The following is a 72,089-nucleotide window of genomic DNA, read 5'->3' as shown; positions in this document are numbered from 1 at the left end:
CAACCACTGCTAATTATTTTTGACAAATGCTCTGAATGGGAGAGCTCTGACTTCCAGGGAGCTGCCAGACAAGTCAAAGACAATTCTCTGGGAATGTGGCTTTTAGGAGGTCTCCAAAGCCATTCTGCCCCATCCTCTTGTTATCAGGCTGCTGGTTTCCACAATTAAAAGTTACCAAAACACACACACACACACACACACACACACACACACACACACACACACACCAAAATAAAACAAAACACAACCAGTTACAAAGCTCTTTTTCAAGACTACTGCAGGGCTGTAAAGAAGGGATGGGCCTAGAGTGAGTTAAAATGCCATGAAGTTCACTGTTATTGCCAAGATTCAAATGTTTTTCTTGAATAAATGCTCTTAGGATTGTTGCAAGGTTTTGTTTCATTTCCAAACTGTGACGAAGTTTATTTTGACAATCCCCCTCTGCCCCCCAGTGTTCTTGTTGCTTTTATGGAAAAGTAGATTTTCAGAGGTCCTTATTGCACCATTCCAAAAGCTGACTGCCATCATACCACTTTTTATGACCACTGTCATAAATCAAGTAACATCACTTTGTTGAGACAGTCACAGAGGCTTGCCCAGTTTTAAGTGAAATGTAATAAATTCTGTCACTTGATAGGGTAATGTCAAGGCTCTGGAAGAGCGTGTGGGACTAGAAATGAGCCTTTTTTGGAAAATGTAATCTGCTATCCTTACTATTTTGGGAAATCAAGTCACCAATGGCAGTTCTGCATGTATTCAGGTCACCAGTTCAACACACTTGAATCAGTCTATACTTGTACTGTCACACTTATGGAGATGATTTTTCCTTTGTTTAGCCACCCAGGCACCCCTCGGAGATGCTTTTTCTAAGTGTAAGCCTGCAATTACTCTTCTGGAATGGTAGTGGCCAATAATTTTTATGTCAAACTACTTTTCATAAATTATTTTCCTCTTATTTCCCTTTATATTGCAATAAGGGTATTACATTATTATTCTGCATTAAACTGATGGTTAAACTAAAAACTTTTCTTAAATTTTTTTTTAACGTTTATTTATTTTTGAGACAGAGAGAGACAGAGCATGAACAGGGGAGGGGCAGACAGAGAGGGAGACACAGAACTGAAACAGGCTCCAGGCTCTGAGCTGTCAGCATATAGCCTGACGCGGGGCTCGAACTCACGGACCGAGAGATCATGACCTGAGCCGAAGTCGGACGCTTAACCGACCGAGCCACCCAGGCGCCCCTAAACTAAAAACTTTTTAATTGAGGCATTCTTATGGTAAAGCATGCATATCTTCAGTGTTTAGCTCAGTGAATTTTTTTTTAAGCAACAGTGCTCATTTAATATTTCTTGCAGTTTCTACCAGTCAAGAATTCATGAGCAGCTTGTTTGGTGTCTCTGTGCTCCTCATGAGGTTGTAGTCAGCAGTCACTTGGGACTTCAGTCATTTGCAAGATTCAGTGGGGCTAGGGGATTCACTTTTTTTTTTTTTTAGCTTTTTTTTTTTTTTTTTAATTTTTTTTTTTTTTAATTTTTTTTTAATTTTTGGGACAGAGAGAGGCAGAGCATGAACGGGAGAGGGGCAGAGAGAGAGGGAGACACAGAATCGGAAACAGGCTCCAGGCTCCGAGCCATCAGCCCAGAGCCTGACGCGGGGCTCGAACTCACGGACCGCGAGATCGTGACCTGGCTGAAGTCGGACGCTTAACCGACTGCGCCACCCAGGCGCCCCTTTTTTAGCTTTATTGGGGTGTGATTGGCATACAAAAAACTGGACATAATGCATACAATTTGGTGATAGGATCACTTCTAACAGTCACTCCTAGCTGTGCTTTTTTTCGTGTCTTCAACAGCACTGAGAACCCTGTTTACAATTAGCCAAGCAGTAGCCCCTACTTCTGAGCTAACTCCAAGCCTCATTTGCTTGCTTCTCTGGACGTTTTTAAATAGACAGGGATGTGTTAATGGCAGAGTACATTATCTATCTGTCATTGTTGGGCGGGCAACATGGAAATGGGAATTTTGAAAAAAATTATATTTTTATTTTACTCTTAAACAACCAAATTACTCATCAATGGTATGAATGTACCTGTTGGGCATCGCACCGTTTCTCAAACCATAGACTCAAATCAAACATTTCCAACCACATTTCCTGTTCCATGTTGACTTTTGCACAGTACTTGCTTTTCTAAAATTTATGTATGTATTTATTTATTTAGAGGGAGAGAAAGAGAGAGACAGTGTGTGTGTGTGTGTGTGTGTGTGTGTGTGTGTGTGTGTGTGTGAGCAGGTTGATGAGTAGAGGAAGAGAGGGAGAGAATCTTAAGCATGCTCTCTGCTCAGTGTGGAGGTGATTCAGGGCTGGACTCAGGGCTTGACTTGGAGCTTGACTCAGGGCTTGATCTCACAACCCTGAGATCATGACTGGAGCCAAAATCAAGAGTCAGATGCTCAACCAACTGAGTGATCCATGCACCCCACTTGCTTTTTATTTTTAAATAAAAGAAGACACTAATGAACACTTTGTTTTCAATTTTGTACCATTACTAACAATACCCCACGAATGCCTCATACACATATCCTTGTTCCTGCGTGGCACTGTTTCTCAATAGTGTATTAGAACAGGAACTGCTGGCTCATAGGGCATTTACATTTCCAGTCTTACTAGGTGATACTGAATTGTTCTCCACAGTCATTATATTAACTTAAGCTCCTACAAGTGTCTAAGAATTTCCCTTGTCTCCACATCTTTGCCTGATTTCATATTATTAAACTTCTCAATTTTTGCCAATCTGATGTGTATGAAACATACCTCATTTTTTAATGTTTTATTTTATTTTAAATAAATATTTTTATTAAAAATGTTTATTTTTTATTTATTTTTGAGAGAGAGAGAGAGAGAGAGAGAGAGCAGGGGAAGGGCAGAGAAAGAGGGAGACACAGGCTCTGAAGCAGGCTCTTGCTGTCAGTGCAGAGCCCAATATGGGGCTCGAACCCATGATCTGTGAGATAATAACCTGAGCCGAAATCAGAAGCCCAACCAACTAAGCCACCCAGGCACCCCACATTTAATTTTTTAAAAGGACTTCCCTTTTTTAAAACTTTTGTTTAGGGGCGCCTGGGTGGCGCAGTCGGCTGAGCGTCCGACTTCAGCCAGGTCACGATCTCGCGGTCCGTGAGTTCGAGCCCCGCGTCGGGCTCTGGGCTGATGGCTCGGAGCCTGGAGCCTGCTTCCGATTCTGTGTCTCCCTCTCTCTGCCCCTCCCCCGTTCATGCTCTGTCTCTCTCTGTCCCAAAAATAAATAAAAAACGTTGAAAAAAAAATTAAAAAAAAAAAATAAAACTTTTGTTTATATATTTTGAGAGAGAGAGAGAGAGAGAGAGAGAGAACGAATGGGGGAGGGGCAGAGAGAGAGAGAGAGAGAGGGAGAGAGAATCCTAAGCAGGTCTCACACTGTCAGCACAGAGCCAGATGTGGAGCTCGAACCCATGAACGGTGAGATTATGACCTGAGCTGAAACCCAGAGTCAGACGCTTAACCGACAGAGCCACTCAGGTGCCCCTGATACCTCATTTTTTAAAATCATGGCAAATACATGTAAAATGAAATCTCCCTGAATGCCATTTTTAACTGAAAAATTTATGGAGATAATTATAGACTCACATAAAGTTGTAAAAAATAACAGAGAGATCCCTTGCTCGATGAATTTTTATGTATGAATATAGCCATGGTACCACCACCCATATTAATATACAGAACATTTTCAACACCCCAGAAGGCTCCTTTATAACCCCTCCCAGTCAATACCCCAGCAAAGGTAAGTTACATTGATTTAAAATTGTATTTCATGACAATAATAAATACAGAGTACTTATTATAAAAAAGGGGAGCTGGATCTGGTAAGGTTGAGAGGCACTGTGTCTATTGAGACCTCCTACAGCTGCTAGGTTAGAGGTATCAGAAGATGTTTTCCACCCCTTGCTTATTCCCACAGCCTGTCCCTGGCACTGCCTAGACAGGCGTCGCGTTCAAATGGAACAATTACATATTTTTTAATAATAACTGATGATGGTCTTAGAACTGTCCCCACCCTGCTGGTTCGTATACACATAGCCTGTTGTGTTTTACTGGGAGAGGCACGAGAGAAGGAGCATGGTGGCCAGACGATGCCATCTTGGAGCACCAAGCACCAGGCAGACACCTCGCGATCGCAGCCAGAGTGATGAGCCCAGGACCAGGCCATGTTCTTTTTATTACGTCTTATGGGGGTTGGTCACTCTTAGTTGCAGGGAGAAGAGGGAAACTAAGAGTTTCTGAATACATAAGGCACATATTATGCACGGGGAGCCCTACTGGCCACTTCGTGTAGATTTTCATATGTAGATTCTCACAACCACCCCAGAGGGTAGATGTTGCTGCTCCCTTTCTCTGAATGAGAAAGTGGAGCATTACTTCGAAATCACCCAGACACGGATGTGCATCCTAGCTCTGTTAGTCAACCAACCAGGCATGCAACCTCAGGCGGTCCCTCGTCCCTTCTATGAGAGACGGCTCTTTCACACCCACAAATTGCTTCCCATCTGAAACCCAATAACCTACGTGAGGGGCTTTTAGTCATTGAAATAAACATACTTAATATTATCAATCACTCAAAAAGTCTCTGAAATACATGTTGCTGGAGGCCTAGCAAGGGAGTTTTGGCTTTTGGACTCAACAGGTAGGCAGAATCCTCGGCTCCAGAAACGAAAGCCTCCACAGATTGAGGCAGTGTGGGACCAAACTCAGTCCTGTCCTCTGTTTTGCCCTCCTCTTCACCAGCACAACCTGAACTACAAAGATAGACCTTCTCTGTTACACAGAACTGCCTACCTGGCAACCCTCCCTTGGTGGCCCATTGCAACTGGGGGGTGGGAAAGGCTGGGAGGAGGCTACTGCAAATCGGCTTATTAACATTCCAGGTTTAGCACAGCACAGCTGCACGGGCCTGGGTGCTCCCTGCCTGTGTGGGTTCACTTGTCCAGCTCTGTGTAGGTATCCCTGATGGGGAGAGGGCGTGGCCACAGTATATGTTCAAAGGCAAACCAGAGCAAACCAGTAAAATAAGCTTCTGGGCCTCCTTTCTTCTGTTAATGACTCTCCCTTCCTCCTCCTCTCTACCCACACTCCCTGGGTGTCCCTGGTGTCCTCAGGCCTCTTCTGAGACAGAACACTTGAGTCAAAGGACAATGTCTAGGGGTGTCTGGGTGGCTCAATTGGTTACATGTCCGACTCTTGATTCTGGCTCAGGTCATGATCTCGCGGTTTGTGAGATCAAGCCCTGTGTTGGGCTCAGTGCTGACAGTGCAGAGCCTGCTTGGGAGTCTCTTTCTCCCTCTCTCTCCATCCCTTCCCCTGCTTGTGCACATGCCCTCTCTCTCAAAATAAATAAATAAACACACACACACAAAGAATGTGTTCACCTTACCCCAGGGGTAAGTCTGGAATGAGTCTGGTAACTCATTCCCTCAGGTCCTGCTCAGCCCTCCACTGGTCTGTGTCACTCTTTCCTCTGTGCCCTCAGAGCCTGAATTACAGTGCTAACCTCACAGAGCATTCTTCATCTCTCCCACGATTTGAAAAAACTAGCCCTTAACCAGGGCCTCAAACGTTTTCATATTGCCCCATTCGAATCACTGATAAAGTCACCCTCTCCAGGCACATTTAGCCTACCTGCTATGAGGCATGCCTGAGTTTCAGCTTATATGCTCCTCTTCTCACTGGCACCTTTATGCAGTGCACAACTTGTATAACTGTACAGAGAAGCCCCTGCCATCAGCTGCTGTTTTATTCACCTCTGCGTTGCCCATTGCCTACCATTCTGCCTGATATCAATGAATGTTTGTTGATTGAATGCACATGTACACGCATAAAAGGATGGATGAATCACATCTTCTCTGTAACTCTAGTGACTCATGGGCTAATAGGCAGCTGCCTATACCACCTAGATATAGCATAAGCCAAGACCACTGCGATCGCACACACACACAAGGATATGGGGTATCATTAAGGAAAGATTTGCGTTATTTATAGGTAAACCCACATTTTATGCAAAGGGACTTAGAATCTACTAACCATTCCAGTTACAACCAGACATCAGCAATAGGCTAAGCCCTTTGAAGGAGACTAATGAATGTAAGATATGCCCCTGCCTTCACTGGTGGTTAATGTAGCTGAGGAAGAAAAGAACCACACAGGAAATGTAGCTGTCAATACAGGACATTAATCAACGAATCGCACAAACTAATGGAAGATTGCACCTGTGACAGCCGGAACTTGCAGGACGGTTACATACGTGAGTAGTTACGGGCACAGACCCAGCCGGAGTTTAGGGCAGGCTTTCCTGAGGAAGTAACACGTGAACACCCTCAAGGGTTCACCAGGTGAAACTGGCAGGGAAAGGGGTGTGACTCACGCCAATGTTCTCTCCTGGAGGGCATCATGGCAGGTATGGAGTAATAAGAAGGGCTGGGGTGTCTGGGAGGAGTGTGGCATGTGAGGAGGCTGGAGAAGGAGGAGGCAGACCATGAAGATCCCTGTGGGCATTTAGGGAGGTGGCTGCTCTCTGTCCTAAGAGCGACAGGAAGCTAATGGAGAGTTGGAAGCAGGAGGGTGCCAGGCTCAGATTTGTGTTTTGAAACGCTCACTTTTGCTGTGTGTGCTGTTAAGAGTAAGGCAACAGGCACAAATGGAATCGTTTATGCTAAGCCAGTTAGGACTGAACCCCCATTTCAGCTGTCCCGGGAATCACCTGGTCATCATAGTTAGGAAATGTGCCTGATAGGCCCCTGCCATCGCCTAAAGGAAAGGAACTTCACAGATACCAACCAGCTCTTTCCTTCCTGCTCCCTTCTGCCCACAAAAGACTTTGACTTTGCTCACTTTCTCTCTGCTGGTTGGAGGCTGCTCAATTAGAATCGATTTTTGCTCAAATAAACGCTTAAAAAGTTTTAATATGCCTCAGTTTATCTTTTAACAGTTCTGGGGGCAGGAGGAGACCCCGAGAGCCCCCCAGATGTAGCAAAGAGCAACCAGATGTAGGTACCTGCTCAGCCCCTCAAGCTCTCTGCTGTGTCGCTGCCTCTGGAGGTGGCCGGGAAGTCCCTCGGCGTCCTGGCCCTGCAGGTCTGGCGTCGTGAGCTTTCAGACTTCATTTGAGCAGTTCTCTCTCCAGACTGGGTCCAGAAACGCACCAGAGTCAAACTGGGTCACACTTAGAAACCGGGCTGGGTCTGGGAACGGACTGGGTCTGACCTGGAAACTGGACTGGATCCAAATTAGAAACCGGCCTGGGTCTGGGATCAGGCTGGATTGGACCTAGAAGCCAGAATGGGTTTGGGGTCAGACTGGGTCCAACTTAAACACAATTTTCTTTTAAGGCTGAACAAGGAGGCAAACCTTACGAAGGATAATCTGGAACTAGTGGCCACTCTGGAGAACTTTCAACCTAAATGAGCTTATTCACTTATGAGGTGGCCTAGAGAAAAAGGGGTCTCAGCCAAGCATTCACCATAACAGGAAGAGGGGAAATTATTTTTCCTCCTCTACAGTTTCTGGCGATCAGGATGAGACCCGCAGGGGCCCCACACTCACTGCAGAGCCTGCAGATGGGATCCTGGGAAAACCCGCAGAGCCTGCAGAGGGTGAGAATTCTTACTGGAAGTCAGCTCTCCCAGATCTCTAGCTGCAGTGCCTGCTTGACACGGGAAGGTAAATTTTCACAGGATCCTTCCCTTTCCAAATTCAGATTGGCGGGCAAAAAACATCTATAAGGATTCAGTCTTTGAATTGTGACACGTGAATTTGCTTTGGGGCACCTACTGATGGTTGATCTTTTTCTTTTCAGGGACAGCTATTGCCTTCTTGTCGGTCTCCTTTTGTGTCCTGAGAACTTGGCTTGGCAGGTGAGGAGGCCCGAAGATAGGGCAGACAGAAATGTGGGTTGTAGTCCCTGTGAAGCTGGGTGCTATCAACAGTTGGCAGCTCTCAGGGAGATTGCCTAAGGCTTTCTTCTGCTTATCTTTGGGAGTGGCTCTGGATCCTGGGAGTGTAGTATCTTTGGTACTCTTTTTGGGTGCCCCACAGCATCTGCTTTGCAGGGAAAAATCCAAGTTCCTTAGTTTGGAGTGTAAGGCTCAGCATCATCTGATTCTACTCCATTTCTCCAATTGCTCCCCTGCCTTTCTTCCCCCGTATTATACACACCTGCTCCCCATAATAAGTCTGTGAATATACCTGACCTCGCCATGGCTACAGGCCTCTACACATGCTCTTCACATTCTGGAATGTTCTTCCTGTTTTCCCACCTGACCAGCTTCTACTCATGCCTCAAGAAGCCACCTGAAACATCACATTCTCATGCGAAAAATAAACTTGAAAGTCGACTAAGTTTCATATCGCTGGAATTTTATCAACTCGACTGCCATTGTGATGATACTTGTCATCTCTGATGGGCAGTAAAATATGTCCCAGAATATGAACTGACACAGTAAACTGCTACAGGACATTCTCTTCCCCACAAGTTTCTATGAACTGGCATCTCTCTACCCTGACAGTGCAATTACAATTGAGAGCGAGGCTATAAGATACAAAACTATTTCATGGATCAATTAAAAATAAAGTTAGGCTGTGAGGGAAAAAAAAGATGCTTTCTAGCCAGATAGTTGCAACTTATTATTACCTGGCCACAGTGCCGCCTAGTTAAGGACTACATTTCCCAGCCGTCCTTGCAGCTAAATGCAACCACATGACTAGGCCCATGCTCTAGAATGTAAACAAAAGGGCAGGTGCACCAGCTGTGTTTCTTGCTTGAAAGGAAATTGCTCGCTCTCCCCTTTTTCTCTTCCTCTTTCCCAGGCTGAAGAGTGGATGTGGTTGTGACCCAGCTTTGACCATGCAACCAAGGACAACATCCTATGGATGATGATGTAACAAGATGGGAAGAAGCCAGGTCTCCAGCTGACCTGATAGAACTGAGCGGCCCCTGCAGTCTGGACTACTCACCTCTGACAATGGTCTCTTGTGTGAAAAATAAAGTGAATCTTCTTTAAGCTGCTGTGTGTGCCTGTGTAGATGTCTCTTTGCTTTAGCATAGCAGCTTAGCCTGTTCCTAGGCGGACTAGGCAACGGGCTTCTCCAGAGCAGAGAGGAAAGCTCATCTTTTCATCTCCACACCCAGCATTGCACTTTCTTAAAAAAATATTCAGGATACCTCTCTGATTAAGTGGGTGCTTGAATCAGTAAGAACTAAGGCCATAAAAAGTGAGTTGGATCAAATCGGAAAGGCCGGGGATGTCCCAGCTAGGAGCTGGGATTTTACACCTGCCGCGTTTTGGATCTGTGGAAAGTTGGAAGGCAGGGAAAAATAACTTTGCATATCCAGGCTTCTCTGATTGTTGTTAGCTGGCTGCACCTGCTGGCAAATTGCAACACTGTTGCTGAACTTGGCCTGTAGCTCCTCAGACAAGTGAAAAGGAGGAAGCAGCAGTTAAATACTGCAAGTTACAAACAGGAGATGCTCACCACATGGGATAAATGACAACAGTTTGGAATTCCTCTGGACCCAGCACGGGGATGGGTGCTATAGAGCGGATCCGGCAAACTTTAGACGTGGTTCCGGTGTGGGAGTTGTAGGTTTTGTGGGGTTTTTTGCAGCCATGTTTCTGTCCTTTGATCTTGATAAACTGTAAAATGCCTCTCCCACCCTTTCCCTCTTCCTGTGATTCTTTCTTGTCCATTTGCACCACTTACAGTTTTCTCCTTTCTACCAAAGGAGTTAGTCACCATGGCAATGTTAAGTTACTGGAGTCAACTTGTGACTTTGAGTTAAAAAAAAAAAAAAAAAAAAGGCCACGTTTGGCAGGGAGGGGCGGTAAACCACAACCATACAAACCAATCCAAACCAAACCAAATCCAAAACCCCAAACTATCATGAAAAATCAGCAGTCTTCCCAAATGAGATGGTGTAGCAGGACTCTGGCTGGGCCCACTGGGGAGATTTTTCTCAGTTCTCAAAAATTTTTCTGATGTTTATTTATTTTTGAGAGAGAGTGCACACGTGCGCGGGGGAGGGGCAGAGAAGGGGGGGGGGACACAGAATTCGAAGCAGGCTGCAGGTTCTGAGCTGTCAGCACAGAGCCGGATGCAGGGCTCAAACCCATGAATGGTGAGATCCTGACGTGAGCTGAAGTTGGATGCTTAACCGACAGAGCCACCCAGGCGCCATCACCCCCCCCCCCCCCTCAGTCCTCAGTTTTAAGAGAAGACATTCTATTCCTAAAACCCAGTCTGCTCACACCTAAGGGCCCTGTGTGCCCCCTGCAATGATTGTTTGCCCTTTAGCTTGGGCTTCCAGGAGACAGAAAATTCTGGTCCCCTTCTTGTGTCTGTATAGGACTGTGATTTTCTCTGTGCCTATACTATACCTGAGCTATTAATCTTTCTTTATGCTTTTGTAAACAACCTCCAGTCTCTAATACAGCTTATGACTAAACATTAGAATGAATGACCCAGGGAAAAACCATAGAAAGGGGTGCTCCAAATGAGTTCTGGCCCTTAGTGAAGGGTCTGTACACAGGGTCTGTCACCCTTTCCTTAGATCTCTTGCCTGGGTCTGGAAATGACAAAAGGACTATTTTTTGAGTTGGCTGTCAAAGTATCTGGTGACCTCTCCTGGTAGCTAGCCACACCCCCACCCTACAGGGCACCAGCACCCCTACTGCAGACGTCACACCAGCAGGAAGCCCGACTGTGTGAATGTCTAAAATAAAGGCACCCGACACCCTGGAATCCACTGCATGGCTTGTGCAGAACTTTTTTGGGGTGGGGGGACGTCTGCAGTGAATTAAGTTATGAATAGCAGGCGGGTGCAGCAGGAAGGGGCCGAAGTTTTCTGCCAAAATGTTGACAAGTGGGGGCGCCTGGGTGGCTCAGCCGGTTAAGCGTCCGACTTCGGCTCAGGTCACGATCTCATGGTCCGTGAGTTCGAGCCCCGCGTGGGGCTCTGTGCTGACAGCTCAGAGCCTGGAGCCTGCTTCAGATTCTGTGTCTCCTTGCCTCTCTCTGCTCCTCCCCCGTTCATGCTCTGTCTCTCTCTGTCTCAAAAATAAATAAACATTAAAAACAAAACAAAATGTTGACGTGTTCTGATCGCCTCACACCTCTGTGCACTGAAAGGTAATTTTCTGATTCCCAGTTTCCAACCACTAGCCAGGGAAGCAGACGGAGCTGCTGTCACTTGTTCGTGAGGCCAGGCTTTCCGACGTGGGCTTAAGGCTAGAATGGAGTCTCCCAAGGAAACATCCGGCTTCTTTTGCAGACTCCCGGGCTGTTCCTCGGCGGGCAGGCGGGCAGGGCTCACAGACTCATGCAGAAGGGAAGCTGCTCTAGCAGATCGGCTGGGCCTCCAGTGTGCCGTTGGCTCTGTGAATTCCACTCGTGGCCTGTCCCTCACCTCCCTCTCAGCTGCAGCCAGAGGCCCAGCACTGCATGTTGGCAATGCCCTGATGCAGGGGACTGCAGCAGAACCCTACCTAAATATTTAGAACTGACCAATCATGAGAATGATCAATTACTGCCTGAGGCAAGGTGTGTTATCTCTGCCCTGAGGCCAAGTGAGCAGTGAGGTTGGGAGGGACAGCTGGGGAGTACGAGCCCCCATTAGTTTGCCAAGGGCGCAGAGCAATGCTGCCGAGCTGGGGGGCTGTGGCTGTGCCTGGATGGGGCTCGGTAGCTCCCGCCTCACCCTGATGGAGACTCAGAGGGTTGGGCTGGTGGTGGGGAGAATCAGACCCAAGTGTGAGGCTGCTGGTGTAGTGTATGCGCATGTACGTGTGCGTGTTAGAAAGATGTGTTTACTCCTAGCCCCGGGAAACTTTCCTGTGCCTTGTTGTTGGGGGAGGGGACTGAGAGGAGGGAAGTTTATTTAAGCAGTGAGACTCAAACACCAAAAAATGAGGAGGGAGGATTATTTCCCAGCATCTATGTTACCTCGAGGAATGTCCATCACAGAAATTGATCCCTGGGGAGGGGTGCATGTGAGCATGTGGGGTGCACTGAGGAGGGCTTGACCACCCAAGGGAGGGAAAGAGAGTTCCTATAAATAGGGCTGAAGTAAACTGCCCAGGAAAGCTGAGTACTACCCAAGACAGGGCTTAGGACACACTGGATGGCCATGGAGAAATGAGGGGGAAAGAAAGAAGATGAAGCATCAAGGTCAAGACAGCTGACCCTCTATTCCCAGATCTCACCACATGTCCTAAGACTTGGGCCTGTTCTCCTCTAAGCAGAATGAAAGAGATTGAATATGGACTGTATGTTGGATAATATTATTGTATCAATGTCCAATGTCTTGGCCATGACAATGGTTTTATGATAATGTAGAATGTCTTTGTTCTAAGGAGCACATGCTGAAGTATTTAGGGATGAAGTTTTCTGATACCTGCAATTTTCAAGGGGTTCAGTAAAAAAGAAAGGACAAGAAATAGAAAGTATTAAAGCAAATATGGCAAAACATTAACAATTGGTGGATCTAGGTCAAGGATATATAGGGGTTCATTGTATTAACTTTCAGTTCTTCTGTAGATTTGAAATTTTAAAAAATGATGCTAGGGGAAATGAATCACTGGTGCATGACAACATGAATGAATCAACATACTGATTAAAGACAAAACTAGACTCAAAAGAATACATACTATGTGATTCTATTTATTTGAAATTCTAGAACATGTTAAACTACAGTGGAAAGGTATCACAACAGTAGTTGCTTGAGTGTGTGTGTGTGTGTGTGTGTGTGTGTGTGTGTGTGTGTGGTGGGTGGGATGACTGGGAAGGATCATGAAGGAATTTTCTATATTTCTGTAGGGGTTTGGGTTATGCAGGAATGAGGCATTATACAAAACTGGGACATTGCACACCTAAGATTTGTGCATTTAACGATATATAAAATTCATATGAAAAAGGAAAAAGTGGTTAAAAAAGAGTTGGGGGAAAATGAGTAAGGGTAGAGTGAGGTTTGTCTTGGAATTCTGACCTTTTGGGGATAATCCTTAGCATCTTTCCCAGGTCCCCAGTGTGGCTGGACATATTCTGAATGCTTCACTTTGAGGGTTCAGGAAGAATATACCGTTGCTCAGGTTTTGGAAGTTACCAGCACTCGGGCTCTCAGTCAGCCATGGATCCAATGATGTGGCTAGACTGGTGGCTTAGCTCTAAGTACAGCGTGGCAGCCAGTCTCCAAGATGGCACCCAACGATCCTCACCTTCTGGTTTTGTAGTTCTCTTTCCCACTGAGTAGGGCCAACAGTATAATCAATAGGACATGGTGGATACAATGTGTGACTTCTGAGACTGTGACATAAAAGACACTGCAGCATCTGCCTTGCTCTCTCTTGGATCACTTTCTCTGGGCACAACCAACCCTATGGTGGCCGGCAAGGAACTGAGACTTCCTGCCAACCACTAGGACCAGTTTACCTGCTGTATGAGTGAGCTTTTCGGGAAGCGGATCTCCAGTCCCAGTCAATTGTTTGCATGATTGCAGCCTTGGTGGTCATCTTCACTGCAACCTCATGAGAGATCCCAAGCCAGAATTATGTTAATTCACTCCTGAATTCCTTACCCACAGAAACTCTGAGGTAATAAATGTTTACCATTGTGTGAAGCCACTAAGTTTCAAGGTTACGCACCAACAGATAACCTACACAGAAAGTGACGCTGGGATCATCAGAGGACACAAAGGTGCCTCTAGGCAGGGGTGGCCTGCCTTCCTGTGGCGAACCACGGGAGCTTCCCCTTGTGCCCACAAACCTCACCCTCCCTCCTGTTTTCATTCACAGCAGCCCAGAGAGAGAAGCATTTTCTCTTGCCATTCTGACCCCACAGTTGTACTAACAGTCACTAAACTTCTTCAAGGCTCTGCTCTCTAACACCGTCTCCACCCCCACCCCCACCCCCACAAGAGGAATTCATCACCACACACTCGCCTCAGGACCTCATAGTACCTCATAGCACCACCAAGATTACCTTTTGGACCTGAAAGGTCCCCAGTTCTCACCATTGAAAATTATTGCCAGGGCGCCTGAGTGTCTCAGTCGGTTGGGCGTCCAACTTCGGTTCAGGCCATGATCTCGTGATTTGCAGGTTCGAGCCCTGAGTCGGGCTCTGTTCTGACAGCTTGGAGCCTGGAGCTTCAGATTCTGTATGTCCTTCTCTCTCTCTGCTCCTCCCCCACTTGTGCTCTCCCTCCCTCTCTCTCTTTCAAAAGTAAATAAACATTAAAAAAAAAAGAAGAAAAATTATTGCCAACGTCCCACCTGCGTTTTCCTCACCAACCTCGAGCCTCTCATCTGAGGAGAATCTCTGCAACCACAATCAATTTTTGTAGCAGATGCAGCACCCTCTTTTAAAAGAAATTTATTAAAATATTTTCTTCATAAAATGTATATAAGGTCATTTTAGAAAAATTATAAAATACATATAGCAATCACTGTTAAGAGGGGTGTGTGTGTGTGTGCGTGTGTGTGTGTGTGTGTTCTCAAAGCACATTCACAATAAATAATTTAAATTTTTTTTTTTTTCAACGTTTTTATTTATTTTTTTTTTTGGGACAGAGAGAGACAGAGCATGAACGGGGGAGGGGCAGAGAGAGAGGGAGACACAGAATTGGAAACAGGCTCCAGGCTCCGAGCCATCAGCCCAGAGCCTGACGCGGGGCTCGAACTCACGGACCGCGAGATCGTGACCTGGCTGAAGTCGGACGCTTAACCGACTGCGCCACCCAGGCGCCCCCACAATAAATAATTTAAAAGAAATGAAGTGCTGGGGCGCCTGGGTGGCTCATTCAGTTAAGCATCTGACTCTTGATCTCGGCTACGGTCATGACCTCATGTGAGTTTGAGACCTGCATCAGGCTCTGCGCCAATGGCGTGATGGTGCAGAGCTTCCTTGGGATTTTGTGTCTCCTCTCTGCCCCTCCCCTTCTTGTGCACGTGCACTCTCTCTCAAAATAAATAAATAAACTTGAAAAAAATAAAAGAAATGAAGTGCTAAAGTAATTTATTTCGTCACAGCCAAATTAAATTAACACATGTCAACCTGGAGGCTTTGTGTATTAAAGGCAAACTCTGGCAAACAACAACTTAAACCTTCTGGAAATAATACGGACACAGATCAAAGGGGGAGAAAGTGATCTTTGTGGTCTGCGTTCTGTCCGACCTGTCTGTCTGATTGGACTTTTGCCGACTGCCATTACATGCGATGTTGGTGGATACCACTGGACACCTCCTTGCCCTCTCACAGTGAGAACTATCGCCCCTTTCCTCTCACAAGTGCCAGACTCTGCTTAGACCCAGGTTCCTCCGAGGCCACGGCCCCCTGTGCGTAGTGTACAAGGGCGGCCATAACAAAATACTACAAACTGGGTGACTTAAAACAACAGACATGTGTTCTCTCGCAGTTCTGGAGACGGGGAGTCCCAAATCAAGGCGTTGGCAGGATTGGTTCCTTCTTAGGGCCTCGGCGGGAGAGTCTGCTCCATGCCTGTCTCTGAGCTGCTGGTGGTTGCCAGCAATCCTGAATGTTCCTTGGCTTGTAGATGCGTTCCTCCAATTCCTGTGTGCATCTTCTCATGGTGTTCTCCATCTGTGTCTCTGTGTCTTCTCATGGCCTTCTTAGAAGGACACCCGTCATTGGATTGGGGTCCACCCTAATCTAGTGTGGCCTCATTTTCCTGAATTATATCTGCAAAGACCTTGTTTTGAAATAAAGTCTCATTCTAAGGTTCTGGGTGGATATGAATTTGCGGGGGGACATCATTCAATCCCATGCATGAAACATCACACATTTTAGCCATCAGCAATGACAGTTATCCCAGTGGATTATAAATCCCTCCATCATGAGAAATAAAGGCAGAGGAAGAGATCAAGAAAAGAAAGGCTTTAAATTTTCTAAAATGTTTATCTATTTTTGAGAGAGAGAGAGAGAGAGAGAGAACGCACGAGCAGGGGAGGGGCAGAGAGAGGGAGACACAGAATCTAAAGCAGGCTCCAGGCCTGCTGACAGCTCACACCAGGCTGTCAGCACAGAGGCTGATGTGGGGCTCGAACTCACAAACCGTGAGATCATGACCTGAGCTGAAGTCGGACTCTTAACTGAGCCACCCAGGTGCCCCAAGAAAAGAAAGGCTTTAAATTCGATCTCTGTTGAAACATTAAGCAAGTTTTATGGAGGTCCCAGGAGAGCGTGGATGAAGCCATTGCTTGCTGTCTTCCTTGTTGCTTGGAGAAACCAAAGGAGTGGTTTTCTGCAGGAGAAGACATTCTAAGACATGAGTAATGAAAGCGAATCTTCAGGAAACATAAGGGCTAGATCACAGCTAATTTAGGCAAGAAGACAGTGCCTTGAATATCACAAAACCTATAAAATTGTCTTTAAGAAGAGTCCTTCAGGACACAGGGAAAGGCTCATGCTGTAAAGCTGACGAAGAAAGCCAGCATTCAAAACCGCATTGGCAGCGTGAGCTCAACTATGCCATAAAGAGGAAGCATTTCCGGAAAATAAGGCTGGTGCCAGACGTGAGGTGGAAAGATGGACGCAGAGGGCAATTGCCTTTTATTCCACACAATTCTGCATTTGTCTGAATTCTTTTCCCCAGTGATCATGTACTTCTTTAAAAAATAAACTTTAAATATGAAAATAGGTTTAGATCTACATAAAAACTGCAAGGATAATACAGAACATTCCCATATATCCAGTATCTTGTTTCCCCTATTGTTAACATCTTGCGTTCGTCACCAATAATGAACCGATACTGACACATGATTATTAACTAATGTCCGTTATTTAACGGGATTTCAAAAGTTGTTTTGTAACGTCCCTTTCCTGTTCCAGGATTATATTTAGCGATCACGTCTTCTTAGTCTCCTCTAGACTGTAACATTTTGTCAGACTTGTTTTTGATGACCTTGACAGTTTTGAGGAGTTCTGGTCAGAGATTTTATAGTGTCCCTCAGTTTGGGTTTGTCTGATGTTTTTCTCATTAGGCGGGGGTTTTAAATTTGGGGGAACAAGAAACACACAGAAGTGAAGTGCCATTCTTATCACATCACATCAAGAGATATATTACTTTTTTAATAAAACACACAATAAAATATATTTTCAATAAGGATTATTCCAGGAAAAAAAAACAGTGCTTAACTCTGAGTGTGGATTATGAGGGTTTTCTTAATATTTTTCTTTATAGACTTCCAGGAAATGTACAAAATACATTTTATAATTAGAAAAAGAATTAACAAAAAATCTGCCTGTAGATAACCAGGAAGATCCGCAGTGGCTGTGGGGACAGGGGATGGAGGGAGGGGTCCAGGGCCCGTCTGGCGCGGGAACAGAGAGTGTCAGCGTGATGGGGAACACACCAGGGCCTGGCTGCATGCTGGGAGCAGTCAAGATTACTAATGGCAGAACAGAAAGTAACAGCAACAAAAGCAAAGCGAGGGCCAGGGCTAGGAAGACAGCACTAATGAGAACATTGAGATGCATTCCAGGCGAAAGGGTAACCCAAAAATGTAAGCAAGCCTGGAGCTGAGATTAGTTATAGCCAAATAAGTCATGCAGGATTCAGAGGGTGCAGGCAGCTGGGTGGAAACCCGGGCACCTCTGTGTCTCTGAATCCGGCAACGTAATGCTTTGTATAAATACTGACTTTTTAGGGAAGACAGAGAGGAGCCTCTCTCTTTTTCCACTGCAGGGATTAAGAAAAGTTTATTGATTTTTAAACAGGCTGTTTCTAATCAGGTCTTTTTTTAGATCTAATAAGGCTGTTATCATTATTTTTTTTTTAATTGGGCGCAGAGAAGGGAATTCAATGTCAATCTGGGTAAAGTATTTTTAATTGCTTTGGAAGATGTTACATGAAACTAAGATTATAGCTCACACACGTAAGCCCCAGGGCACTGGTCCCGCAGGGACATTCTACAATCCATACTTTGCCCCCGCTGTTGGTCCAGCATTAAAATGGCTGGGCTTAGGGTGCCTGGCTGGCTCCACTGGTGGAGCATGCTACTCTAGATCTCAGGGTTGTGAGTTCGAGCCCCAGGTTGGATGTAGAGATGGCTTAAAAATAAAATCTTTAAAAAATAATAAAGATAGATAAATAAAATGGCTGGGCAGACGGGTTGGCATCCATATAATGGGATATATGGCCGTAACTTCCAAAGAAAGCAATCTCTCAGTCATGACTGGCAAACTGCTATTCATGTTTCCAGACCCAAATCAAGGGTTCTGTGAAGTCTTCTCAAATTCTCTCAGGCATTAACAGTGACTTTGTCCTCTGTTTCCTTCTATGGAATGTTGTAGCAATTTTCACCATTGTGTTTATCACATTGCACTAAATCATTAGTTTCTGCTTGTGGTCCCCCAGTAGACGGTGCTGCACAGAGAGCAGAGACGGCGACGTATTCTCATTTTGTATTCTTTTCTCTTTCAAAGTAACTCACTTACTAGAGTATAGCAGGCACTCAAATCCATTTTTCTTTTTTTTTTCCTGAGTAACAGACTGGCTCTATCTCTCTCTAGGTCTGGTTTGTCTCGATCCACCTTCATGTGTAACTGATTCTTGAGTTACTACATCTGTGGTGCTTGTTTGTTGAGCACTTCCTGTGGGCTTAAGTTCTGTCCCAGGATATACAAGGTTATAAAAGAACTATATGATGTGCTCTTGCTGCTGTGTAGCCCTTACTCTTTAAAGATATCCAATAGACAAAAACATTGCGCAATCAGAGAAAACCAGGAGGATATGTAATTATGGAAAAGTAATACTAAGTGGCCTAATGCGCACGGCTTCAAGGTTGCTCCTGGTATGGGGGTGAGGAAGAAAAGGAAGATGGAAGACATGAGGGTGCATGCTTCAGACTTACAACACAGCTGCCTGGGTGGGGTGGAACTCCAAGGAGAGCAGACAGTAAGGAGACCAGCCTGGAACTTCCCATTCGATTCTGGAGCCTTTGGGGTGAGTGCACTCCTGACCCACCAAGAAGCCAAGTGCTGAAACCAGAAGCTGGGAACGAACCAAGTCAAACTGGGGTGAAGAATGGAGCTTCAGTGGGCAGGCTGGGGGTGGCCTCAGAAGCAGGATCTGGATAAACAAAGGGCATGGGCCCAGGGCCATGTGCCTCGGGGGATCTGGCAGCACAGGTACCAGATCCCCTGAGAGCCATGGAATGTTATAGATTGATGTGCCCCTGCCTCACTGGCCTTTATTCCTGCTCCTTTCTCAGAGAAAGAGTTCTCCCCAAAATGCTTAAAGGCCCCATGGCTATTCCTGATGAGTAGGGGGCAGTAGGAGAGGAAAGGAGAAATATTTCTGAATGGAGGGGATTAAGGCAGCAGCATGCACTTGGAGAAGACTTGGATGAAAGTTACGATGTTGCTACCTGCTAGCACTGTGCCCTTAGGCAAGTTGCCTGATGTCCCTGAGCCCTAATCTCATTTGTAAGCCTTGATGACCATCTGTATCTTGCAACTGTCATTAGGACATACAGCACATGAGGCACTTTGGGCTGCAAGAAATCCAGAGCCCTGGGATTCACCTCAAGGATGTGGAGGGTGGTGGCCAAGTTTATTGTAAACATTTGTGTGGCAACAGGCAGATGGGATCTTAGGGTGGCCCTTCCCGGCCTCTTGGCAACCCAAGGGCAGACACGGCTAGGACTCATTCAGAGAACCCAGAAGTGAGCCCGGGACCAAGAGCAGCCCTGCAGGCAGGGGCACCTCTCTGCCCACTCAAGAGAGGTTCCGTGCTTGCCTCTCTGCCGTTTTATTCGCTCAGTCCCTCTTGAACACCGACTGTGTGCCAGTGTGGGTGCTGGGGAGGCAGCCTTCCCACACATCGCTTGGCTCTGTCTCTGTGTGTCTTTTGGTTTCTGCCCCTGAATGGAGATATTTACACATTAGTCAGTATTCTTTATGAGTAAGTGACCGAAACCCAACTCAAAGTAGCTGAAAGAAAGGGAGCCTTTAGTGGCTCACAGTTTACACAAACCACAGAAAGGCAGGGAAGGGAGGGGAGGAGAGGGGAAGGAGAAGTAGGGGGAGAAGGAGCTGGCCTCAGGGTTAACTGATCAAGTTCACTAGAGAGAAGGCTGGGACTTAAAAAGAGCTGCAGGGGTGCCTGGGTGGCTCAGTTCATTAAGCATGAGAGAGAGAGAGAGTGTGGGCGAGCAGGGGAGGTGATGGTCAGAGAGAGAGGGAGAGAGAGAACCCCAACCAGGCTCTGCGCTGTCAGCATGGAGCCCGACACGGGGCTCTGACTCGCAAACCATGAGATCATGACCTGAGCCGAAACCAAGAGTCAGACACTTAACCGACTGAGCCACCCAGGTACCCAGGATTCCTTTTTTCTTTTTTTTTTTTTTAATGTCTCTTTTCTTTTCCAGTTTCATTGAGGTATGATTGACAAATACAAATTGTATATATTTAGGTTGTACAATGTGATTTTTTTTAAAAGAGTATAACATGATGATTTAATATACTGTATGAATGCATTATGAGATGATTACCACAATCAAGTTAATGAACACATCCATCACTCCCATAGTTACCTTTTGTGTGTGGGGGGTAAGAACACTGAAGATTTACTTCCTTAGCAAATTTCAAGCATACGCTACAGTATTATTAACTATTATCACTGTGCTGTCCAGTAGATTCCCATCTTATAACTGAAAGTTCGTAAACCGGACCATCATCTCCCTGTTCCCCCACCCCCAGCTGCTGGCAGCCACCATTCTGTTCCTCTATTCTAGGAGTTTGACTTTTCCAGATTTCATATATAAGTGAGAGCGTACATATTCATCCTTCTGTGTCTGGCTTATCTCACTTAGCATAACGTCCTCCCGGTTCATTCCTGCTGTTGCCAATGACAGGATTTCCTTCTTTTTACGGCTGAATAATATTCCATTGCATATATGCCACATTCTTTGTCCACTTATCCTTTGAAGAGGATTCCTTTTTCAACTCCCAGATCTGCCACTTATTAACTGCCTGCTAGCATTTATAATCTTGCTAGGGCTTCATCTGGAAAATGGGCATAACAATCACCTCCCTTTTTACCATATAAATGCCAGATGATATTATTATAAAAATATCTGCACGTTAACAGTATGTGCCTATCTGCATGCTAAGTGCCTCTGCACAAAGACTCGCATGGGAAGAAAAACATTGACCAACACCGACAATTGATAATTCAACCTACTGAATTCAGGATGTGTGGTTTCCATCCCGTGTTCTTGACTTTCTCCACCAACTGCTCATGGCTGGGACCACTGACTTCACTGACCTCTATCCCTCAATGCAGGTTCCTGAGCAGGGCTCAAGCAATAGGTAATTAAAGAGTTTAGGGGTGGTCACCTGGGTGGCTCAGTCGGTTAAGTATCTGACTTCAGCTCAGGTCATGATCTCACAGTTTGTGAGTTTCAGCCCCGTATCAGCCTCCATGATGCCAGTGTGGAGTCAGCTTGGGATTCTCTCTCTCTGCCCCTCCCCTACTTGTGCTTTCTCTCTCTCTCTCTCTCTCTCTCTGAAAATAAATAAATAAACCTAAGAAAAAAAGAGCTTTACAGGTGCCTGGGTGGCTCAGTCTGTTGACTGTCTGATTCTTGATCTCAGCTCAGGTCATGATCCCAAGGTTGTAGGATCAAGCCTCATGGAAAAAAAAAGTTAGCAGTCCCCCCACTTCCTGTGGGAAGCTGTGTTTGGTAGCCTATGGGATGGGGTGGGGAAGAGCCTCAGAAGCCCAGAGCTCCATCACCTCAGAACAAGGCTTCTGAGTGGTTCTCGATCTCTCTTCTCAGGAGCCAGAATTCTAGACAGGGCATCTAACATCCAGACTCCGGATCACTGGATGCCTAGATTTCTGGGCTGCTTCCTCCTCTCCAGGTGGGAACCTGCTGCCACCTAGAACCTAAATGATGGTTGAGAGCTGACCCCCTGTTCGTTTCCCTCTCCTGTTTCACATGGTGGGCTGAGCCTAGACCCTCTCCTCCCCACCTGCCAGTTTTCAAAAAAAAAAAGTCCTGCCTAGGTGTTGTCAGTCTTAGGTTTTAACATGCTGCTTTACTAATTTGTTTTTGTCGGTACCTATTTCTCCATTATACCTTGCCAAACTGCCAGATCCATTAATATTTCAATAGTGTTCTACCCTAATGTAGAATCTCTGCTCTCATCTCAAATTTACTGAAGACCCACATAACGATAAAAACAATAAAATAGACCACATCCGTGGGGCGCCTGGCTGGCTCAGTTGGTGGAGTATACAACTCTTGATTTCAGGGTTGTAAGTTCAAACCCCACGTTGGGTGTAGTGATTACTTAAAAAATAAAATCTTAAAAAACAATAGGGGCGCCTGAGTGGCTCAGTTGGTTGAGCATCCGACTTCGGCTCAGGTCATAATCTCATGGTTCACAAGTTTGAACCTTGCATCGGGCTCTGTGCTGACAGCTCAGAGCCTGAAGCCTGCTTCGGATTCTGTGTCTCCCTCTTACTCTGCCCCTCTCCCACTTGCACTCAGTCTCTCTCAAGAATAATAAACATTAATTTTTTTTTTTTAAAGATATAGACTACATCCCATGTGCCTAGCACTGAGCCAAGTGCTTGACAACCTTCCTGTGAGGCCCCTGCTGTATTCCTCTTGACAGGTGAGGACACAGAGACTCAAAAGGTTAACCCAGGATGGACAGCCAAAGTTGCATGCTTAAGTGACTGAGCCACCCAGGTGCCCCAGGAATACACTATTTTTTGTGTGTTTTAAGGGGATAAGGCTTGGAGGATGGGTGATGCTGTTGCTATCACTTGCCATGAAACATTGCAATCTCGTCCCTGCCCAGGGATTTAGGGGAGAATAAATTTTAGATTTGGTCACTGTAGAAGCCATTCTACTTTCTAGTCCTTCTGGCCTGCCTTGGAGCTATTGCTAGGTTCACTTTGGCAAACCTTTATTTTTGGCCCACCAGGGACCAGGTAGAATGCGAGGAAAGGGGGGGCGTGGGTGTGGGGTTAAAGTTGCAAAGGGCATGGCCTCTGACCTTGAAGGATTTGTCAGTGAGATAGGAGAACGGATTTGTCAGTAAAAGCTGGTCAAGTGTCTTCGTCTGAACACCACGCAGGTTCACTCACTCTTTGCAGTTCTCTCAGCCCAGTTACCACTGTAGTTTGACTGACCTACATGCTTAGACACGTATGAGGGGTTAGGCTATGCTGTTAGGCGGTGAGGGTCCTAACTCTGGGAGGTTTTACAACACCATTTATTTTTTTTAAAGATTTTATTTTGGGGTGCCTGGGGGCTCAATCGGTTAAGCGTTCAACTTCAGCTCAGGTCATGATCTTGCAGTTTGTGAGTGCAAGCCACTTGTCGGGCTCTGTGCTGACACTTTGGAGCCTGGAGCCTGCTTTGGATTCTGGGTCTCCTTCTCTCTGCCCCTCCTCCACTCACTCTCTCAAAAATAAACATTAAAAACTTTTTTTTAAGATTTTATTTTTAAGTAATCTCTACACCCAACGTGGGGCTCGAACTCACATCCCCAAGATCAAGAGTCACACACTCCACTAAGCCAGCCAGGCGCCCCACAACACCACTTCTTTTTCCTTTTAATGGAAACACATTTTCCTCCCCTCTCTCCCACCCACCCTTCTCTTGCCGGGCTCCAGGTTGTCCAGGTGAAGACACTGTGCCCACTTGATGGGGGATTCCTGTTACCTCAGGAACAGGCTTCCACTGGGAGAGTTTCCTTATAAGGGCTTATTCTTTGCTTCTAGAAGTCATTTCAATAAATATGTCAGAGTAGACTCTCATTTAAACATTATCTGTGGTGGGCAGAGGAGCAATTAAAATGTAATGAGACTGTTAGGAAGTGGATCTGGGACTTTTCAGCTTTCTTATTCTGGTGAAATCAAAACCAACAGGCAGTTTTGAGCACCTGACCTCCCAATGCATCGCACGAGGAAGTGGGGCCTGTATGTGGATGTGTGAGATAACAGCCCAGTCCTGTCCTCCCGGAGGTGGGTCCACAGGCCCAGGGGAGCACAGGGGAGAATGGCTGAGTGTGTCCAAGGGAGTCGGGTGTGCTTGTGTCTGAACTGGGTTTTGTTGTTGTTGTTGTTATTGTTGTTGATGTTTATTTTTGAGAGACAGACTGAGTGTGAGCAGAGGCGGTCCGGGCAGAGGGAGACAAAGAATCCGAAGCAGGCTCCAGGCTCTGAGCTGTCAGCACAGAACCTGACACAGGACTCGAACCCACGAACCTCGCGATCATGACCTGAACCGAAGTTGGATGCTTAACCGAGACACCCAAGTGCTCCCAGCTGGGTTTTTGATTAAGTGGCTGTTTGACTGGCAAAGGCAAGGACACTCAGAGCTGAAGAGACAGATAAGGAGACAGTGTGGCCAGTAGTGGCATGGGGCACGGGAGGAGGTGGCTCTGGCACCAGAAGTTAGGGGTGTCTCAAGGACTGGGTCCTTGGGGAGCGATCAGGAGAGGCAGCTGATAAGGTGGCCTGAGGGCACCAGGCACCAGAACTGGGCTGTGCTTACAAGTACCCAGAAGCCACCAAATGTGCGCAGGCCTGATGCCGTTCATGTCTTAGGAAGTCAACTCAATGAACAAGAGAGGAGACGGTGACAATCAATCTGGAGATGGTTAGAAGATAAAGATGATGAAGGCCACTTTAGGCAGAGGGATGGAGAGAGAGGGAGATGTCAAGAGAGATTTCAGAGGTAGAGCTGAGCTGAGCTGAGTTTTCTGAGGTAGAGCCGATGGTACAGGAAGGAGTCAGGTCTGATAGAAGGCTTGCTGGTTTGGGAAAATAGGTGCTTACCACACACTATGCTAGGATACATGAGGAGAGCTAACGCTTTTATATAAACTGCCTTCTGGTATCATCTCACGCGAATCTAAGAGTGGAATCGCCTAACGACGCGGCAGAAGGCAAAATGAAGAGCTGAGGGAGGACATACGAACAGAGGTTTGTTCTTTGTGCTCAGATAGAATCTGCCAGTTTGTGTTAGGTCTGCAATTGTGCCATTGGTGCCAACCACTATCTGCTGTGTAAAGTGGGACTCACTCCGGACTCCCACGTGAAACATTTCTGGGAGACCCCATCAGATGAAAGCACATGACAAATGCAATGCTAGAAGGGCATGGAAGGGGGGCTCTCTAGAAAGCATCTGGGGCCTGGATAGGGGGAGCTAGATGAGCTGGGAATCCAGGCTGCACGGAATTAGCATACCGGAGGCAGTTGAAGCTGGGGTCGCAGGTGAAATCACCCAAGGAGGGCCCAGGACAGACACTCAAGGAGCACTGGCATTCAGGGGGCAGCTGAGGTCGGTGGCAGTGGAAACTGAGGCATGAAGAGAACAAGGAGAGGGCAGAGGCTGGGAATCTGCCATGTGACGGACCAGGCTGGTTAAGGGCAAGTGGAACGTGTGAGGGGGGGAAGCAGGCACAGTGGGAACAAGGGAATCAGCAAAAATGGTGTGTGGGCCTCTATTGCAAGTCAGGCGCTTACATATGGCCGCTGTGTACTAACTTCTCTCAGTCCAGACCCAGCTTAGTTTGCTCTTGGCCCACGGCTCATGGCTCTCAGGGAGGCTGCCGCCTTGACCTTTTAGAGCTCAGGCCCCTGGGATCAGAGGTCAAGAAAGAAGGGGCTTATAACTTCCCTTCACTCTTATCTCTGTGATAAGAGCTTTTGAACCACTGGGCCAACGCACTCTCTCGTTTTGCACTGAGAAAAACAATCAGTGTAGATACTATGCAAAGATATTTCTGAGTGTGGCTTTGATCTCGCGGTAGCAGCATTCCAGGAGAAAAATTAGAAAAAAGCTTCTTAAGAATCTGCTGCTTGTTGGCTGAGAGATTGGGTGTTGTGCTGATTGATGAAGGTCCCAACGCTCAGCAGTTCAGGGGAGAAAGCAGGCCTTCGCTATTGGAAGAACTGCACGCGTGCTCTTGTCCTGGAGGGACAGCCCCTATCTTCGTGGTTAAGCACTTCCAATGGCTACCATGTGTCAGCTGGAAATTTTCCTTAACTAAAGGAATTAATCAACAATACGTCACAGCGTCACGAAGGGTTTTCTGCACCTGTGTGCCATCAAGAGTGAATCACATCTGGTAGAATTCTATGTGCAAACAGATTTTTTAAATAATTTTTTTAAAGTTTATTTATTTACGAGAGAGAGAGAGAGAGAGAGAGAAACAGAGAACATGAGCAGGGGAGGGAAAGAGAGAATCCCAAGCAGGCTCCACACTGTCAGTGCAGAGCCCAAAGTGGGACGTGAACTCATGAACTCTGAGGTCATGACCTAAGCCAAAACCAAGAGTCAGATGCTTAACTGACTGAGCCACCCAGGTGCCCCACCTCTGAAGAGGAATGTGATGGAACAGAGTTGAGGAAATAATGATGATGTAAATGTTCTACAAGTCAAACCGTTCTCGTAATCACACTGCAACAATACATACATTAGTATTAATATATACATATGTTATTATGCTGATTTCTTTGGTTAAATAAAAATTCCAACGGACAGGAGGTAGATTTGAGAAGGTTTTAACCATGAACGAATCCAGATAGGGTAGTACCCTGGCTGGAGATAAATCCAAGATTACATTCGTTTTGGTGGATTGGGACCAAATGCAGATTTTTCAAGGAAAAGTAAAGTGGCATTTAACCTATAATTTCTCTTTTCTGAAAATTAGTGTTTTTTATTTGATTACTGATAGAAATTGATCATGTCCACATTTCTTCCTTGCCTCTCGTCTTAATTCAGAAAATAGAATGTATTCTGTCTGCTGTCACTCTCCTCACCCCACATCTTCTCATTCTCATTAAGGCAGAGTTGCTAAATAGTTGATATAGTTTCTGATGAGAATTGGATGATCATAGAGATTGAGGAACATGCCACACGCGTGATCAAAGGAGGAGACTGTGTATAGGTGAAACCTGTGAAGTCTCATTTTGACAATTTTATTTTGACAAGTTATTCCCCTTAAAAAAAATTTTTTTTTTTCTGGCCTGAACTTGAACCATTAGGGTCATTACTGTTCTGGATGTTTTTTGTTCTCATCTATTTATTTACTAGCACCTAAGGTCTGCAGCTGTCCTCTGGTGCCGACCACTGCTGTATACGCAGGACTCTCACCCAGCCCTCCGCGCAGGTGCCATTTCTGGGAGGCTCTTGGGGACTGTAGTGGGCGTTGGGCTCTACAAGTGGGCTCTTGAGGGCAGGGATCTCAGATCCAGAAAAGGGTAAGAGGAGAATCCTGTCTGGTTAGATTCTCCAGTCTCTCTGACCTGCGCCAGAAGTACATCTTGAGAATCTTCCAGTTGAAAGTGTCTATTCTATGTAATGAGAACAATGTAACTTATTCTTTTTTTTATTTGTCATGACTCCCAAGAATAATAGAGATGTTTTTCAGGCCAAAATGTTGGGGACCTTATTGCCTCAAATTTTCCAGTCAGAGATGAAGGAGCTAAACATATGGCAAAAGCTCATTGCTAGTTTAATCCTCCTTTTCTATTTCCTAAAACACAAGACTCAAATGATTCTAAGTTGGAAGAGCAAGCTGACACACAGTCTAGTAGAGCTCGTGCTGGAATGTACTAGAAGATTCTGATCCAGTGGCGTCTTGTTACAATGTAAAAGCCTTAAATATCGATGCAGCTGCAAATTCAGGTGGTGAAAAACATGGGTATTTGAGAAATGTGAAACTATGAATTATAACATTAACCACCATTTATTAGCCCTTCCATTGCTTTCAGGTTTTCTATTTCCTGATTTGTAAACCTGCTCTCAAAGTCAAATCCAATGATCAATCACGGTAGTCAGCGGTTCCTCAGGGTCAGCACATCTGCTTCTCCTCATGTCCCGGCTTGCTATGTTCATTTCTATTTTGTTAACCTGTATACATACACATTCTTTATCTTCAAGTTTCTTTTGGAAAGAGGCAGCATTCTGCATACAGTTTTGGAATTAGTTTCTAAAGAATAATTAATTGTGAAGGCTTTAGTTTGTCTTAAATTCTAAATAATCAATGGATTACCTGGCAGGAAGACAACAGCCATTCTTGTTAAATTATTCTGCTAATGTTTACTTTGTAAGCAGTGGTATTTTATGCAAACAAAATTGGAAAGCCTTGCTTTGGGCCCTGTAGGGGCAAAGGCCTTTCTTCTATTACTAAGTATTGTCTGGTAGGCCTTCCTGAGGGAGGCTTTGTCATTTCCACACCTCCCTGGAAGGTGGATCGGAAAGGACATGTGGGGCTGGGCTGTTTTCTAGAATGAAGTCTGACTTACTCTCCTTTTCAGTATAGATAATTTGTATTCATAGATGCATAATTTTTACACTTGTACTTTAGGAACAATTTATACACCTGTGTATATAGTACATATGTGATCATTTCTCTAAGCTGTTTCATTTCTACCTGAGTGGCCCTCCATAATTAATCCAATATACTTTTGCACAATGACCCGAATGAAATATAAACTGTTCAAAAAGAATTTAGATTTCCAGAGAGGACAGTTGCTCACTGACAAGGACTCCGACCCTTGGCAAGCTGACTCCGAGGGAGCTGTCAGAAACCTGAGAGGGAGAATGAACTCAAGGGCAGCATAAGTCACCTCCAGGTGGCAGCTCACTGCTATCAGTTGGTGGTGTTAAATCAGGTGGCAGCCTCCTCTGGGGCTGGGGTCCCATTATTTAAAAAAAATTCTTTTTCAATGTTTATGCATTCTTGAGAGAGAGGGCAACAGAGCGTGGGCAGGGGAGGGGCAGAGAGAGAGGGAGGCAGCATCCCAAGCAGGCTCTGCGCGGCCAGAGCAGAGCCCAATGCGGGGAGCAAACTCACGAACCATGAGATCATGACCTGAGCCAAAGTTGGATGCTTAACTGACCAAGCCACTCAGGCAGCCCCATTTTTCTTTTTCTAATGTGTATTTATTTTTGAGGGGGAGGAGGGGTAGAGAGAGTGGGAGACAGAATCCGAAGCAGGCTCCTGGCTCCAAGCTGTCAGTGCAGAGGCTGACATGGGGCTTAAACTCACGAACCGTGGGATTATGACCGAGCTGGAGTCCCCATGCTTAACCGATTGAAACACTCAGGCACCCCTAAATTCGTTTTTCAAACAATGGCAGATCTCATAGCACTCCTGGAGAAGGGAGAGGGCTTGTGAAATAAAATACATATGGGACACTACAGGTTGGGATTCACCTCTTCAGATGATTGATATTAACCAATATACCAACCATGACAACTTTTAAGCTAAATATTGAGGAAGGCATCTATCTTTTCAGCTAATGTGTATATGGGTGGGTGGATGATGATAGTGACCAGGATCTAAAACTGTAACATGAGAAAGTGACACAAATTCCACAAGTTTGCAATACAGATAAAAGACCTAAATCAACATAATGGAGATTTCAATCTAAAAGTAAGATCATGGTTTTATGTAAAGTCTTCTCTCTTAATGCTCTCCATAGGAAAAGAGAGTATTTTAAGATCATAGAGACTATTATCAATGAAAACTTCCTGAAATTCAGGCATACAGACCAGCAAATTCACTTTCAGTGGAGTGGACTAGGACACACAGATGGGGTGCCTCTCAGCCTCTGCTCCCCTTTCTGGGAGTTGCCCATGGTCACACCCAGCAGCCGCACTCACACTTGCCTTCCTGCCTGTGGCTGACGAGACCAGCAGTGGGTCCAGCAGAGACTCCGTCCTGAGAGTTCTGAATGGGGCACTGTGAGATGCTGTGTCGTCATTTCCGCAGGCCAGTGAACAGAGCACGAGCAAACCAGGGAGTGAGGGCAACCGCGGCGGGTCACATGCACGTATAAGCAGTGACCGCTGGTCTGCTGAGAAGCCAACAGAGGGGACAATGTGAGACAGAACTTGAGTAAGCGAAGCTTAGCTGACTGCCAGGTTCCTGGTCCAGTCCTCTGTGGGTCCCAGCTCTGCTTGATGCCCTTGGATTCCATTAACTATCGAGAACCTTCCATGAAGGCCTTTTTGCTTAAATTAGTTTTAACTAATGTCTTTACCTTGTGACCCAAAAAGCCTTGACTAGAAAATATGGTAACCAAAGCAAACTGTGTAATGTAACCAGTAATTAACATTGAGAAAGAAATGTAAATGGAAGCAAAATTAGGAATGTATTAGTCATTTTTCCCTGCTGAAAATTTCAGAGCAGTCATTCTTAGCTTTTTGCGGGGGGTGGTAACAGAATTCTTTAAGAAGTTGATGGAAGTTACAGACACTTTTTTTTAGGGAAAAAACCCACTTTTTGCATATAAGCCATGTACCACAGGGTAAGTACTTAGATAATTTGTGTTTTTATTAAAAAAAATTTTTTTTAATCTTTATTTTTGAGAGAGAGACAGAGTGTAAGCAGGGGAGGAGAAGAGAGAGAGGGAGACACAGAATCTGAAGCAGGCTCCAGGCTCTGAGCTGTCAGCAAGGAGCCAGACATGGGGCTCGAATTCATAAACAGCAAGATCACGACCCGAGCTGAAGTCATACATTTAACCAACTGAGTCACCCAGGCTCTCCGATTAGTGTTCTGATTTGAGCCTTAATAAATGTACATATATACCTATCATCCTCATTGTGTCACCCTTATAAGCTTCTTTCTGAAGGATAAAACCAGTTTTCTCTGTAAATTTTCTTCAGTTCCTTTAACTTGATGGCTCAATCAGAATTATTCAATTCTATTGAATAACTGTTGAATTCAGCAGTTATTATCTGTTAAATTATGAGATATATATTGTACCAAAAACCTTTTTTAAAAAATTTTATTTATTTATTTTTGAGGGGGTCAGAGGAAGAGAGAGAGAGAGAGAGAGAGAGAGAGAGAGAGAGAGAGAGAGAGAGAGAGAGAGAACCCCAAGCAGGCTCCATGCTGTCAGCACAGAGCCTGATACAGGGCTCGATCTCACAAACCATGAGATCATGACCTGAGCTGAAATCAAAAGTCAGACACTCAACTGACTAAGCCACCCTATCCAAATACTTTTTCATAATTTAAAATACTTTTGAATGCAAATCCTGATCGATGCCTGAAACATAAATTGTCTTATTAAGGTGGATTAGATATACTTCACATTGAAATTGAATGCCCTCTTCTGTAGGCTATGCTTTTCTTCCCTATGTTAAACTTGTAATTTATCAAAGGTTCCAAGTAGCTATTAAGTCAGATGGTCTGTATTTGAATCCAGCCTCTGCTACTTACCACATAACCTTGGGCAAATTATTTAGCCCTTTGAGAGTAAATTTCCTCATTGGCAAATGATGTCAAGAGTGGTCCCTAATCATAAGGTTTTTGTGAGGTTTTAGTAAAACCCATTTAAAGCACTTAGCAAAGCCTAACATAAGGCAAGTAACTAATAAATATTAATTTCTTGTCTAGATGAATTGACATAAAAACTTAATCACGATATACTGTTAACTTGCTTCTCTTGAAAGCCTTTTCTCCTGATTTGTCCTGCATACTTACACGGATAGAGTAAGTGCCAGGATTGAGTCAGGGTCAGGTCCATTCAAGGCTTTTCTCCTCTGGGAACCTCCCTCCCGCTTCTAGACAGAACGAGTATAGCTGAGTTCCACCCCCAGACTCTGGGACAGGGATTGTATTATTCTCCTCCTCTGTATGCCATGACACAATTTGTTGAATAGATATATGAGTAAAGAAGCACAGAGCCTGTATTGAAGGAGATTCCTGCCCTTTCCCTCTCATTGATCAGACCGTGAGGGAGAGTATGGAGAGGTTACAGACATGGAAGAGGTTGGTATGAGAAAAAGAAGGACCCTACCAAGTTAGGGAAAGATGGATTGTTCTGTAGCCGTGGTAACAAGAAGCCACCAGAACTGGTTGTTAAGTCTCTTCAATCTATCTGTGACAATTAGCTGAACTGAACATACTTTTGCAAACCAACCAGTGTTCACTCTTGCTTTTGAAAATCAGTCAATAAATAAGAATGGACCCGCTGTGGTAAAAGTGCACCTGAGCACCTGCAAATCAGTATGTCTCTCCTGAGCAACCACACTTCCACAGATGATGTCAACCCATTCACACTTCTGAAAGGCCATCAATCCATGAATTCCACACTTCTCAAAAACCCTACAGGAGATCAGCAGTCTGCTCTGCTCTTGGAGACCATGCCTGACAAGCAGTTCTCCCTTACTAGAGACCACCATAAATCCAGTTTTGTCCTTTAATATCAGATATGGGGAAATAGTCTCATCATCCTTTCCCATTTCTGAAACAGAAAACTCTTCTATTTAGATAAATTTCATGTCACATAATTCACCACCTTGAACATTTTAGAGTATACAATTCAGTGATTTTTAGTATATTTGCAATGCTATGCAACCACCATCCCTGTTTAATTCTAGAATATTTCTACTTTAACCTAAAAGGAAACCTGTAGTCCCTAATTGCCCTTCTCTTCATCACCCATCAACTACCACTCTACTTTTTGTCTCTGTAGGTTTGCCTATTCTTGACAGATCATATGAATGGAATCACACTGTGTGTGTGGCCTTTTGGGTCTGGCTTCTTTTACTCAGCATGTTTCAAGGTTCATCCATGTTGTAGGATGGATCCATACTTCATTCCTTTTTTATGACCAAATAATATTCCACTGTATGGACACACTACACATTTTTTATCCATTCTTCTGTAAATGAATACTTGGGTTGTTTCTACCTTTTGTGAATAATGCTATGAATGTTGGTGAACATTGTTGGTGTGCAAATACCTATTTGTAAGTACCTCTTTTCAATTGGTTGACAATTTTTTTTTCAGGACTTTAAGTATATCACCCTAAAGGCACCTGGCTGGCCCAGTTGGAGAAGCGTGCAAATCTTGATCTCGGGGTTGTGAGTTCAAGCCCCACACTGGGTGTGGAGATTAAGATAAAATCATAAAATCACAAAATCAAAAAATACATACATACATACATACATATGTCACCTACTGCCTTCTAGCCTCTGTGATTTAAAAAAATTTTTTATTACTCAAAACTTCACTTTTTTAGTTAGCTTTCTGACTCTGTGCTTGTGCCTTCAACACTTTCAAAACAATTTTCTGCTCATCAACAAGGAAAGCACAATTGGTCCTATCACAAACACACTTAGCTCACATGGAACCACCATAGGTCCTGATGATATGTCCTTTCATTTTAGACAATCTCAGAAGAACTCTAGGTCTCATAGCATGAACTCCTCAAAGTCGGCCTGGGCACACCCCACAAGCAGAATTGGATGCTTTCCCAATCTTCTTGGTATAAAGGTAAATGATTGTATTACCAGGGGTTCAGGACAGCCTGGTTTTGTTAGAGGCTGTATCGTAGGACAGCCAACGATGGTATGTCAAACTCTAGACCATTCTGAGTGCCTATGGACACCATCCCGAGAAGAAAAAGCTAGCCTCCATGATTTCTGATAAGAAACCCAGCCATTAACTTTATCATCACATTTTATGTGATGAGTTGCTTATCCAGAATAGGCAAATCCAGACACTGAAAGTACATCAGTGGTTGCCAGGGTTTGGAGGAAGAAAGAATGAGAAAACTGCTCATGGGTATGGGGTTTTGGAGTGAAAATGTTAAAAAAAAGAAATTAGTAATGATGATTGCATAGCTCTATGAATGTATTAAAATCCTCAAAACTGTAGATTTTAAAAGGATAATTATGTCTCAAGCTGCTATAGAAAAATCTACATTGGATATCTCAAAGGCATTTCAAAATCAATGTTTCCAACATCAAATTCTTGTTAATATCAACCTGTCTTCTTCCTGTGCTCTCTCGAGCTCAGTGAGTAGACCACCACCCATCTACTTACACAAAATAGAAACTCTAGGTCATGCTTGCCACCTTGTCTCTCCCTTCCCCCAATAGTCAATCGCTGAATCTTATCAATTTTACCTCCTAAATGTCTAAGTGTTCCACTTGTCCCTATCTTTAACAGTCCATCTCAAAGCCACCACAAAACTTCTTATCTGGTCTCCTTGCATATGCACACTTGCCCCTCTTCAATTTGCTATCCCTGCAGCACCTGGCAGTGCTGGACTGCACAATAGTTAGACCAGGCACGTACTGACTACATCAGCAAAGCAGGCCACTTAAAAATTGAGGCAGGGGTGGGGCGCCTGGGTGGCTCAGTCGGTTGAGCGACCGACTTCGGCTCAGGTCATGATCTCACAGTCTAGGAGTTCGAGCCCCTCGTCGGGCTCTGTGCTGACAGCTCAGAGCCTGGAGCCTGCTTCGAATTCTGTGTCTCCCTCTCTCTCTGCCCCTCCCCCACTCATGCTCTGTCTCTGTCCCTCAAAAATAAGTAAACATTAAGAAAAAAAATTGAGGTAGGGGTGCGTGGGTCCATCAGTCAGTTAAGCATCTGACTCTTGGCTTCGACTCAGGTCACAATCTCACAATTCGTGAGTTTGAGGCCCAAGTCAGGTTCTGAGCTGACAATGCCAAGCCCGCTTGAGGCTCTCCCCTCCTCTCTGTCTCTATCCCACTAGAACACCCCCACCCCCTCTCTCAAAATCAATAAATAAACTTAAAAAAATTGAGGCAAAATTTCTTGAAAATTTTTGGTATTTTGTATTAGGATATAAAATTTCTGTAACAGAAAACCCAGCTCACACTTGCTGAGATAATGGGAAAATGTATTATCTCACCTAACAAGTCCAGAGTGAAGCAGGCTCTAAGGTTAAGCTCAGCCACGTCTTAAAGCACCTCCATTTTTTCTATATTGTTGTTCTGCTACCTCTCCTCATGGTGGTAAGGTGGCTGCCAGCAGCAAATAGGCAGTATGTCCCCTTATTCACATCCAGTGGTAGAAGGAAAACCTCCCTCAATGACAAGTTAGTTCGTCCTTCAGCTTGTATCAGGCAAATTTAAGTTACAGGCACATTGTGGACCAGGGAAAGGCCCAACACTCATTGGCATGGACTGATTAAGGTTCACCTGTGGACTGGACGGACAGCTGAGTAAAATTTGAGGCTCTGCTGAGGAGGAAGAAGAGGGGGATGGATGCTTGCCCTTGATCTAATAACATGGCTTTTCTTTTGGGCAAGGGTTGAAATATAGGGAGGGGCCCTAACACATTGTAGAAAGAGGAAGTCAACTTTAGCAGAGTACCATTTACAGTACAAGTTTTCCCCTTTCATATTTCAGTATTCAAAACTCAAATGCATTTGATTTTCTGTCATCTGGCACAAATTTAACAATTTATCTGCAACTGGTAAAAAGCTTTCCAATTTTTTTTACTGCATTATAATAAAGTTCAAATGTAAAGATTATCATACGGGACCAAGTGTGGGTCATTCTTTTTCTAATTATAAAATATACTGAGCACAATGGCAGAAGTTCACTAACTACAGGGGTAAACACAAAGTCAAAGACTTCTCTTTTGGGGGCTCTACGCATTTAAGCAATATATATGACACATCTACAATTGTGCTAGCGAGCCTTGAGTAAAAAAAAAATGTATTTTAGGCAGTTACAGGATAAGTTGAAGGACCTGAAACCATTCTTTCAGCTAACAGGTCTAGATATATTATAGGTAATTAAGTTCTAAAAATCTGCTGTATTAAAAATCAAGTGCACTTAACCCAGAGATAAAGGGTTCTGTGTGTTAGGTTATTCATGGGGTGCCTGGGTGACTCAGTGGGTTATATGCTCAACTTAGGCTCAAGTCTTGATTTCACAGTTCGTGAGAATCAGGCTCTCTACTGTCAGTGCAGAGCCCACTTTGGATCCTCTGTCCCCTTGCACTCCTGCCCCTCCCCGACTCATGCTCTCTCAAAAATAAATAAACATTAAAAAAAAAGAGGTTATTCATTCAACAGTATGCATAAGTCACTAACAAGCATTGAGGTCAATCGTTCCGCTACCTATGTGTGGTTGGCCAGCTCCTACAAGTCTACGGTAGAAGCTCTCTTCCCTAGGTCATCAGGATCTGCTGATCAGAGTGGAGAATCACAAAATTATAATAAACATTAAAATGTTGTTTTTTAAAAAAAATTTTTTTTTTAGGGGCGCCTGGGTGGCGCAGTCGGTTAAGCGTCCGACTTCAGCCAGGTCACGATCTCGCGGTCGGTGAGTTCGAGCCCCGCGTCAGGCTCTGGGCTGATGGCTCGGAGCCTGGAGCCTGTTTCCGATTCTGTGTCTCCCTCTCTCTCTGCCCCTCCCCCGTTCATGCTCTGTCTCTCTCTGTCCCAAAAATAAATAAAAAACATTAAAAAAAATTTTTAAAAAAAAAAAATTTTTTTTAATGTTTATTTATTTTTGGGACAGAGAGAGACAGAGCATGAACGGGGCAGGGTCAGAGAGAGAGGGAGACACAGAATCTGAAACAGGCTCCAGGCTCTGAGCCGTCAGCACAGAGCCCAACGCGGGGCTCAAACTCACGGACCGTGAGATATGACCTGAGCCGAAGTCGGACGCTTAACTGACTGAGCCACCCAGGCGCCCCAAAATGTTATTTATTTTAACGTTTATTTATTTTTCAGACAGAGAGACAGAGCACGAACGGGGGAGGGTCAGAGAGAGGAGACACAATCTGAAACAGGCTCCAGGCTCTGAGCCGTCAGCACAGAGCCCAACGTGGGGCTCGAACTCACGGACCGCAAGATCATGACCTGAACTGACTGAGCCACCCAGGCGCCCCTTAAAATGTTATTTTTAATTAAAAACATACAATTCCATTCATCCACCATTCCTCTGATATCAGGCTAAAAGGCCTTTTCTGATTGGAGTCTATGGACCAGGGCTGTACAAAAGACATACAGAGCAAGCAGCACTATCAATTTTAGTTTCATTGGACTGAGGACTCAAGACACTTGTAGAGAAAACTGAGGGCAGAATTCTGCTGGATTTTGACCTTTCCTCCAGCCGAACTTACACATTTGTTTGCCCATACCTAATCCCACAGCATTTTTTTCTTGAGAAAGACAATCCTTTAGAGCTACTTCTGGGTATCCGATAGGTCTTTACCAGGACTTTCTAAGTATTCAACTTATTTTCATGGACATCACAACTCTCTTCATGCTCCTATTTGTTTCATTTGGGTAATATTAAATTAAATTATATGATTACCAAGTACAACTTGCATAAACAAGTTTGGGAACAAATGACTGACTTTTGGAGAGCCTATGCGTCAGGAAGAAGTAATTAGCCCGTCAGGGACTAGCCTACTTACTAGTTGTAAAAATTGTGTGGGTCTTCAGCATCAGGAGTATTTTTCACACAGAACAGGAACTGGTTCAAAGGTATGAACCACAGGAAAGCTGAGCTGGTTTTAGAAACAGAAAATCTCAATTCAGAAACTTAGCATTCAAATTCATATGAAGCTGTGAAACTCTTCTGAGGGGAATGCTAACAAATAAGATTTGACCAAACCCTTCTTTGCTAAGCCGCCAGGAGGGCCAGTAATGCTTCTCTGCAGCAGGGCATAATGCCGGGGTCTCCCATTGGATGTGTTTGGTGTCACCGGGTCCAACATGGTGAATGCTCTGAAATATTAAAATATACCTCTTTGAAGAAGGCAGGAAAGGAACTGTTCCTAGTTTATGTTTAAGAAAATATTGAAGGGGCGCCTGGGTGGCTCAGTCGGTTAAGTGGCCGACTTCGGCTCAGGTCATGATCTCGTGGTCCGTGAGTTCGAGCCCCACGTCAGGCTCTGTGCTGACAACCTAGAGCCTGGAGCCTGCTTCGGATTCTGTGTCTCCCTCTCTCTCTCTTCCCCTCCCCCGTTCATGCTCTGTCTTTCTCTGTCTCAAAAATATATAAAACATTAAAAAAAGACAAAAATTAAAAAAAAAAAAAAGAAAGAAAATACTGAAGTCAAGCTTTTGGCTTTCAGCTCAGAAGAGGCCAAGGTGAGACTGTCTTCAGTCGTCCCGAATCCAGGTTCACCTGACACCAGCTGCCTCCGACATGGCGCCTAAATTTGACCCCGGCGAGATCAAAGCCGTACACCTGAGGTGCACTGGTGAGGAGGTTGGCACCACATCTGTCCTGGCCCTGAAGATTGGCCCCCTGCGTTTGTCTACAAAAAAAGTTGGTGATAACATCACCAAGGCAACTGGTGATTGGAAGAGTCTGAGGATTACAGCGAAGCGGACCATTCAGAACAGACAGGCCCAGATTGAAGTGGTACCTTCTGCCTCCACCCGGATTACCAGAGTCCTCAAGGAACCACCAACAGACAGAAAGAAGCACAAGAACAGTAAGCACAGTAGAAATATCACTTTAAAATTTTTTAAAATTTTGTTCTATTTTGAGAGACGGTGTGTATACACACACAGGCACAGGCACAGGCACAGGCAGAGGGAGAGGGAGAGGGAGAAAGAGAAAAAATCATCAACAGGCTCCACGCTCAGCACAGAGCCTGACTCGGGGCTCAATCCCATGACCCTGGGATTGTGACCTCACCCAAAATCAAGAGTCAGAGGCTCAATCAACTGAGCCATTCGGCACCCGAGAAATCTCACTTTTGATGAGATTGTCAATATTGCCTGATAAATGTGGCACGGATCTTTAGCCTGAGAACTCTCTGGAACCATTAAAGAGATCCTGGAGACTGCCCAGTCTGTGGGATGCAATGTTGATGGCCACCACCCTCATGACATCACAGATGACATCAATAGTGGTACAATGGAATGCCCAGCTAGTTAAGAACTACTAATAAGGAAAATATTTGAATAAAGGATCATTTGACAACGAAAATAAAGAAAAGAAAAAGAAAGGAGGTAGGGAAGAAAGAAGGAAACAAAGAAAGAAGAGGAAGGAAAGAAGGAAGGAAGGAAGGAAGGAAGGAAGGAAGGAAGGAAGGAAGGAAGGAAGGAAGGAAGGAAGGAAAAAGGAAGAAAATATTGGTAGCTTTAATAGTGGGTCAGATTATGGGGCGCCTAGGTGGTTCAGTCGGTTGAGTGTCCAACTTCGGCTCAGGTCATGATCTCATGGTTTGGGGGTTCAAGTCCTGTGTCAGGCTCTGTGCTGACAGCTCAGAGCAGCTCAGAGCCTGGAGCCTGCTTCCGATTCTGTGTCTCCCTCTCTCTCTGCCCCTACCCTGCTTGTGCTCTCTCTCAAAAATAAATGTAAAAAATTTTTTTTTAAATAAAAAAAAATATGGGTCAGATTACTAAGGATAATAAAATTCTCAGGGCGCCTGGGTGGTTGAGTCAGTTAAGTGTCAGACTTCAGCTTGGGTCATCTTGCGGTTCATGAGTTCGAGAGCCCTGAATCAGGCCCTCTCCTCTGCTTTTGGCTTGGAGCCTTTGGATCCTCTGCGCTGCCCCCCCGCCCCCATTCTCTGTCCCTCCCCTGCTTGATCTCCCTCTCTCAAAACTAAATAAACATTAAAAAATAAAATTCTTCAAGGGAATCTATTTGCTAATCACTAGGGGCAAAACTATGCTGTTTCCTGGTGCCCTCTTGTGATAAAACAGCAGGTCTACAGGGCGGATTATGAAGCTTTAAGATTGAAGTATCTGAAAGAGATCTTCATTTACCTTCATTAACGGTTGGACTGTATACTGAGAACTAGCTACCAAAATGATATAAGGAGTTCAAGCAGTGGTGTTTAAGGGTGGGCCATAGAATTATAGGTATTTCCTTCCCACCCCCTAAATCATCTAAAATGAAATTATATTACGTTTATTAGTAAAAACAAAAACACCACCATGATTTACTACCACGGTTAATAATCAGCAGAACCAATTTAAAGTTTTTGGATAGAATGTCCTATAGCCTCAACATGATGACCCCTCTTTTAGTAATTCTTTTTTTTTTTCCCCAAGATTTTATTTTTAAGTGATCTTTACACCCAATGTGGGGGCTTGAACTCACAACCCAGAGATCAAGAGTTGCATGCTCTACTGACTGAACCAGGCAGGCAACCCCCTTTCTAGTAATTTTTACTGAATTCAGGGGGAAGACCAAATAATTCTTTTTAAGTTTTCCTATTGTTTTATCTCATGCTATTGAAGAACTTTAAAAAAAAAAAAAAATTAATAAGCAAGGCAAGTCTACAACTGTTTTTCTAACTAGCATTAGGAAGCCCACTAAATTATGGAATCTCTAAAACGGTTTAACACGTCTTCTAAAAGGCAGTATTGGGGCGCCTGGGTGGCTCAGTTAAGCAGCCGACTTCGGCTCAGGTCATGATCTCACGATCCGTGAGTTCGAGCCCCACGTCGGGCTCTGTGCTGACAGCTCAGAGCCTGGAGCCTGTTTCAGATTCTGTGTCTCCCTCTCTCTGACCCTCCCCTGTTCATGCTCTGTCTCTCCCTGTCTCAAAAATAAATAAACATTAAAAAAAAAAAATTAAAAGGCAGTATTGAATGGGGTTAAGATTATTAACTCTGGGGCACCTGGGTGGCTCAGTCAGTTAAGCGTCCAACTTCAGCTCAGATCACGATCTCGAGGTCCGTGAGTTCAAGGCTGGCATCAGGCTCTGGGCTGACAGCTCAGAGCCTGGAGCCCGCTTCGGATTCTGTGTCTCCCTCTCTCTCTGCCCCTCCCCCACTCATGCTCTGTCTCAAAAATAAATAAACGTTAAAAAAATAAATTAAAAAAAAAAAAAAGATCATGAACTCTGGAGCCAAATGCCATTTACTCAGTGACCTTGGACAGTTACTTAGCCTGTCTGTGCTTCAACTTCCACATCTGTAAAACAGTGATAATATCACCTGATTGTCAAGAGAATTAAATGACTTAGTGTGTAACTAACCAGTTAAGTGTAAACTGCTTTTAACAGTGCCTGTCACGTAGTCGGTTGTATACACATTTAATAAGTTAATGCCGAAGTATATGTTAAGAATAGTTTTTGTAAGGATGCCTGGCTGGCTTAGTTGGTAGAGAGTGTGTATAACATGTGACTCTTGATCATGGGGACATGAGTTTGAGCCCCACATTGGGTGGAGAGGTTACTTAAAAAATTTAAAAGAAGAAGAGGAGGAGGGGGACGAGAGGGAGGAGGAGGAAGAAGAAGAAGAGTTTTTGTATCGTTTTCATTCTCTTACTCAACATTCTTACCCTTCAGGATTTTTATTAATAATAATTTCTACTAGGCCTAGAGAAGTTAAACTTATGGTTAATGAAATATATATTTAGGGATGAGTAATCTAAATTTCTAAGAAGATGATGTTTAGAGAAGTTTATAAGCTGAAGACCTCGGATGAGGTCATGAGGCATGCCCATTAAGAAAGAGTTCTTGGGGCGCCTGGGTGGCGCAGTCGGTTAAGCGTCCGACTTCAGCCAGGTCACGATCTCACGGTCCGTGAGTTCGAGCCCCGCGTCAGGCTCTGGGCTGATGGCTCGGAGCCTGGAGCCTGTTTCCGATTCTGTGTCTCCCTCTCTCTCTGGCCCTCCCCGTTCATGCTATGTCTCTCTCTGTCCCAAAAATAAAAATAAAAAAAAACGTTGAAAAAAAAAAAAAGGGGAAAAAAAAAAAAAAAAAAAAAAAGAAAGAGTTCTTCCTGAACCCATCTTCCCTGATGTGGAGAGCCTTGAGATGCTGACTGCACACTAGTAAGGAACCCAGGTATAAAGGGATGTGTGTATGGTTTTAGAATATGAACATGAATTCTTGGATGCTCCTCCCTTCAAAAGGTGGATCTTAATCCTCTCTCCATTGAGTGAGAGACGGACTTAATGACTTGCTTCTAAGTAGAAGGGATGGTATGCAGCTCTAGAGACAAGGTCCTTCCTCACATGGATCTGAAGGAAGCTGAGGGAAGCTGGCTGCCATTTCATGGATACCCACCAGCCCTATGGCAAGGCTCACGTGCTCCATCTTGTAAGTGGGCCATCCAGCCCCAGTCCTCAGATGACTGCAGGTCCGACTGACTGGCTGAGAAACATCATGAGGCACACTGAGCCAGAAGCACCAGTTGAGTACTCCTAGATTTGACCTGCAGAAAGCATGTAAGATATGTTCACCGGATCTAGTTGCTACATCTCAAGGTAACTTTCTACATAGCATAAGTAAGTAGTATAGTGTGTATTCATGGATGAGTAAGAGAGCAGTGTAGAGTACCCTTTCTGGACCTGATACTATCCAACTGGTGAAAACCTATCATCTTGACCCAAGAGCTATCACCACATTGCAGTAAGATGCTGTGATAAAATGGTTTCTTTCTTCTCCCTGCCCAATTGCTACCATTTTTGTCACAAGCTTGTCAGGGTTTGTCCTACCATTAGCATAATTGCCTAGAATGTCTGTGATGAAGCTGGAGTGCAGTCTCAGTGAGAGAGACTATTAGAGAAAGTGGCAACCTGGCTATGGAGAAGCCCCAAAGAGCGAAGTTTCATAATACATTGTCCAGGCTTTGGTTCTTTGTCCTAAAGGATCAGAAACTGTGTTTTATCAGAATATTCAGAATTCATAGACTAAATGGACAGACTTGGGGGCCAAACTATACAAATTAAATTCACATGAGACTAATGTATAAATCAGAAAGCTTCTCTAAATTTGCCACGTGTAGGGGTGCCTGGATGGCTCAGTTAAGCATCCGACTCGATTTCAGCTCAGGTCATAATCTCATAGTTCGTGAATTGGAGCCCCACCTTGGGCTCTTTGCTGACAGTGCGGAGCCTGCTTGGGATTCTCTCTTTTCCTCTCTCTCTACTCTTCCCCCATTTGTGTGTGCACTCTCTCTCTCAAAATAAATAAACTTAAAAAAAAAAAAATTTGCTATGTGTTGAATGGAATTCTGGTGCTCTGAGCCAGAGTTCTTCCCTTTCTTGAATGATAGCTTGGAGGTCATATTAGCAAATCGGAAGATGGTTCAGTTAAGCTTGTAATTAGAGCCCAAAGCTGTGAGTCTCAGGTATGTTCTTCTCAAGCCATGGCAAGTCTTGATAAACTGATACTAGCTGAACAGGAGAACACTTCCGGTCACTAAACTGTTCACGTGTCTTGGGTTCAGTACCTCCCTTCCAGGGAGAACACTGTATGTACACAGTCATATTTTGCTTCTCCAAACTCTTGACAAATTGACCATTTATGATCACATTTTCTTTCCTCAAATGAGATATCACTTAAAAACCACAGAGTACCTAGGAAACAGAGGCTTACCTTCCCACAAACTGACTTAATTAGTTTAACTCTCTGGGGGTATCTTACTACCGAGTCCTTGGGAAAGGTCTCACTGTTGCTTTCACATATTACCTGTACAGTTAGGAACAGAGGACATTTATTAGCATGTCAGAGCTTGTCCAGAGATAATATTTTAAAACTGGCATAGCCTACATGAAAGGCAGTTTTGTAATTTTTTATCTTTCATCTAGAAAAATTTTCCATGATCAACAAAATCCTAAGTTGAGACCACCAGGGGTGGAAAAATGAATAAATCGGTTGTCAAAAATAGGGCATTTATGTGATGTTATTTTCCTTTTTTCAATCCACCATATGTGGTAGTATAGTTTTCTAACTTGAATCATGAGTATTCTTAGCAAAATTTAACCATTCGAATTTGGAACAAAGGCTAATTTACACCTGTTCCATTTCAGAACTTCAAAAATAGTTTTTAGTATACAATTATTTAATTTCAATATGAAATATTTTGGTATTTAATGTCTTAATATTAACCAACAGCTACTGACTCAGAAAAAAGTATGTTCCATCAAATGTACGCATTTGAATTATTAAAAAAAAACTTAGGATTACAATAAAATCCTCAATATGTTGCCATTATGTAATTAAGATAAATAATATGTAATTAAGATAAATAATAATAAGATCAACAGTCATTGGTAATGTGCCAAAGTAATTTCATAAATTTATAAACATATCAAAATCTCTTTTAGTTTTATTATCCTCAGAAACTCAGGACTACTCAAGGGTCATTTACTTGTCATTTCCATCAGAGATCATTCTTACTGATTTTGTTTGTATGCTACAGAATACATCTTTTTCTAATACCTGTTTTACTAAAATGAAAATAGATTTTTTTTCTTGGAAATAAGATGAAGTCAAATTAGTTCAACAGCTGCTGAAATTTCACCTGAAATACCAAACAGCTCCAAAGTAACAAAAGGAAAAGATAAACACATTAGCTTTAATATGGCTAGTACACAGTAAAAATTAAAAGAGCTATTTTAACGAAGTTAACACAAGTAGAAAACTCGATCAAAGTATGTTCACTGAAAGTCCCGTCACTAGCATTTTTATTGAATACAACATATGCTAGAATATAAATACATAGTAATATGCCCTTTCTTATCACAGGGAATCTTTTACACAACTAAAATCATGGCCAACATATGACAAAAGAAAAATAAACCAAACCTGTAAATTCTCAGGAAAGGAGTAAGGATATAGGAAAATAATGCATTTTATGTAATTACAGAGGACAGTTATAATGAAAATCCATTACTTTCCTCTCTGACTCAATTTTATAAAATAAAGTCAACATGTATTAATCTGTGAATTGCTAAGAGCACATAAACACTGTGGCCCTCTCAAAAGACAGTGGTCAAAGACAAACTGTTATCTTGATGTTGTATATTGTTCTTAGTTCTTAACTGGAGTTGAGCTTCCTTTCATAGTCTTCTTTAGGTGGTGGTAGTTTGGCAAGATTTTCATCAGGAAATCCAGCTGTAGTGTCTGGGGCTAAAAAGATAAGAGAATTAAGAACTGACAAGCAGAAAGCAAGAGTACCAGGCAGCTCAGGGTCAGGGAAGTATAGGTGATTTCCACTGGCTGATTTTTGCTTACCTGTTTTTTGGTTATTTATTTATTTATTAATTTTGGTTGTTTAATTTACAATGAATATACATTAAATTTGGAAATACAAAAAAGCCAAAAGATTTTACATATAAAAATATACATGAGGGGCACCTGGGTGACTAAGTATCTGACTCTTGATTTCAGCTCAGGTCACGATCTGCCCCGCGTCGGGCTCTGTGCTGACTACAAGGAGCCTGCTTGGGTTTCTCTCTCTCCCTTTCTCTCTGCTCCTCCCCTGCTCCAACTCACACTCTCTCGCACACTCTCTCTCTAAATAAATAAACTTTAAAAAAAAAATTAAAAATATACATGACTCAGTTTTCAACCCTGCTGTTACAGGCTTTACGCTGGCCTTGAAAAAGTTAAAAAGTTCTAATCGGGGCGCCTGGGTGGCTCAGTCGGTTGAGCGTCCGACTTCGGCTCAGGTCATGATCTCACGGTCCCGTCCGTGAGTTCAAGCCCCGCATCAGGCTCTGTGCTGACCGCTCAGAGCCTGGAGCCTGTTTCGGATTCTGTGTCTCCCTCTCTCTCTGACCCTCCCCCGTTCATGCTCTGTCTCTCTCTGTCTCAAAAATAAATAAATGTTAAAAAAAAAAAAAAATTAAAAAAAAAAAAGTTCTAATCATAGACAACAACCTAAGTAGAATTCTTGGAACGCACAGTTTTCCACAGGCCCTACAAGTACACAGCTGTACTCTCTGCTCTTTACTCACCAGCGCCGCCCAAACTTCCCTTGTTGCAAAACTCACTAGGGGTACTTGTGACAAATATGGATGATTATTAGGTCCTTGCCCGAGACATTTTGATTCAGTAAGTTCTTTAATAAGGACCTGTGATGAGTGAGATGTGGAAAACTGTATTCAACTTCAGATATTCTTACTCACTGAATTCTAATCTCTTTTAACCCGACTCCAGTTTCTTTTCTCCTTCTTCAATCATTTTTGCTGTTATGCAGAAAGATAGTGAAAACAACCCTGGTTTGTTTTACTGCCTTTTTGGTCTATAGAAGTAATACTTGCTTATAATAATAATAAAATCCAAACATTACAGAAACAGAATAACCCAAAGACAGCTGGAGTTTTAACATCTGATAAAATATGGCTAAGAATCAGATGCAAAATGATAGATGTCTTGAAAAATATTTTCTTTTGGAGGAGGGGAAAAGAGGCTGGGTAACTAAAGAAATATATTGTGTGCCAAACAATGAAGTTCACAACTTCAATCAGAATGTCTTCTGTCCAAAGGAAGCCCCAAATGCCCTATTTTATCTCCTGTATGAAACTCTAAATATATATTCTTAATTATTCTTGGTTCTTAGTAGGAAGAGATAATTTCTCGTAAGCCAGGAAAATATCAAAACACACTTGCATATTCACAAACTGTGTTTATTTTCAAGTCAGCTATGTTGGTAAACTAACAGATGGACCAAAGTTGATTGGCCAGTATAAATTTGGTAGGATCATTCCTTACCCTTGAGGATTGGTATTTTCAGAGTGAATCAACAGTTTATAAAGTTTGGTGATACATTTTCAGTGAAAATACATTAAGATCAGGAGCAACATCTCTGGATTTTCTTTGCTCATTATCAATCTGTCACTGTCATCTTTGTACATATTTTTGATAATAACTTAAAGACTGAATAATTTCAATGCAAATAAATTCTAGTTTTAGGAATGTTTCTCTGATTTTAATCATTTGCTTTTTATTTTATTTTTTTAAGTTTATTTATTTATTTTGATACAGAGAGAGGGAGGGGGAAAGAGAGTGGGAGAGAGAGAATCCCAAGCAGGCTCCACGCTCAGTGCAGATCCTGTGACCTACGACCCCACAACCATAGATCATGACCTGAGTCAGACACTTAACTGGCTGAGCCACCCAGGCGTCCCTCTCATCTGCTCTTTAAATGGCAAACTTGCTGTCCCATTAAAACAATTATGTGGTAGTTTTTTGAAAATTAGTAGCGCCAGAAATTTTTTTCTAATTGAAGTGTATTTATTTAACATTATTCAAGTGTTATATTAGTTTCAAGTGTACAACTTATCAATTCAATGATTCTATACATCACTTGGTGCTCATTATGATAAATGTAGTCACCATGACAACCATAATTACAATTTACTGACTATATTGCCTGTGCTGTACATTTCATCTCTGTGACTTACTTATTTTAAACTGGGGGTATGTACCTCTTAATCCTCTTGATCTGTTTCACCCATCTCTCTCCCCGCCACCCCACCTCCCCTGTGGCAACCACCAGTTTGTTCTCTGTATTTAAGTTTTTCTTTGTTTCTTTCAGAAAGAACTCCTTTTTGGGGAGCCAGGGTGGCTCAGTCAGTGAAGCACCCGACTTTGGCTCAGGTCATGTTCTTGCAGTTCATGGGTTCGAGCCCTAAATCAGGTTCTGTGCTGACAGCTCAGAGCCTGGAGCCTGCTTCTGATTCTGTGTCTCCCTCTCTCTCTGCCCCACCCCTACTCATGCTCTGTCTCTGTCAAACATTTAAAAAAAAAAAAAAAAAAGAACTCCTTTTAAAGACAGGTTCCAGTACCTGTGGTCGCTCAGTCTGCACCCTACGAAGGCAGTCTGCACCATAGATCACTGTATTCTCAGGGATGACCTCAAATGTATTCAGGTTACAGCAAGCCCCAATGATGCAACCACTTGTCAGGATTACGTTTCTGCCCACATACGCTGCAATAAAAACATAGAAAGAACTGTATTTTAAGACAAATGATTAGAATGTTACATTTTTCCAAAATGTCTTAAGTATGAAAAAGTAAACTAGCTTTAAGAAAAAAATTAAAGAAAATACTTCAATTCAGAGTTGGTAAAGCATAGAGGCAGGCACCAGATTAGTATTAGATGGATTAAACACAGAGCTCTGCTGCTGACTAGTTGTGTGACCTTGGACAAGTCACTATAAATTCTGAAAAGCTTATCTATGAAATGAAAGATCAACCTACTTACAGTTTGTTGTAAGGAATAAGTGAGATATTAAATGGAAAGTGCTGAGCCCAGGTTTGACACATAGTAAGTATATAATAAGTAGAAAATAACAACGATAATAACTGGTAATCAAATTAAAACAAAAACCATTAAGTAGACTAACAAGTCTAACTTTAGTATTTAAAAAAAGAAGCATTTTTCTTTCATGTCAGTTAGGACCACTAAAGATAAATTATTATTCTAAAGACATCTTATTGTTCAGGTTCTTTCTGGACTTTAGTGAGGCACGCTCTTGGGAGCTGCTTTCCCGTAGTGGTTACTTTACATGACCTCCTGCCCAGCTCCACTTATGATAAGTTGCTTATATTTGTTCCTGACTGGCTAGGTAAAGTAGTCCTGAAATTAAAGAAAGCAAACTGATACAGAAAATGATTTTTTTCTTCAATTCTGCAATTATATTAATCAACTAAATTATCACTGACACTAGTATTTAGCAGAAATCTTTTCAAATCTTTCATCTGAACGTTATGGTTTAATCCAATCCCAACTTATGTACACAGCTGAATTTTTAGTTCAATGTATTAAACACATTATTAGGTTCCTTAAAGGCAAAGATTTAGTCTCCTATTTTAGTCCACTTCCAACCATGCCTTCCTTCCACTTTGCCAGAGGGTTATACTTGGGTTGTTTTCTAGGACACCACAAAGAAAAAGGAGGTAATCATTTTCACAATAAAATTCTGAATAAAGCTTACCTTTTGATTCAATAACATTATTATCTCCCATTTTCATGGCTTGGGAATCTGTAAGCCAGAGTTAAGTAAACATTGTAAACATGTGCATCTTTTCCCCCTACCAATTCACTATATCCTTATCCTGCCCTGGGACAGAGGGTAGGAGCATGGGCAGGGCCACGCAGGCTCAGCCTGGTGAGAGCTCCTTTGCTCAGGGCAGCCTGAAAGTAAAGCTTTAATCTTTATTTTTTTTTATTTTTTTTTTTTTAAATTTTTTTTTTTCAACATTTATTTATTTTTGGGACAGAGAGAGACAGAGCATGAACGGGGGAGGGGCAGAGAGAGAGGGAGACACAGAATCGGAAACAGGCTCCAGGCTCGGAGCCATCAGCCCAGAGCCTGACGCGGGGCTCGAACCCACGGACCGCGAGATCGTGACCTGGCTGAAGTCGGACGCCCAACCGACTACGCCACCCAGGCGCCCCAAAGCTTTAATCTTTAAATGTAAGCATCTCTAAGTAGATATAAATGCCTTCTATGTTTTTTAAGGAAATGAGCATCTTTTACCCCCATTCTGTAAGTAACATATTTTCACGACTGTTTTAAGAAAATTAAATTTATCACCCAATCACTTAAAGATAACACTGCTAACAGTTTGATATATCTTTATGTAAATACATATAATTCCCTTAACATAACTGGGAATCAAACTGTATAAACTTTTACAGCTCGCTTTATTTGCTTCAATTAAATTTGCAGGCATTATTCCATACGATTAAAATCTTTAAAACCGTAATTTAAGATGACTGCTTAATGATCCGAATAGTCCATTTTGTGCCTGTAGCTTAATTTATTTAAATATTTTGCTATCACTAAATAGATTTTATTTTCCTCCAAGTTTTTCTGTCATAAAATTATATCTTTCTGACAACATGAAAAGAGTTTACTAGCTTTTTAGAGTACAAAAATCAAGGAAAGAACTAGTAGCACTCTGGGGGAAAAAAAAAAACAAAGAATGAAATATTTCCAGGGGTGCCTGGGTGGCTCAGTTGGTTAAGTGTCCGACTCTTGATTTCAGCTCAGGTCATGATCTCACGGTTTGTGAGCTCAAACCCTGACATCAGGATCCGCTGTTAGCTTGGGATTCTTTCTCTCACTCTCTCTCTCTCCCTCCCTCTCTCTCCCCCTCTCTCTCATTGCCCCTCCCCCCCTTAAAATAAATAAATAAAATAAACTTAAAAAAAAAAAAGAAATATTTCCATCCCTTTCCACCATTTCTTTGCAGCAGACAACATACTGTTAACCTAAACTATATAGGAATTGAATGGACAGAGCTGTGGTTCTTAAAGCAGGACAGAAGCCAGGATTCTTCTGTTTCTATGTCTACTGCCACTCAGTTATTGTTACCTATTGTTACCTGTGAACAAGCTGTAACACTAGGAGCAGTGTGTGTGTGTGTGTGTGTGTGTGTGTGTGTGTGTGAGAGTGTGTGTGTGAATGCATACTTATAATATACTTGATATATTTGACAGGTAAAATATGATGATTTCTATGGAATAGATTTTGGATACTAAAAACAGCTGGGAAGAATGTTTTACTTTAAACTATTGTAAAGGATACAACAGCCAACTTCAAACACATTATTGGTGCCAATGATCATAGGTTTTGGTTCTGGATCTTCAGCATCAGGGGTGATATTATCAGGGTGACTATAAAAAGAAGAGACAAATCATCAAAGTCAATAATGCAATAAGCAATTCTCTTGTTTTAGAATTTGGGTTCATTCTGTCAATTTGATCTCCATCAAGCTTAAAATATATAAGTAATTTCTTATTCCAAGTGAATTATTTATCATCTATGCTGAAGACTTGATTCTGAGTTGAAAAAGAACTACTAAAAGGTAAAGAAGTCACAGGTAATTTTAGAAGGTCAGCCTTCCTTTGCTGATTTTTATTTATTTTTTTTATTTTTAATTTTTCCTTTGCTTATTTTTAAAGCTCATAGCCCAGAGGGCCTTTTCCAGGACAAGGTAAAAATGATGCTGGCTATAATTTTTAGCTTATTAAACTGGAATCAAAATCATGCCTGGCTCGAAAAATTTCCATTCTCAATAATCATTTGAGATTGTGAAATGTAAACAGAAATTCATGTAATTATTTTATATGCTCTTAGGTAGTTTGAAATATTTGGAACATAAAATGCTTGTGGTCTAAGAGGAAGCCATTTTTTAAATGGTGCTTTATCTCTGACAGCTGAGTTACTGCAGAATATAGCTATTACTGACTTACTTACAATATAGGTGCCAAAATAAGATTTTAAAAAGAAACTGCTTAATATAGTAAGAAACTCCCAAATCCTAAGTAAGTGTTATGACAAATCAATCTCTTTATCACAGTCAAATATTTTCCCAAGGTCTTTCTTACAAATTCCATACATTGTTGCTATAAATTAGGTATAAGCTTGAATTTCCTGCCAAAATTTTATCTAGAAAGCTTTATTAAATGCTTATGAAAATTTCATAGGTATTATAGTCTAGCTCACTAAGACCATGTACATGTTTGAATATTTTATCACTTTTTATTCTTGAAAGTTAAAAATTGCCAGGGCGCCTGGGTGGCTCAGTCGGTTGGGCATCCGGCTTCGGCTCAGGTCATGATTTCACGGTCTATGGGTTCGAGCCTGGCGTCGGGCTCTGTGCTGACAGCTCGGAGCCTGGAGCCTGCTTCAGATTCTGTGTCTCCCTCTTTCTCTGCCCCTCCCCCACTCATGCTCTGTCTCTGTCTCAACAATAAAAATAAACATTAAAAAAAATTTTAAAAAAATTGCCTCTAAGGCCCCCAAATTTTCAAATATAATTCTGGGTGCTACCCCCACAAAGCATATGAAAATATATATCAGAGTAAAGCTCATGTGTCTGGGCAGGAGTAATAACAATTCAGCCAGAAGTGAGAAATCTAACCAAAATACTCTCTTCAAAGGTGGTCAGCACAGCACTTGGTTGCTGGAGTCAGGAAATGTTTGCTTAGCGCACAGCGGAGGTAGTGATACGTAAGGGGAAGATTATCACACTGAGAGGAGGAGATTCTAGTCAGTCACCAACAAGTTATCTCACCTTGGACGAGTCTCTTCACCCATCTGGTCTCTGGTTTCCTTATTTACTAACCACTTGTGTTGAAAAGATCCTTAATGTTTCTCTAGTTCTAAAATAGTAGGCTTTCCAGATGTCTACCGTAAAAGGTTCCTATAGATAGCTGAATTAATAAAAACACAACCCGAGGTACTTAGTTCAGGGTATCTGAAAGTGTCTTACTCACGCATTTATGATAAGCGCCTGTTCTTCTATTAGGTTACCTTCCCCAATCACTATTGGCCCGGCTTCTGCAATAATCCGTGCTTTAGGGTGGATCACTGTCCTAGGTCCTGTTAAAAATACGGTGAAAAGAAATTATTGGTGGAGGCTACGCTTCCAATAGGAGGGGAGAAGGTGACCAAGAGGGGGCCGAGGCTATTGGGAGGAACATTTTCTAAAGTATGTGCCAGGCACCACACTAGGTGCACTTTACAAATGTTATCTCCTCAGCTGTTATCAATAGTAGTTAGTGCCAAATCTCAAGGCAAGGTGAGTGGAGACAGCACAGGCTTTGGAGCCAGACAGCCCTGGCTAACCAGCTGTTTGGAAGCCTCTGTTACCTCAGCAGTGAAATGGGGGTGGGGAGAATACCATCTTACAGAGGCACTGTAAGGATTAGATGAGATCATATTTGTAGACACAGTATTCTGGCACATTGTTGGCAATAACATTAATTCCCTTCCCTGCTTTCTCTCATAAAAGTAAGGCTCCCTTTGCTTATAATGTTGGGCTTTCTCATGCTAGTGAACCACATTAACACTTTCTCATGCTTGTGTACTATATAGAGTTAGTCTTCCTATTAAGTGGCTAAGAGGAAACATGGGTGGAATGGGAGAAGGGAAACATGGAAACCTTATCTCTGTTACTTTGTCACCATCCCAATAACAAGCCTAACCACTGGAAGGAGGCAGAGATACTGTTGTGTCTGGTCTAGGACATGATTTTAACGAGTTAAAGGTTGAAAAGGTTACAGGGAGGCAGTGGAAGGAGCCAACATAATTACTGGAATCCTAAGACTCTGAAATAGGCAGACTGAGGGGACGCCTCCTACCTCAAATTGAAAGGAGCGGGAAGGGGTCTTACCACATCCATTTCACCACCAGGGTGGAGGTGGCCGGCATTGCTTAAACAGGGACACGTTTCTGGACAGCTAACACATTCCCTCCCCTGGTTCTTAATTTCCCAAAGGCCTAGCATTTTGGTGATAATGAAATCACTCTTGAGAAAATATAACCTCATTACTGCCACTCCCTGCAACACTAGCCCCACCCACCCCCAATGCCATGGCTATTTTTATTGGTAAATAAGTGGACATGAAGTAACCAACTCTGAAAGTAAGACAGCCTGGGTAGAAGTGTTGACAGTGGGAAGGTAGTCAGAAAGATGCACTGTCCCTGTAATTCAGTACTCAACTATGTAAGTTAATTTATTCAATAATCATTAGCTGCGTGTGACAGGCAAGATCCAGTGCTATATGTTAGAGGGAAATAAAAAGAAATATAAGCTACTTTTGTCCTTTTGAGCTTGCATTTCTTCTTTATTTTGTTTTGTTATCTTGAAAACTGGAAATACTTAACATACTCACACACAAATGTATTAAATAAGGTGTTCCTGGTGCTCAGAGAACTGGAAGGAACCTCAGTGCAACTTTATTTTTTCCCCCTAACGATGAAGAGCTGGGGATTGATAAGGAGGGTGGGGTCCAAGACAGGATGCACAGTCAAAAGACGCACAGTCTGATAAGAAATAACATGAGAGTGGTTGTGTTATTTCTGTCACCCCTGGCTCCCCAAATCCTAAGCTGCCCAAGTAAAATTGCTTTGGTAAATTCTCCTATTCAGGATAAAAGATGGGATCTCTTGGGTCCCTGGGAAGATTCTCAAGTTGACCATGATTGTGAACACATGTGCCTTTTTTTCTGTTAAGAAATACACATATTTACAGAGGTAATACATACTCATTATAAAAATTCAAACAAAGCAAAAGTGAAAGATCCTCTCTTTGCGCTAATCCTGTTCCCTAGAGGTAACTATTCTTAAAAGTTTGGGGTATATTATTCCAGACTTAAGTTCCACTATACCCTTAAGACCCGTAAATATCATTGTATATAAATATCTTTTACCATGAAGTTAAAAAATAAATAGAATATAATTTGAAGGTGGAAAAATATGGATTATAAGCACATAGTTGATTTTTTTTTTTTAATCAAGGAATGGTACTTATTATTGTGCAATTTTCTGAATTCACCTAAAAAGTCATGGTGATTTTTCCATAAAAGTACATTTAGCTAGCTCTTCTTTTTAGTGGCTGAATAGTACTTCATATCATATTAACATATCATAATTTACTTAACCAAGCCCTTACTGACGGGCATTTAGATGTTACCACTTTTGAGGGACAGGTGCTAAATAATACTGAAACAAACACTGGATTCCTCCAAAATGAGAAATTTCTTACAGGTCTTCCAGCTGTGTGAACCAATTTACATCTGTAGTTTGCACAATACCAGATTCACACTTTACTTAAAAATGTTCTGTGATAAAAGGGACAAATCATTCTATTTTAGATTCTTTGTAATTAAAGCCCCTACCAGCACCCCACTCCTTGTCTAGAAAGTCTAGACTCTGGTCTCTACCACTTAAAGGCTATATGCTTAATCTCTCAAATGCCTGTTCTCTCATCTATAAAAAGATGAGATCCAGAATAACCTACTTCATTGTGTTGAAGTGTGGATTATACGAAATAATGTCTGAAAGGGAGATCACAGGGTCTGGCCCATAGGTGTTAAAGATGGGAAGTTCATCACTATCTGACACTAAAAGCTAACAAATAACTATCAATAAGCAAAACAACTCCTTCTGGTCTGAGAAACAGAAAAACTCCTCTCCTCTACTCAGGTTATTAGGGTGGTAACTCCTTTTAAACAGTGGGGGAAAATTCACATATTACTATAAGATAGTAAAAGAAAAGAATAAATGTATTTTCTGTACTGGCATTAAAATCTTAGACGGGGAAGAGATCACCATGCTGTGATAGAAAGCAGATCGTCTGCCGTGGCCAGATAAGCCAGAGGCACTAGGTATTCTGCTGGCCCCTAAGCTGCAGCTTTGACGACAAGCAGACTTGTAAGAAGTTACTGGAGAATGGACTAGTATGATAAGGTTGTCACTGAAACCTGTCTTTCTTTAAAAATTCCTCTGAAATAGCTTTGAAAATAATTGATATTTTCATTTTTCCCTTTCAAAAATGATCTAATATATGTTAACTATACAAACACAAATTTTAAAAATGAAACTAAACCCAAGTCCCATGTCTTATAGAATTTTTAAATATAATGCCTGAGCTATTTTTTTTTTTTTTAATGTTTATCTATTTTTGAAAGGGAGAAACAGAGCACGAGCAGGGGAGGAGCAGAGAGAGGGAGACACAGAATCCAAAGCAGGTCCAGGCTCTGAGCTGTCAGCACAGAGCCTAATGCAGAGCTTGAACCTCCCAACCCCAAGATTATGACCTGAACCGAAGTCAGACGCTTAACCGACTGAGCCACCCAGGTGCCCCTAATGCCTGAGCTATTTTAAGCAGGTTTTTTATTATTGTTGTTTTCATTTTTATCATAATTAATAAGTTAGCAAGAAGATAACTGGATATCGGTTTATAAATCCGAGGGCCCTGGGATATAATGCAGGATCACCAGCTTACATGAGACACCGCCTCCACCTGGTGGCAGCACTGCCAAACTACAAGTCCTTGTGTTTCAGGGCTGAAATAACTTAGAAGGTTCGAGTATCAACTCTGAATTGTGGTGCAACAAAAGTCATGGCTGATAATAAACTGAACAGTTCCCCTAAACCTCTTGCAGGTCTTTTGGGGCAGAGAGTAGAGGGGTTAGTATTCATGTACTTCAGTACATGTGACTGCTAAAATTTTGGTTTCTAGAACTTGCTAAAGGGACATTCTGACTCAGATGTATAACCTGCACAGTGTGGGCTTTGTCTCTGCACAGTTTTGTGCTGGAGATTGGCACCAGTGGGCCCAGGAATTCCAAGACCCGGGCAGCCACGGCACACTGAAGTCTGGGCACAGACTGCTCCACAACTCTTCTACATGTAAGAAGCACTTTTACCTAGAACGGGTCTGATTTCAAACCAAGTTTAAGGGTCTTGAGGTTAAAATGCTTTAAAAATAAAAATGTGTCACTATAGAAAGTTGCTTTTTTTTTTTTTTTTTTTTTTTAAAGCCTGTTGTGAACTTTTTTGGAGCTCTTAACTGGCAGGGTAGTTTGTATATTTGCTTACCAAATGTGCTGAAATCCTATTTGGCTTATCTCCCTGTTTGGATAAATGTGTCTAGAGCTGATGTTGCCTTACTGGCTGATGAATTATTTTTCTAAATGGTTGGCTGGGCTTGATGCAACACAGCCAGAAAGGCATTCCTTGCATCAAACTTCCATTCCCCTCATTTGGTAAAGGACATTTTTCCTGTCTATCTTTGCCACAGGAAGCTATCTTTTGTACATTTTCATATGTCAATAAATAGTTCAAAAAGCCACAAGCTCTCTTTGGAAAGTTAAAACAATTCCTTTGAGCTGTAAGCTTAAGTACCTGTAAGAACTGCTTTATATTTGATGAATTTCAAGTCAAGGCCACTGTTCTGCCTTATTAAAAAAGACTTCCAACCCCATCCCTAAAAAAAAAAAAAAAAAAAGACTTCCACAGTAAAGGGAAGCTTTTGATCTGTATTAAAAACTCTAATGGAGAGAAAGAATAAATGGGACAAAGGGGTTCCATCTCCGTTTTCCCACTATGTGGAGGTCTGCCTTCCTACCTAGTACCTTGTCTCAACCGAGCCCTGTCCTGAGACCAGGAGACTGACTTTCACCCTATAATGGGACTACAGAAAAGGGGCTTAGAAGTAACTTTCTGAAATGCTTTTCAGCTTTCAAAACAAAATTTAAGGAAATAATGCATGGTCCAAAAATCAAGGCAGCCTAATTAAAAACAGGCTGAAGCTATGAAACCTTGTTTACCCACATTGTAATTAACAAGAGAGCTGTTATTTTTCCCAAGGTCTGTTTCCTGGCAGTCTCTAAGGAAAGGGGTCAGGCTCCAGCAGTGCCTCAAGTCCTAGGGTTTCTGCTTAAGGACAATGCTTCAAAGCTTCAGACTAGTTTCTTTGATAAACCAAATACCTGATTTTCTAGGAGAACAGATCAGGTTTAAAGTTCTATTACACTACTGAAACAAAGAGAAGGAAAAATTACTTTCTTTCTGAAATATTTCAGAATAGAATAATTTGGTAAAAGTATAACCAACTAGGGGATGTAAAGTTCTGCATAACATTCTGAAAAATCTATTAAACTCAACTACACTTAAGTTTATTGCTACTTGACTGAGAAAACAAAGCGTATTGTGTTCAAATCTCTATATCCCTAATATAACAGAAGAAGACTTTGGTCTGGTAAATTAAGCAAAAACAAAAACAATAAAAGCCATAAATTGGGGAAAAAGAAAAAAACATGGTGGGGAGAGTGAGTTTTTTTTTTAATTTTTTACATTTATTTTTGAAAGAGTGAGACAGAGCACAAGTGGAGGAGGGGCAGAGAGAGAAGGAGACACAATCTGAAGCAGGCTCCAGGCTCTGAGCAAGCGTTCAGCACAGAGCCGAATGTGGGGCTGGAACCCATGAACCGTGAGATCATGACCTGAGACGAAGTCGGACACTTAACCGACTGAGCCACCCAGGTGCCCGGGAGAGTAAGTTTTAATCACATAACTTATCTCTACTCTCTCGTTTAACTTCAGATCTCCCTGGTGCTTTTTAATCTCATGTATTACATCAGAAAAATGAATTAATAGCAGTCAGAAGATTAGGGATATCTTATCCCAAATATAACAATGATAGAAATGGCTATCTAAATACTGATTCTGGAAATTTTCCATTCTTATATATATACAGTTAAAGATAAACACAAACAAACAACAAATAAAACAAAATGATAAGAAACAGACATAATGAAAATGAGAGAAGAATTATAAAAAACTGAGCACTGGATAACTATATCACTTCTGAATCTTTTCCTTAGTTTTAAAAATTGAGATGTTTCTATAAAGTGAGCAAATTTTCCTGTTTTAAAACACTGGGTCAAAAATAAGCATAAAAACATTAATTTAGATCCATTCTATGATAAATTTCAAATCACTAGTTAAAAATTACGACCACTTCTTACGCTAAAAAATCTGTGTTGAACTGTCATTTTACATTTTTGCCATCTCTGTACTGTCAGCTACTGGAAAAAAAGTAGATTTAAACACTGTATTCCTTACATAATTTCAACATTTAGGGAAGGTTGGTGATTAAAAGGATAAGGAAAGGGGAGGAGCACAAAGTAGTGAAAGACAGGGGCGCCTGGGTGGCGCAGTCGGTTAAGCGTCCGACTTCAGCCAGGTCACGATCTCGCGGTCCGGGAGTTCGAGCCCCGCGTCAGGCTCTGGGCCGATGGCTCGGAGCCTGGAGCCTGTTTCCGATTCTGTGTCTCCCTCTCTCTCTGCCCCTCCCCCCGTTCATGCTCTGTCTCTCTCTGTCCCAAAAATAAATAAAAAAAACGTTGAAAAAAAAAAATTTACAAAGTAGTGAAAGACAGCAGGAGAAACTGGAAAGTGAGTGCTGACTCCTGATACTCCCATGTCCCAATCCTATGCTATGGTCCCTGGTCCACCTTTTCTTTTCATAGGAGAAAAGGAGAAAAGTAACAGGAGTTTTTTGTTTTTGTTTTTTTTTCAAATCTGAAAAATACCTACAGACAAACATGTACCTACACCTGTGTGTACATTTTTGCCAGCAGAGGTTACTATACTATCTATCTATTATATAATAGGTATACCATACTTCGTTAAAAATGGGGAAGAAGTAGAAATGGAAGGGCAAATTTGTGTAATTAGCTACATTATTTTAGTCTTACTTTCCTTCTAATTAAAAATACTTGGGGGTGGTTCAGTTGGTTAAGCTTCTGACTTTGGCTCAGGTCAGGACCTCACAGTTCCAGAGTTCAAGTCCCATGTCAGGCTCTGTGCTGACAGCTCAGAGTCTGGAGCTTGCTTCGGATTCTGTGTCTTCCTCTCTCTCTGCCCTTCCCCTGCTCACACTCTGTCTCTCTTAAGAATAAATAAACATTAAAAAAAAAAGAGTACCTTGTGGGTGGGGTGCCTAGGTGGTTCAGTTGGTTAAGCGCCCGACTCTGGATTTCAGATGAGGTCATGATCTCACAGTTCATGAGTTTGAGCCCTGCATCAGGCTCTGCACTGACTGCTTGGGATTCTTTTTCTTTCTCTCTCCCTCCCTTTGCCTGTCTCTCTTTCTCTCTCAAAATAAATCATTAAACTTTAAAAACAAGAAAAAAGAAAAAAACAATACCTTGTGAGCTAATGAGAGGGTTATTCCTTGAATCATGATGAAAACCATAAAAATACCAGATTAAAGGGACTTCTGGGTGGCTTAGTTGATTAAGCATCTGACTTCAGCTCAGGTCATGATTTCACCGTTCAGGAGTTCAAGCCACAACGGCTCTGTGCTGACAGATCAGAGCCTAGAGCCTGCTTCAGATTCTGTGTCTCTCTGTCTCTCTCTCTCAAAAATAAATAAACATTAAAAATTTTTTTTTAAATACCAGATTAAAAATAATGCAGAACAACATCTTTGATAAACATGTGGCCATCATGATTTCTCCTCATAAAAAGTTTGCAAATGGTTTTAAGAATTAACAAAACGTTAACATAGCACTGAAAAGAAACTGTGTCACCTTCTAAACTCTGAAATACTGTCAATCTAAAATAAAATCCAACCTAGAAAATTCCTAATGATATTCCATAATACTGGTACAATCTTTACTTGTTTTATAAGACATGATGTCTAAATTGGTTGGAGGCTTAGACTTACTAAAATTCACAGTTTTTTTTTTCCTATTAAAGATAGTGTTAGCAGCGCCCAGGTGGCTCAGGCAGTTAAGCGTCTGACTCTTGATCTCGGCTCAGGTCATGATCTCGCAGTTCATGAGATGGAGGCCCGCATCAGGCTCTGCACTGACAGTATGGAGCCTGCTTGGGATTCTCTCTCACCTCTCTCTCCAAATAAATAAATAATACAACAACAACGAAAGATACTGTTAGCATAAGGGACCAGGGCGTGTTTTCTCTCTGAAATTGTACTTAACTCACTGAAAGCTCTACTCTGGTAACATGCAGCTGCTAGTGAGGATGGACTCATGTTAGTTCGTAAAGCTAAAGGCACAAGATGCAGTGAAAACATACGTAAAAGAACTAGTGGCTAAAATGTAAGTTCAGGGGAACTCAATCATGTCCATATACGCAAGTTACCACATGTTAAACTGTTAATTTGATTTCAATGTTGGACCTCTCACCTCCAGCAAGGCTACATACTGCTAAGATTTAACAATGTGGTCAGCTAGTGTTAGGTTTCGGGCAATGACTCACAAATATTCTCTTACCTAATCCTTCAAAAAGTGCCTGTAAGGTGGGCACTCCTATTTTGCACGTCGAAAAACCTGCTACTTGCCACTAGATATCCGTTCTTCCCTTTCCCTGGTAGCTGAATCCCACTGGATTGGGGGCAGCAATGCACCCAGTTCAGACTGTATCTCCCAGCCTTCCAAGGCTGAGACTAAGTCCAAGGCATCAGACATACAAAGAGAGAATGTGTGAAACTTTCAGGAAGACTATGTAAAGGAAGCTGATCCAACTTGGAGGTACACCCTTTTGTTTCCACTCCTCCCCTTTCTTCTTCTTTTTTTTTTAGTATTTATTTGTGGGAGAGAGAGAGCGCATGAGCTGGGGAGGATCAGAGAGAGGAGAGGGAGACACAGAATCCGAAGCAGGCTCCAAGCTCTGAGCTGTTAGCACAGAGCCTGACTTGGGGCTCAAACTCATGAACCTAAGCGTAAGTCGGATATCATGACCTAAGCGTAAGTCGGATGCTTAACGGACTGAGCTACCCAGGTGCCCCAAATCCTCCCCTTTCTTATCAAAGATCACTCTTGGTGCTTTAGCTATCACATTCGGGCCTACAAGGCTGGAGCTCCTGGACAATCAACTGACCAGCCCTGAACTGCCTACCTCTAGACTTATTTATATAAGAGAATAAACTTTTGTGTGTTTAAGCCACCACTATATGCAGCTGAACCTAATTCTAATACACACACTTACACAGATGGGGAAAATGAAGGCTGGTGAGGTTATGTATAATAATACGTGCAAGGTAAACCAGCAGGTAGAACAAGGATGCTAACCCAGGTCTGTCCGACTCCATGGTCCACCTCTTATTAACTACCTAGTAGTGTATAAGCTCCATGAAGGCAACACCTTTGTCTGCTGTGTTCATAGCTGTGTCTCTAGTGCTAGCACAGAGCACACTGTAGTACATAATAGATGTTCCTCAAATAAATTAATGACTCTATTACATCGCCTCATTCCTTTATCAGAGAGGGGTTTTCAAAATAGAGAGTCCATCCAGGTGCCTGGCTGGCTCAGTCAGTGGAGCATGTGACTCTTGATTTTGGGGCTTTGAGTTTGAGCCCTACATTGGGTGTAGAGATTACTTAAAAATAAAATCTTGGGGTGCCTGGATGGCTCAGTCAGGAGATGTGACTCGATCTTTGGGTCGTGGGTTTAAGCCCCATGTTGGGTGTAGAGATTAGTTAAATAAATTTTTAATTAAAAATAAAATAAAATAAAATCTTTAACAAGTGCCCATCACACTTACTTCTTTTAGAAATACTAAACATGGGAGAAATACATCATTTTCTCAATAAAATTAGGACGTCAATGAAACAGACAAATATATAACACCTAATTAATTGTAAAGCATTGAAATAAATTAAATTACATCAATTTTTGAGGAAAAAACCACTAATAAACAATTTCCTTACCTATGGTTACATCACCCCGGATTTCACTTTCTACACATACAACTGCTCCAGGAGCAATCTTCACACTGTAGGAAGAAAAAGGTAACATTCACTGTGGGTAAGTTTAAAAAATATTGCTATAGGGGCGCCTGGGTGGCTCAGTTGGTTAAGCGGCCGACTTTGGCTCAGGTCACGATCTCGCGGTCCGTGAGTTCGAGCCCCGCGTCGGGCTCTGTGCTGACAGCTCGGAGCCTGGAGCCTGTTTCAGATTCTGTGTCTCCCTCTCTCTGACCCTCCCCCGTTCATGCTCTGTCTCTCTCTGTCTCAAAAATAAATAAATGTTAAAAAAAAATTTTTTTTTTTAATTAAAAAAAAAATATTGCTATAGAAGCTATCTAGACACTTCAGTGAAAAAAAAGTTTAAAAAAATCTGATTAAAAAAAGAAATGATAAAAGGTAAGGTATTTAATATACTATAAGTTTCTGAGGGGGCATACTATCCATCAGGCTAAAATCATATATAATGCCCTATTAAAATGCTTGAGAAAAGAGATTTTGGATTCTTTTAACACCAGCATTGTTTCCAAACAGCAAAAGGCTGAATACAACGTAGATATCCATTAGAAAGGGACAGGTTAGTAAAGTATGGTACACCACAATCTAATACACAATCATTAAAAAGAATGAATAATCCTTTATGTAAAGATTTGGGATGATTTCCAAGCTATATATATTTTTATATTAAATATAATTTATTGTCAAATTGGTTTCCATGCAACACCCAGTGCTCATCCCAACAGGTGCTCTCCTAAATGCCCATCATCCACTTTCCCGTCTCCCCCACCCCCATCAACCCTCAGTTTGTTCTCAGTATTTAAGGGTCTCTTATGGTTTGCCTCCCTCCCTCTCTGTAATCCAACCTATCTTAAGTCAAAAAAAGTAAAAGCCAGAAAATGAACAGTATATAATACACCACTATTTTTGTAAAAGGAATGAATATTCACAATACAAAACAACTGGCAAGGTAATATTAATATAGAAATCAATGTAGAGACTCAAAATTTACAAATATTCTCTATTTATATTATAAATCAGCTTATCAAGTGATATAAACTAGAGTGCAAGCTGTTCAAAATTACTAAATTCCAAATAATTTATTGATGCTTTTGATATTCCGTGATGTCCTGTTTGACACAGCTGAATCTAGCTGAATGCAGCTGTAGCTGAGCCATGAGCTGACATGAAGAACTGTACCAAACGACTTTCCCATTAAATTGACAATCATTTGGTAACTTGTTATAAGTATTTTTCTTAGTAGGAATGATATTATTCATGGTTAAATGTGCACTCGCTTCTATAAAATAACAATACCATTTTAGATATTTTGACTTCATAATTCTATTTGGATTTTTCAAAAATTTTGATTTCCAGTCGTTCACTGAAAGTACACAGAAATACAATATAATTTTGTATATTGACTTTGTATCCTGAAACTTTGCTAAACCCACTGAGTTCAAGTAGATTCTCTGGGATTTCTCACATAAATAATTTTGCTGTCTGTGAATACAGTTTTTCTTCTTTTCCAATTATTTATTTTTCTTGCCTTATTGCCCTAAGATTTCTAGTATAATGTTTAATATCCTTAACCTGTTCTAGTTCTATGAGATCAACAAAACCTATCAAACTACTTTTCTAAGCCATGAATTTTTCATTTTAATGTTTATTTTTGAGAGAGAGCAGGGGAGGGGCAGAGAGAGAGGGAGACACAGAATCTGATGCAGGCTCTAGGCTCTGAGCTGTCAGCACAGAGCCCATGCAGGGCTCGAACCCACCAATGGTAAGATCATGACCCAAGCTGAAGTTGGACGTTTAACTGACTGAGCCAACCAGGTGGCCCAATTATGCATTTTAAATAAACTATTAAAACCTGATATATAAAACAGTGGAAACTTTCTTGACCAAAATGTTAATATCTTGACTGATTTGTTAAGTTTTCTAAAAACTTGTTTTCAGAAACTTTAGCAAATGTTTTCCAACCAGTAAGAACCAGAAATGTAGAGTGCAATAATCACTCGTATTAAGTTCTATAAATATTCATGTATGAAAATACTGATTTTTAACTGATAGTAGATAGTATAAAAATGTCAATGGTACTTTCTATTTGTTTTTCATGCCTTTTTTTGACATTGCTTTGATAAAAAAAAATTGTTACTGCCAGGTTTTATTTTTCCAAATGTTTTACTGTGAGATGGGTTCATTCACTTTTTAAATCTGTCCTCTTTGATGAATGCAAATCTTCATTACATGTAACATGAACTTAAATAGGACATGCTTGCCATTCTAATAAAATACTTGTGTTTAGCACATTCAGTTTCTTTGATATAACTTTTGAGCATCATTTACAACTGATGCAACCAATATAGCTGTTCTAGTGTGTAACTGCTGAATATTTGTATTTGCTTCAATATTCCGAAACTATCTCTGGAGGGACACAGAAGATACTAATAATATTCACTGCCTTCTGAGAGAGGAGCTGGATAGCAAGGACACAATGGTAGATGGAAAATGTTTTTCTTTACATCCCCATTTTTTAACTGTTTGCATTGTGAAGCCCACAAATGATTACCTATTCAATATATAACTAAATAAAACAAGACAGAAAAGAGATTGATAAAATTTTCTTAACACCAGGTGCCAAGGGGATCCTGGATTCATTTCTGTAACTAGGCTGAAAATGTATCCTTATTTCCTTAAAAAAAGTCTCCCTCAAATCATGATCCTTATATGCCCTCCCCTACCTATAAATACTTTCTTGTAACTCGTATCATTTAATGAATTTTAGACTCCTAGTTTCCCTTTTTAAGACCAGTTTTTTTGTTGTTCTTTAAATCACTGTTCTCACTGATTCAGCAACAATCTTTCTTAACCCAGGATAAAATTATTATTCATTAGTAACACTCTCATTACTTCCAATCTTCAAATAAACAATCAGCTATCATAAATACAACCCTATCATGCCGATTCACAATGGCATTGGTTATAGTATTTCTACGCCACTGTCTGTCACTGTTCTGTGTCATATTACATGAAGGATGGTTGATACTATACTAATAGAAACATGACACAAGTCAATGTAAGTAAGAAATAAAAGGCTATGTTATGAAATAAATGCAAATAGTTGGAATATTCAGTATAATCACACTCCAGTCCATTTCCTGTATTAGTTTGTTCAGGATAATGAGGTGTTTTTGCTTTTTCATTTATTTTGGCTATCAGATGATGTATCTGTAATTTAACTGAGACATCTGGACACTTTTGATGATAATTATCAGGATACTTCTTAGAAAATACTGTACCAATATGCATCAGGAATCAACGTAGTCACAATGTTTGACCTAGGAAATCTATTTCTGGAGTTCTACCATCAAGAATTCAACAGGAGGAAAATACATGCACAAATTGGCAATGTTATTTAGAATAATGAAACCATAAAAGGGGAGAAGTAATGAAATAAAATGTAATCAACTTACTGGAATACTATATACTCCTAACAATAAAAACAAGGTAAAACTACCATTTTATAGAAAAAGTTTGCCCCTCCCTGCGGTACTGCACCCAAGAAATCAGGCCCAGAGGTAGGTGATGAGGACTGGCTGAGCAACAGTGAGCCCACCATCTCCCCTTCCCCTGTGTGCCTCCCTATCCTCATACAGAATTTTAGGCAACAGGGGAATAGAAGAGGATTCTTTTCCAAAGAAACTACCAGACAACATGAGTTCTTCAATGAGAAGTTCAGCTTCCTGCCTGATTTGCTCCACCCTGAAGCACATCAGAAGGTAAGCCTAATGCGTATACCTGGAGCTTCCAGTTGTTTAAGTTCCCATCCTTAATAATGGACAGAGAGCCAGAGATGATTAGATAAATCAGGAAAGCCTCCAACTAAAAAGGAAAAAAAGCAAAACAAAGGAAAAAAATAGTCTGAAGAAACACAGACAATTCAGGTAGTAAAAGTAAACTTAAAAAAAACCAAACGTATAACTCATGAGAAATAAAGGACTACTGCATTAAACAAGGCAGAAGTCTATTAAAAATGAACAGTCTAAGGGGCGCCTGGGTGGCGCAGTCGGTTAGGCGTCCGACTTCAGCCAGGTCACGATCTCGCGGTCCGTGAGTTCGAGCCCCGCGTCAGGCTCTGGGCTGATGGCTCAGAGCCTGGAGCCTGTTTCCGATTCTGTGTCTCCCTCTCTCTCTGCCCCTCCCCCGTTCATGCTCTGTCTCTCTCTGTCCCAAAAATAAATAAAAAACGTTGAAAAAAAAAATTAAAAAAAAAAAAATGAACAGTCTAAGAAAGAGTTCCTAAAAATTAAAAACATAACCAAAATGTGAAATCACTAGGAATGTTAAAAAAAGAGCTCTTCCAGAAAGTAGAACAAAATGCAAAATAAAATGAAATAAATAAAATAAAATTGAAAATAGGACAGAAAAAGTGAGAATATTAGAGTACCAACATATGAGGTATAGAATCCAAATAAATCTCAGGGCACCTGAGTGGCTCAGTTGGTTAAGCATCCAACTTTGACTTAGGTCATGATCTCACGGTTCATGGGTTCAAGCGCCACAGTGGGCTCTGGGCTAACAGCTCAGAGCCTGGAGCCTGTCTCAGATTCTGTGTCTCCCTCTCTCTCTCTGACCCTCCCCCATTCATACTCTGTCTCTCTCTGTCTCAAAAATAAATAAACGTTAAAAAAAAATTATTAAAAAAATAATAATAAAGAAAGAAAGAATAATACAAGAAAATTTCCCACAGACTAAAGAATATTAATCTCAACCCTAAAAGGATGTGAATGCAAAAGGCTCATGCCAAGTAATATCATCTTAAAATTTCTGAATGCTATGGAAAAGATCCTTAAAGTTTTCAGAACAAAAACAAAAACAAAAACACAAAAACTCAAAACACCAAGAGAGGTTAAAATAATCAGAGTGGCAACAGAGTCCTCAGTAGCAATACTAGAATTTAGAAGACCACAGACAATCCCTACAGAATTCTAAGTGAAAACTATGTTCAAACCAGAGCTATCCACCCAGCCAAACTAGCAATCAAGTTTGGACAGAGAATAAAGACATCTTCAGACTTGCAAAAACTTTAAAAAAGTACTCTTTATTGGGAAGCTCCCGAAGGATGTACTAAGCTAAATAAAAGTAAGCCAATAGATAAGACAGAGTCTAGAAACAGAGGCTCCAGTGTGTTAGTACAAAGGGAAATATCAGGACAACAGCCATGCATCAGCCTCAGAGAACAAAGATGATAGAGGGTTTCATGGGAAGATCTCCAAAGGGAAAAAAAAAAAAAGACAGATTATGTGATAATTACTAGATATTCGATATATCTGCTATATCTGTTAGAAGATTTGAAAATCATCAGTACGTAGAAAAGTAAGGCAATGACAAAAGTGAAGTCATTTTGTTAAATTTTATATTAATTCAGGTTGAGGGTCCACAGAAAATTCAGGAGAAAGACTCAGTAAGAAAGTAAAAACACAGAGCTCATGAGAGTTCTAGACCAGAAAGATAGCTCTGACAAAAATGAACTATTACGACTTCATCAAGATAAAAAGCTTCTGCACAGCAAAGGAAATAAATCAACAAAACTAAAAGGCAACCGGCAGGAACGGGAGAAGATATATGCAAATGACATATCCGATAAAGAGTTAGTATCCAAAATCTATAAAGAACTTACCAAACTCAACACCCAAAAAACAAATAATCCAGTGAAGAAATGGGCAAAAGACATGAACAGACACTTTTCCAAGTAAGACATCCAGATAGCTAACAGATGCTCAACATCACTCATCAGGGAAATACAAATCAAAACCACAGTGAGATACCACCTTACACCTGCACCTCACACCTGTCAGAATGACTAAAACTAACAGCTCAGGCAACAACACATGTTGGTGAGGATACGGACAAAGAGGAACTCTTTTGCACTGCTGGTGGGAAGGCAAACTGGTGCAACCACTCTGGAAAACAACATGGAAGTTCCTCAAAAAATTAAAAATAGAACTACCCCATGACCCAGCAGTTGCACTCCTAGGTATTTATCCAAAGGATACAAAAATACTGATTTGAAGGGGCACATGTACCCCAATGTTTATAGCAGCACTATCAACAATAGCCAAATTATGGAAAGATACCAACATCCATCAACTGGAGAATGGATAAAGATGTGGTGTATACACACACACACACACACACACACACACACACAATGGGCTATTACTCAGCAATCAAAAAGAATGAAATCTTGCCATTTGCAACAATGTGGATAGAACTAGAGTGTATTATGCTAAACAAAATAAGTCAGTCAGAGAAAGATAAATATATGATTTCACTCATGTGGAACTTAAGAAACAAAACAGATGAACATAGCGGAAAGGAAGGAAAAATAGAGAGGGAGGCAAACCGTAAGAGACTCTTAAATATAGAGAACAAACTGAGGGTTGCGAGCAGGGTGGCGGGGGTGGGCTAAATGGGTGATGGGCATTAAGGAGAGCTCTTGTTGGGATGAGCACTGGGTGTAATATGTCAAGTGATGAATCACTAAATTCTCCTGAAATAATTAAAAAGAGAGAGAAATATAGCTCTGGAAGTCAGCAGAGTACAAACTCTTTAACATGTCTCTCCATCATTTACATTCTAGAACCCCCCTAAATATTCCCTGATACAAGTGCAAAGTGACAGCAAAAATATATTTCTTAAATCACACCCACTTCCTTACTGATAGGGAAAACTATAAAAAAGGAGACACAATTTTTTCTTCTACAAATTTCAGCAAACAAACCTTCCTACCACAAAGCATTTTTTAAAGCTCTAAGTAAAAAGAATATATATCAAACAAAAACTAGTAATTCCTGAGTCTATCTAAGAAATACTTGTGAGATCAGACACAGCTGTATCTGTTTCCATCATTTTGACATACACTGACTTTCTACAAGGCACAAGTTAATGAAATTCTAAAAACGATGCATCGGGGTTACGTGTCTGACTCTGCTGAAGTCACAGTAAAAAAAAATACAATCTTTCTACCAAGTAAAGAAAAACTTCAGTAACATGGAACAGAAAGCAGAAAATGGCCTGATCTTCTCATCTTATAGATGAGGAAACTGAAGCCCAGAGACTAGAAATTTCCTGAAGCAGTTTGTCCCTGAAGCATCATTATCCTAACACCAATCATTTCTTTTCTGTTAGTTGAAAGTTTCTTGGAAACTTCCTGACATGTTGGGTACTTTTCCTGTGAGAGCTGAATGATGCTGTCCTTGAATGGATCACCATTTGAAAATGCTATTCCTCTGAAGGTTTTCATTTAGAGTGGGTTTGTGTGTTAAAATAATGCAATCTTATTAAAATGCCTCTTGTTTTAGACCTTATTTCCCATTTCAAGTTTCCATTCCCTCAGCCTCCCTCTATGATTTTTCTTTATGAAAACAGCACTAACATATAACTTGTCCTAGACAAGTGAGGATAGGAACGATTCCCAAGTGTCCCCCTGTCCGGTTTTATGTCTAAGGGAGAGGACCCAGGCAGAGTTTGTGGTCCCATCAGCATACTTCTCCATGAGGCAGAAAACAATTAAATTCATCACTAGACCAACTAAAACGTGGTCCAATCATCTCTGTGTAGACTCCACTGCACCTCCGAGTGATGGGGCTGAGGGGGCTCAGGCAGCTGAGATGAAAGGCTTAGCTGAGCACCTATTTACATAACAAGCCATCTGGGGAGCCCGGGTAGCTCTTGATTTCTGCTCAGGTCACGATCTCACAGTTTGTGAGTTCAAGTCCCACATAGGCTGTGCTGGCAGCTCGAAGCCTGCTTGGGATTCTCTCTCTCCCACTCTCTGCCCTTCCCCAGCTCTCTCTAAATAAATAAATAAATAAATACACTAAAAAAAACCCCCAAACACTCCACTGTACACGGCTATATACTGCACACAATTTTCAGAGTATACCTGGTTCTCTTTAGCTTATGAAAAGAGATTATAGTTACCTGCCTCCATAGAAAAAAACCCTAAATTTTAATTTACTGCAACAGAAACAAGGTGTGTCGGTTTCCCGTTCAAAGAGAGGCAGCAGAGGGTGCTCAACGCCGCTGCTTTTCGAAATCGTTAACTTAAGCATTTCTCCCATCCAAGCTGTTCGCAGCAGTGAAGGCTGTTGGGAGGAGCCCCCACTGCTGTCCTCACACATTTACAAAGTAGCTTAGCCACGCCGAGCAGAATGTCTCACACTGTTCCAGCCCAGACGCAGTCCCCCTTGTGACGAGCGACAGCGATGGGTTTACACACACTGCGCCCACAATGGGCAAGAGGGTTCTGGGGTGCGGCCAGCACTACCGTGGGTGTGTCGGAACGCACAGCAGACAATACTGCTACAAGCCGCCCTCCGTGAACAGCTGCATCAAACAGAGCCGAATTGGGGGACAGGGGGTGAGGGTCGGGGGGGGGGTCCCCCCGGGTCCCGAGGAAGCGGGCGACGCCATTCTCGCCGCGCAGCGACTCTCGGAGACCCTTTCCGCGCAGGCGCGTTCTGGAGGAGGGCGGCGCGGTGGCGGTGGGATCGAAGAACAAAAACCTTCCAGGCACCGATTCCTCATCCCTTCCCAATCCTCCCTTACGCCCGCTTCGTCGTTTTCTGCCTCAGCGGCTGCCAAGGCTGGGCTTTAAGAGCCATCCAGGCCGAGCGCCCGGGATAAGACATCATCTTAGTCCCTACCGTTGGCGACCAGGAGCAGATTCCACTCATGTGGAGTCTAGAAATAGACTTTTCTCAAACAACCGACTCACCTCTTTTGAGCCTTCTCCGCCATGGTTTGGACCCTGTCTCCAGTTGGAGCGGAGATCGACACAGCCGCCTGGGTCCAGCGATGGTCTCTACAAGCGATTGGAGCGCCTGGCAGGATCGGGATAGGGCAGGGGCGGGCCTGCCCGGGGGCGGGGCCTGCCGGGGCTAGTGGTTGCGCCACTCCCTGCCTGAGGAGGATTGTGCGAGGCGACCTCGCGTGGCCGCTGGCTTATTTTTAGCGCAGTCCAGAGATGGATAGACTCGGATTTAAAGCAGCCGTTTAGTCTAATCCAGCGCACATCATGATGACCTCATTATACTCCATCATTCTTTTTCAGTCTGCTTTTCGGTCTCTGCCTGGGCCCTTTTCGTTCAGTGTGAGCTCAGCTCTTGCTGGGTGAGCTCGTTCCCATAAGTACCCTCCTACCTGCTGACTTTCTCGGGTTAATATCTCTAGTTCTGTCCTCTTTACCGTGCTTCATACATGGTTATTTCATTGCATCCTCCACTTGGATGCCTCAAAGTCGTATCAAACCTAAAACGTCCAGGGCAGAGCTTTTGATTTACACCCCTTAGTTGATGCTTTGCTCTCCACCTCAGTAAAGAGATCCACCATTCACTTAAAATTGCTCAAGCTAGAAACTCAATAGGCATCTTAGACTTTCCTCACCTCCCCGTTTATAATTCGTATATAATTCACCGGCAAGACTTCCACCTCCCTAATGCAATCTCAGCCGCCATCTCTCCCGGGGTGTCCCCCATCCCCTTCCCACCGCCTCCCCACCTCCCTCATTGAAGCCATTCTCCTGTCGCCAGAATCATCCTTTATCTTATTTTTAAGTTTTTTCAATGTTTTTATTTTTGAGAGAGACAGTGTGAGCAGAGTAGGGGCAGAGAGAGGAAGACACAGAATCCAAAGCAGACTCCAGGCTCTGAGCTGTCAGCACGTAGCCCCATGCAGGGCTTGAACTCACCAACCGGAGATCATAACCTGAGTCGAAGTCATATGCTTAAGCGACTGAGCCTCCAACAAAATCATCCTTTAAACACTAATCCAGTTATTGTACTTTCCATTCTTTTCGTTTTTCTTCCTAACTCCTTTCTGTAACCTACCTCTGGACTAGATCCAGCCCCTGACTACTTCTCTTATTCAGTTCTTCTGACTACTTCTTCATGTTCAGTTTCTCTTCCTCTTTCTCTAATCACGCGTTCATTCTCTATGAAGCCAAGCTGACTGCCCCAGAGCGCTTCCACCTGACCCTGCTCTCCACCCTGCCTTCCTATGATGGTTTAAGTCTCAGATGTCACATACTCTGTGTATTGGTCAGGGTTCAGCCGGAGAAACAGAACTGCTAGGAGTTATAAATTAAGAGGTTTATTGCAAGGAATTGGCTTACACAATTGTGGGGGCTGGCTAGGCAAGTCAGAAGTCTGTGGGGCAGGCTGGAACTCTCAGGCTTGTGGTGTAGCTGCTGTCTGTAGGTGGAGTATCTTCAGAGAAGCTCCAGGCCTGCTCTTAAAGCCTTTTAACTGATTGGATCAGTCCCACCCGGATAATCTGGGATACTCTCCCTTCTTTAAAGTCAACTGGTTATGGACTTCAATCACATCTACAAAACACCTTCACAACATCACCTAGATTGGTGTTTGATTGAATAGCTGGGAACTGTAGCCTACTCTGGCTAAACTGATACAAAAAACTAACCATC

The 72,089-nt window shown here is 42.4% G+C and overlaps 1 protein-coding gene and 2 pseudogenes across 3 annotated transcripts; 1 reads left to right on the top strand and 2 right to left on the bottom strand.

Annotated features, from left to right (window-relative positions):
- Window positions 1-30,918: 30,918 nt before the first annotated feature.
- Window positions 30,919-33,465, bottom strand: LOC131506509 (large ribosomal subunit protein eL34-like; annotated as a pseudogene).
- Window positions 33,466-38,021: 4,556 nt separating this feature from the next.
- LOC131506511 (large ribosomal subunit protein uL11-like) lies at window positions 38,022-38,762 on the top strand (annotated as a pseudogene).
- Window positions 38,763-44,241: 5,479 nt separating this feature from the next.
- On the bottom strand, window positions 44,242-70,511 carry DCTN6 (dynactin subunit 6). Of its 3 annotated transcripts, none has more exons than XM_058720173.1 (7): window positions 70,383-70,511; window positions 61,565-61,629; window positions 51,812-51,917; window positions 50,118-50,206; window positions 48,519-48,566; window positions 47,367-47,509; window positions 44,242-44,703 (listed from the first exon to the last, which is right to left on the bottom strand). In XM_058720173.1, exons 1-7 carry the CDS (start codon window positions 70,403-70,405, stop codon window positions 44,605-44,607), a joined length of 573 nt encoding a protein of 190 aa, XP_058576156.1. In that variant the 5' UTR covers window positions 70,406-70,511; the 3' UTR covers window positions 44,242-44,604. The 3 variants fall into 3 exon arrangements, with proteins under 3 accessions (XP_058576156.1, XP_058576154.1, XP_058576155.1); XM_058720171.1 differs by lacking the exon at window positions 70,383-70,511 and adding an exon at window positions 69,587-69,801; XM_058720172.1 differs by lacking the exons at window positions 61,565-61,629; window positions 70,383-70,511 and adding an exon at window positions 59,038-59,214.
- Window positions 70,512-72,089: the final 1,578 nt, after the last annotated feature.

This window comes from Neofelis nebulosa, chromosome 3 (genome assembly GCF_028018385.1).
Source record: "Neofelis nebulosa isolate mNeoNeb1 chromosome 3, mNeoNeb1.pri, whole genome shotgun sequence".
Taxonomy (NCBI): domain Eukaryota; kingdom Metazoa; phylum Chordata; class Mammalia; order Carnivora; family Felidae; genus Neofelis; species Neofelis nebulosa.
This window is presented reverse-complemented; position numbering and strand designations above follow the sequence as displayed.

Coding starts and splice junctions, on each gene's coding strand:
- DCTN6 (XM_058720171.1), bottom strand. CDS start 69,786: ATGTGTGAGGACAGCAGTGGGGGCTCCTCCCAACAGCCTTCACTGCTG. Junction 51,918..61,564: donor CCGGGGTGATGTAACCATAG/GTAAGGAAATTG, acceptor TATTTTTAACAG/GACCTAGGACAGTGATCCAC. Junction 48,567..50,117: donor TGTGTTTGAAGTTGGCTGTT/GTATCCTTTACA, acceptor TCTGGCTTACAG/ATTCCCAAGCCATGAAAATG.